Source organism: Theobroma cacao, chromosome 1 (assembly GCF_053813885.1).
Source record: "Theobroma cacao isolate CCN51 chromosome 1, ASM5381388v1, whole genome shotgun sequence".
NCBI classification, from domain to species: domain Eukaryota; kingdom Viridiplantae; phylum Streptophyta; class Magnoliopsida; order Malvales; family Malvaceae; genus Theobroma; species Theobroma cacao.
In genome coordinates this window covers 16,069,544-16,141,632 of record NC_142639.1, presented here as the reverse complement: position 1 = coordinate 16,141,632, position 72,089 = coordinate 16,069,544, and the positions used below count along the sequence as shown (strand labels likewise).

Sequence of the window (72,089 nt, the reverse complement as noted above, 5' to 3'; positions counted from 1 at the left end):
TGAAAAAAATATATAGTATAGTGACTAAATTGAATAAAATTAAAAAGTTGAGGGACTAAATTGAAAAAAATTTTGAAAAATACAAATCTTTAAGTAGATTATTGATATGCTTATTAATAAACCAAATATTTAAGCGTAAGAGATTTATGACATTAAAAAATATATAAATATTTTTTTATTTGATTATTTGATTTTAGAATATGTAAATTAATTTATCTTTTTTACAAAAATTAAGTTTGAATACTCCTTCTATAAAAAAATTTTTGAAAAGAATTTCATACTTAAAGTTAAATTTAGATGAATAACTTACATTACGTTAACATAAAATAATATAAAGTGACTAAATAAATTCTTTTTTCTTCTATTAATAATAGTATAAAAATTTGAAATTTATTTAACTTAGATTTTAACTTGAGATGAAGTCAAATGAGCAAAATATATTGATTTAGTTTTTTCTTTTAAAAAAATGAAAAACAGAGATATAGAGTTAGGGATGATTATAAAAATAATTCTTTATTTTGACTTACTTAATTTAGGCATGACAAATCTCTTATTATAGCTATAGAATCTGAGCTCCACTTTTTCAATTTTTTATTTATTTTTTATGTTTTTATTTTGTTCAATATTTCAAGTTGTATTTTTTAAGTTGAAATTTCTTAAATTAAAGACTGCATTTATGGTTGATAAAGTTAAATATAACTGTAAATATGTCAAACCCTGTTCTATAAAATAATTACGACGTCATTTACATACTCAACAGAATGTTTGCATATTTAGGAAGTTTGAGGAATCATTAAAAGACGATATTGCCCCTAATGGTACCATTAAGTCGATTAAGTCTCGAACTAGTTCAAATAGGAATTTTGAGGTGAAATTAAGAGTTTCACAGTTCAGGGATGACTCAAAATGGTAATTCGGAGTTCGAGGATCAATTTGGAGTCAAACCGAAATTTTCACTATCTAGGGGCAAAATGGTCATTTGTCACTTGGGGACAAAATGAGAATTTTGAGAAAAGATTTTTTTTGGCCCCATTTAACTTATTGGAGTATGATTTGAGTATTGGAGTATAATTTGAGGGTTTGGCAGTGAAAAAGTTTAATTCCGGTGATTTCTGGAGTGTAGGGGCAAAATCGTAATTTTTCCATCCACGGACAAAATTTTATATTTTGAGAGAATTTAGATCAAATTTGACAAATCGGAGAATGGTATGAGTATAAGGGATGAAAAATATGTCTATGGGCAATTTTTCAGTTTTTTGGATAAAAATGTAATTTTTGACTTTTACAAGGGTAAAAGTGTAAATTTTAAAAAATTACTCTACCAAGACTTTGAATAAGTCTGAGAATTTTATCTAAGCTATGGATATGTGGTACAAGTGTATGGTGAAAATTTGGAAATAAATGGATGGCTAGAATTTAAGGAATTAATAAAACAAAAAAATAAATAAAATAATATTATATTATTTTAGCCTTTAAAAATGTCAAAATTCCAGAATTCTCATCTTCTTCAGCTGTCCAAACCAGGAGAGAAAAAGGGGGAAAAGAAATAAGAACTCTAGCTGAAAAAATTTGGGAAAAATCAAGAGAAATCAAGAAATCAAACATTAAAAAGGTAAATTTCATTGATTTTCCTTGTGATTTTCACTATCCATGCATTTTTTTCTCATTTTCATGCAAAATTAGAAAGTGGGTATGGACACCCATGCTGGCCAAACCTCCATGGATGAGTTTTGAACTTGAGTTTTGGTTGATTTTAATTGAATTAAGTGATTTTAGTTAGGTTATATTGAAATATAGCAAAAATAAGCTAGAGAAATAATTTTCTCCCATTGAAACCCATTATGCCGAATTTTCTAGGGGAATATTGGCTACTGATCTTGATGTTTATTTGAGGAATTATGATGAATAATGATGAATTATGAGCCTAGAAAAATAATGGAAATTTTCGGAGCAAAAATATGAATTTTTACCCACTATGGGTATTTTCGTAATTTACTACTGAGACTGATAATTTGCACCACACTGAGGAACATTAAGTCAATTTGGGTGCAATTGAGGTATAGAAATTGAAAAAAATTAATTTGGAGTTTAAACGGACGCGTATATCGATTTATCGGGTAAAAGACCGAAATAGGCTAACATCTCGTTTAGGCAAAATTTAGACATTTTGCACTTCATATCATGCATTAGTAGTATAAATTAGTTTATTTTGGTTTAGTACCGAAGTAGTAAACCTCTTAATTGTATAATTTGTCAAGGTGGCGAATCCTCTAGCAAGGGCAAAGAAATCGCACTCGATGAGTAATAGTTGAAGTACCCGAATTTAGTTTTCAGAAACTGTGAGTAAACTTATTATCGTCCTAATTATCTAGAGTAGTTTTATACAATTGTGTGATTTTATGGAAAATGGGTTTAAATGGTAAATTGCTATGTTTTAAGAGAAATTGTGATTTTATAAAATGATTTTATAAATTTTCTGGAAAATCGAATACTGATTTTGAAAATAGAGTAATTGGAGACTGCCTGCTTGTATTGTAAATTTATGGTTTTAAATTGAATGGCTTATGACAATAAATGAGCATGAATGGCTAAACTGATTTTGATGTTAGAATTATTTGTACTGTGTATTTAGCCTTGAGAGGCTAGGTTGTGATAAATTGCTATGTCATGCAGAAAAAGATTTTATAAATCAGGTGGTAGATAAAAGATTAGCTATTGCAGTGGTGGGGGGTTCCGTGGGTCAGCCTATTAGAGGGGCACGGTAAACTCCTTTATATTCTCACCTCGGTCGTAGAGGCGCGTAGGGTATCTCTTGAGGTGGGCTTTTTGAGTGCACTTCACGTGGACCACCGCGTGAGAGTGAGACTCAACCAACGCCAAGGAACGGCTATGTTTCAAAATAAAAATATGATTTATGCGAAATATGAATTTTTAACAACCTTGGCCGGCTCGGTTGGATACCCCTGGTCCAAGTGTCACTGAGTACAGGATTTGACATAAGCCAAGTTTTGAGTAATTCACGAGTCATATTGATTATTTGGTTGAAATGAATATTCGTGATGTGAAAAATTTGTTGAAGTTAATTATTTTTTAATTGTCTCCATTTACTCGCCTTTAGATAGTTTAGATGGTGTTTGTTTACTCACTGGGATTTTATAATCTCACCACCCTCAATTCCACACATTTCAGGTTCGAGATAGCCGGTAGATAGCCGATTGCATCAAGGACTTCAGTTAGCCTTGCATTGTCAAAATTATAGGTTCACAAACTCGCATCTTATTAGTTAGGTGGGGGCCCACGTGTCATTGTAAAAGTAATTTTATATTTTCGTTATCTGATTTAAAATATGTATGAACATATTTAGCTTTTACACCATTTTTTGGCGAGTTTCGATATTATCGAAGAAAAATAACGAAAATGCCCCTATGAGCCAAAAAATAATATTTTATTGTTTTGATTTGGAAACGACTTATGATTTCTTGAAATGCAAGATTTAATAACTATCACTCACCGGGGAGATGTGAAAGCTGATGCTAAGCCTTGCGGGGTTCCGATCGGCATTCGAGATAATGAGTGCCTATCGGGACATCGCGACGGTTGTCACCGGCCCGATAGGAGTTTCGGGTCGTGACAAAATATTTATACCATTTTATTTTGTTGACAAATTTTTTGTAGATCCAAATTAATAATTTAAATTTAAATTTAACAAAATTTGATTGTGGTATTTGAATTTAAATAATATTGTTTTATAAAAAAATTTGAGTAAATTTAAATAAAAAAGTAAATTGGGTAAGAGTTAAATAATTGCAAAAGAATGTGTATTTGCAAATTATGAAATTTGTAACTAAATTAACATATTTTGCTAATTTGAGTAAATTTAAATAAAAGGTAAATTGGGTAAGAGTTGAATAATTTCAAAAGAATGTGTATTTATAAATTGTGAAAGTTGTAATCAAATCAACATATTTAGTCATTTTATATTATTTTATTTAACGTAATACAAATTATTCATCTAAAATTTGACTTTGGTATGAAATTTGTTTAAATTTTTTTATGAAAAGAGAATTCAAGCTTAATTTTTGTAAAAAAGATAAATTAATTTACATATTCTAGAATCAAATAATTAAGTAAGAAAATATTTATATATATTTTTTAACACCATAAATCTTTGACACTTAAATATTTTGCTTATTCATAAGCATATCAATAATCTATTTAAAGATTTATACTTTTCAAATAATTTTCAATTTAGTTCCTTAACATCTCAATTTTGTGCAATTTAGTTCATGTACTATATATTTTTGTTCAATTTAGTCTCTATGACGTGACAGATTTTTTTTTTTGAAATTTTTTTAATCTGTCACGTGGCACTGACATATCAGCATGTCAATACCACATCAGCACTACCACGTCATCATATAATGACACATGGCATTGTCATGTCATCACTCGGTGCCACGTGGCATGCCACGTCATTATCTCAAAAGCTACATCATCAAAATGTGACACGTTATTGTTGATGTCATCGCTGACGTAGGTTTTGATGGTAAAATTGGATGCCATTAGAGGGAGAGATTAAATTGACACAATTTCCAAAATCAAGGGATTAAATTACTTTGATTTTGAGTACATGGATTAAATTGAATAAAATTGAAAAGTAAAAGGACGAAAGGGGTCTTTTGACCAAATATCAATCTAGTGCCTTGGTGGCTAGATTCGACCTCAAGGAGTGCTAGATTTTTAATTTGTTCTACTAGCCACATCAGCTATGGCTGGGCAAAAAAGGAGAATGGAAAAAGAAAAAAATCGAATTTAGAGTAAAATTTATGTTTTTAATTAAATATTATAAAAATTAATATTTTAAAGTTAAAAATTAATTAAAAATATTAATATTTTAATCATAATAATATTTAAATTATAAACGAAAGGTATAATGTTAAAAAAGCTCTTGAACTATTTAAAAATATTTAAATAAAACTCTTATTCTTTTATTACGTTCAATAAAACTCTTATATTTTTATTTTGAACCAAATAAATCTTTATGACTAATAGTTAACTAATTGTTATTAGTTAAATTATTAATTGTCATTTGATATCCATATGATATTGACGTGGCACTAATATGAATGTAATATAAATATGTAATAATAATAACGTGCCACGTTATTATCCATTATAAAATGTCAACATATCATGTTAGTTATACGCCAGTGCCACGTGACATAAAATGATAAATAATATTTTAATTAAATCAATCATTAGTCAAAAGGTTTTGTTTTACTCAAAATAAAAATATAAAGGTTTATTTGGTTAAAAATAAAAGTATAAGGGTTTAATTAAATGTAATAAAAGTATAAGAACTTATTTAAATTTTCTTAAACAATTTAAAATTTTTTTAAGATATCATGTTTAAATAAAATATTAATATTTTAAAATGTTAATAATTAAATTATAAATAAAATATTAATATTTAAAGATATTAATATTTAAATTATTAACTATTAATATTTTAAATAAATTATAAATTATTAATATCTAAAAATTAAGATAAAAATAAATAATTATATATTATAATAAAGAGTATTTTTGTCTTTTTATTAAATATTCCTTTGTTTTTCTAAAATTAATTTTACCAAGCAAACGTTGTAATAAATTATAACAACAATTCCTACATTACTTCATTTCATGAACCAAATTACATGAATAAAACTATTTTTATTCTATTCTATTTTAGTCCATTCCGCAAACTAAATATATTATTAGATTATTGAGAATCTTTTTTATAAAAATGCACCTCCAAGGCTGAAGGGAGGGGGGGTTAGTGGGGGCCCCCACCCCCTAGTAATTTTTAAATTTTTATAATTTATCTGTATCTTTTATAAATTTTATAATTTCATTTTTCCAATAATTTTTAAATTTTTCTAATGTATTTTTATTTTTTTGAAATTTTATAAATTTACCCTAAAATAATTTTTTGTTTAGTGAAATATCGCACAACAATTTGTCAACAATTAACTTTAATAGGGCTAAAACAAAGCCAATTGCATTTTTCAAAAATAAAAATAAAACCAATTGCAATAGAATTATTTTCAAACCCCACTTCTCCAAAACCTTACAATTACCACTTGCTCTTCTTTTTTTTTTTTTTACCAAATATTGTAGAAACAAAAAAAAATAATTTTTTTACACTTTTTTGCTTGTTAGTATTTTTTGTGTAGAAAATTTTTCGTCAGTAACTCAATTTTCATATCATGATAATTGATAAGATTGATTTATTTACTTATTTTATTTTTAGCATTTTTAACTTTAAATTTTTTTTATTTAATAACTTTTACTTGATGATTTTAATTTAAGATTTACTGTCTTAGCTATTTGTTGTTGAAAGCAATTTGATTAAGTATCCAAGGTTAGTTATTACTTATTTATTTAGGGATTGCTTGATTGTTTTTTTACAAATTAGTTGTGCTTTTTTTTTTATTAGATTCTTGTGAATAATTAAGTTTTTTATTTGGGGATTGCTTTTTCATTGAATTTTTTATTAAAATTATATTTAATTTTTGTAATTAATTTTAGAGAATTGCTTCTCCATTAAATTGTTTATTGATAATCCTTAATTTTTTTTAGGGATTGTTTTCCATTGAGTTTTTTGTTATTATATTTGTTAAATTTTGTTTCTTGTTAAGTTTATTTAGAAATTGAGATTGTTGTCATTATTAAATTGTTTATGATTATACTAGTTAATTCTTTTAAGTACATTATTAAAATTGATTCCTTCGAATAATTTTCAGGATTTATTTGCATTATTTTCATATGAAATTTTTTTATCTAAGTTGTTTTATGTTATTGTCAAAATTTGAATTTCTAGTATGACTATTTAATCTATAAACATTGTTTTCGATTTTTCGTCCCCCCAAACGTAAAATCCTGACTCCACCACTAATGCACCTCCTTTACCTTTGTACAAATTATAATTCAAAATATATGATTTCCCTTTCTGTAACAATTTCATAGATGAAAGCCATAATTTATAAATAAAAATTTTAAAGACTGATAATAAATAAACTTATTTGGTTGATTTTTTTCTTTTTTAAAAAATTTTTATAAAACAAAAACAAAAGATATATATATATATATATAAACTAACGAGTGAAGTGAAATCAAAAGTGAAAATTATTGGTTTATATAAAATAAAGTTACGATTTAGCATCTACTAGAATCACATATTCTTTGTACAATTCTCCTAAAAGTATTATTTGCTTTTGTAAGTTTTTTTTTGCTCATTTTTACTTTCCGAAGAAAACAGTACATATAAGAAAAGCATCAATTAAAAGAAGCTTAAGTATTAAATATATTAAACAATATTTTGAGTCATATTTAAAACAATATATTATTAGTCAAGCAATAATATAGGATATTTTTAAACACTAAGCAATTGTCTCCATGTAAACACATATATCTTTTCGTTTAAAGAGTCAAATTTAAATTGTCGTCTTTCAAATCAAAAGATTTCAATTTCGCAACAAATTCATGAAAATTGACACTGAAATATATGACAAAATAAATAAATAAATAAATTGAGGTTGACACCTTTGTCATTATTCAATGCATTCATTAATGTTACTGCAACTCTTGCCCAAAAATTTCCTCGCAAGATGTTGCCTTCGTACGAAATTGTGTTCAAGACATTTTATCTGCTAGCTAGGAACGTGTTACTCGTGGTCTTGTACAACCGTAGACAATAGACGTGATTGATGTACTGTAAATCAATAAAATAATTTTACGTGTTACTCGTGGCATTTATGTCCATTTATATTATAGTGTTTATCAATTCTACAGTACGTAACTACATGCGTCATTAACGTAGGCAAAGTTAGTTAATTTCAATGAGTTCTATAAGATATGTTTTTTCAATTGAAAAAAGAGATTCAAACTTCTCTTTAAATAAAAAATTACACATCAATTAATAAATTAAATTTTGGATACAAGTTCTATAAAATAACTTCTTAATTTTACCTAACAATTAGACTTCCTCTAATCCTTTCAAGTTAGGCTGGGGCCTATGCAAAAATGAAAAAACTTTCATCTCTTTATTCAAAATGCTACCCGGTTAAAAAAACAAAATAAGATCTAAAATATGAAAAAAGAAAAGATCTAGATACAATAATGACATAAAATAATATAATTTTTATCACAAAAGAAAAAAATTTTATGTGTGAAATTGTGTGGGATTAATGGGATCGCCTAACACATGTTCATAAGTAGAACTAATTTACCAATAAAAAACATATTATGTGAATTGGAAAATGATGTGAGATATGCTACAGAGCTTAGATTAAATGGTAAATAATGGGTGGGATTCAAGTAGAAACTTTAAATTTGAAACGTAACGCTGTTTTCGGAACAAAAAATGACATGATATCTATCTATAGATGTGTGATCCAACCATTTCAGTTCATTGTATATATGTCGTGACGTGCGGGTCCGGGAACCCGTCCGTCAGACGCGGGCGAAAATTAAAATCGCAAGGTGTGGGAGTCGCCACCAATCTTTTTTATCTAGGTGTGATTGGTCACCTATTAACCCGATTCTTAATCGACGAAGTCCTAAATTAATTTTAGATCCGTCGAAAGAATGAGAACTGGTCCACGTTTTTTAGAGATGGGTTCGGGAGTGCGGTTACGTACGGAGAAGGGTTAGCACCTCCGTGACGCCCGTTCTACGAACGGTACCATTTAATCTTAAGTTATCTTAATATAGCCTTTTCTTAGTTTAATCCCTATTTTATTAATTAAATTTTTTATTGAATTGTCAGACGGAGTTTTTCACTTGGTTTTACGTATGCATATGATGCAAGCGTAGAATGATGTCGTGACTTGTTTATTTTAAATGATGGAGTCGGTAATCTTTTATTGGAAAATTATTCGAAGACCATCCCAACGCTTTGGTGAAGTCTCGAAATTCTCCTCACCTAGAGATATCCCCGGAAGAACTCGTCTCTACGAGCTCCTCGGGGAGATCCCATCATCGGGATTCCCGCACCATATGCAAAATAAGAGTGGCGTTCAATGACAGAATAAAATGATGGTATCTACATGCACGCGTTTATTGATTATTTAAAAATTTCGATTATTTGTTACTTATTATTTTTTATTTATATATATACTTTATTTTTTGGTTATTTAAATCCATGTTTGTTATTGATCAATTTTTTTACTTGTTTACAAAACTTATCTAAATAATTAATTAATTAACTTTTAAACGATTAATTTAACTTTGTTTAGTAATATTTATTTGAATTAACAAAATCTTTCTACATATATTATTTTCTAATAATGACTATTTGACTTAATGGGTTTTGAAATTTAGAGTTCAGATTTATCCCGACGCTTCGGTGAAAATCCGTCTCGAACTTCGTACCCGAAAAACATCCGCCCGAAAGAGGCAACTCTTTGCCCCCTTTTTGGCGGTAATACTCAAATATTTTCTTCCAATTATATCATTTATTATTATTATTTATTTGTTTTTCATTTTATTATTATCATTATTATTTTTTTTATTTTATATATTTTTTTATTTTTTATTTTTTATTTTTTTATCTAAAAATATAATATAATATATATATATGTATATTTACATCATGAATTACTATTATTATTATTATTTATTTTATTTTATATATTTTTTATTTTTTATTTTTTTATCTAAAAATATAATATAATATATATATGTATATTTGCATCATGAATTACTATTATTATTATTATTTATTTTATTTTTGCAAGCCTTCAAATATATTTATAATATTAATATTTTTTATTATTTACATATCTTTATTAAAGCTAAACAAATAATTAAAATAAACTAGATGAGCCCAAATCCACAAGAGATGGGTAAGGCCTCACCTTGCTTGGGCCGGAAGGATGGCCCAAGTGGTCTGGGCTGCGCGGAAGTCTGCTTGGCCCGCTTCCTTGGTCCACTTGGCCTTCTCCTAAACGCATCGTTTTGGGCTCTGGAGACTCCCTCAAACGACGTCGTTTAGGCGTCGACCCTTGGAATCCTTCACTTCACTAAAACGGCGTCGTTTAGGCGTGCTTCCTCTGGCTATAAAATCCCTCTCTCTTCGCTCAGATCTCACCCTTTCTCCTTTTTCTTTGTGTTGTTTCTCTCCCTTTTTGTGGCTAACTGTTGTCTTTTGTTCTTTTGCAGGTTCAGGGTTTTAAAGAGCCGGGTTGTCCAATTTTTTGGACAACCCGGCGAGGGGGTTCTGGCACCCCTGGAGTTGGTGGCCAGAACCCCCATCCCGCGTAGTGGGTGGGGGATGGGACGGCGAAGGGATGGCTGGGCGTACGCCCAGCCATCCCGATTTTTTATTTTATTTTATTTTATTTTATTTATTTATTTATTTTATTTTATTTTATTTTATTTATTTATTTATTTATTTTTTTTATTTTATGTGTCTACAATATATAAGAAAAGAAAATTGAAGAAAGAAAGCCTAAGTTTCATCATTTGAGGAAGGCCAATAAGTTTCATCATTTCAGTTCAGTATAATATCAAATTATAAAATTTGATATGAATGAGTATCACAAGTACCTAAGTTAGGTATTCACCAGCATCTGGCTGTACAAAATTAATTGCCGAGTTAGAAAGAATAATGACAAATACCTTGACGTGATTTTTTGACTTGTTCCGGAGTCCATATCCTAAATACTCACGGTAAGGCCACTACTTTCCTCACGAATGAGAGCTCCAAAGCCACAACGCAAGCAAACAATACTCCCTAATAAGTTTTTCCAGATGCTGTCTTTTTCCTCAAACTTACCTGAAAAGACGTGGTTACAATGAAGTTTACCTGAAATTGGAGAAACTTGATCCTTCGCCTGCCAATCGAACTTCTTCACCACAAATAATCCTAGCAACTTTCTTTTTTATTAACCATTTAAATAATCCTAGCAACTTGGGGCTTATATATTATTGAGTTTTTTTTTAAAAAAATAGCTATTTGAATAAAGAAATATATAGACTTACTATTGAATTAAATATTAAGTGCTCTATCCAATAAATTAAAATTTGTTGGATTATACTCTTACTATTTATTATATTATAAAATATATAGGCAGTATGAAGTAAAATTAAATTAAGAATAGTAAAAACGATATTTGACTCAAATTGAATTAACAATTATCTTGACAGTAGTATATCAACTAATTGAGCATTTATAGTTTCTTCATATCGAGTAAACTTGTATATCTCTTTAATCCACAAATATTAAAAGCTTTTCATTATAATGTTATAAAAGTATTATTGGATTTTGCATCTAGAAGTATGTGTTATTTTTATTGCTGAAATTCTTCAAACAAATAATATAATTAACAACTAAATATTATCTCAATTTTTTATTTTTTTAGTACATACATGCACAAACATTAACGATGGGATGTAGTTTTCTCATATCTCATACTATCAATCTTCTATTTTCGAATTTTAGACCCAAGACTTAAATAGGACTCTCAAATTCTAATTGCTGGAATTTTTCTTACAAAATCTAAATTTTATGCTCCCTCCATTCCATTTCCTTGAAAGCATAAGGACAAAAACTATGTGATTAAAGTCAACACCACGCAACTCACGTATCATCCACTCCTCTTATTGTAAAAATCAGCACAATGATTACTTTCTCTACATATATTTAAAAAATAAATAGATGCAATAACATTACACATCATATTAATTTGTTGAAAGAGTTTCCACAAAATAACTAAGTTCTTATTTGAAAGCTAGTAATCCAACACTCCGAATGGTTAATTTGGGCCCCAGTTAACTTTTTCAGATCACAACAAAAGAGGACAATGATCCCATGAAGACTAAAGCAACAACTCATTATAATGAGAGCATAAATCTATCAATCCTGCTTCTTCTGGAGTCACTTGCATACCATATATATGAATCTCTTTCCATTAATAAGAGGAAGATCAACTAGCTCTCCTTCCGGAAATTATTGAAGTGTGCAATGGCATCAACTAGTTTCCCAGCAAAAAATTTCATCATACTTTAAAAACACCACTTGTATTTCGAATGAAACCAAATTTTTTAGGGTCAACATAAAAGATTGGACTTTATCCCATTAAACATTATGCCTATTTCTTAATTTAAATCTCAATCATTGAGTGATACTATTAAGTACAATTTTAAAAAAATGTATATAACAATTAAAAATTAGTAATTTAGAAATATAATAAGTTGAAATATTTGTTTTTATCAATATAACATTTTTTCACACTTATATATATTATAAAATTAAATTATTACTAATTGTAAATATAGAGTAAAAATTCTGTGCAATTGAACAAAAGTAAAGAATTCATGATTTTGGGCAGCATTAACATGAAACAAAAACTGAATATTCGATGAGAATGAGGGTACTATATATATTTTTAAAAAACAAACCTATGTATACAATGAGAACTTATTATAGTGGCTCATCTTAATTCTTATTATATGTGAATTATTATAAGCTCAATAAATGAGGGTATGACATGTCACGTAAAAATATCTTTTGTTTTGGATAAGTTCAGTCAATAAAAATTAATTATCATGTCAATATAAATGTGTATATTTTATTAATCTTGAAAAATTATTATTATAAATATAGAATTCATATGTTGAGATGAAGATTTTAAATAACATGATCATATTCTAATTTGGTAGTCTTACAATTGTTTAGTAGGAATAACTTATATAAGACTCAAGACGGATTAGTGTACGTACCAAAAAAATATATTTATTTTTGATATTACATTAGCAGGAATTTGGTAGAGTGGCTGAAATTGGCAGGGATTTTCCAAATTGATGGAACTGGACAAAAAACTAGTCCGGTTTGGATTTCCACAGGTATTATTAAATGTGATCAATATCTGATCCTGGATTTCAAAGCCCAAATCCTTCTCACGAATTCACAATAATGGGCCGGATTTGAGGGTTTGTCATTTGAACTTTAAACTGAGTGGCCCCTCTAAGACTTTCAAGTTTGCCTTAGAAGTTGCAGTTATTTAATTAGGCTTGCTTATACCGTTTTTTTATTAAGGAAGAGTAACTAAAATTAGATAAATAAATAAAAATTAACTACTCTAATGGTTGCAATTCTTTTAATTGTATTATTCAAAAGGAAAGAAATAATGACACAAATAGCGATTAAATAATTGTGTCTATAATTCTTAATTATTAATGTATTAAAACATATTACACCATCTCATAAGTTGTGAAAATTGATGGTTCTATCAAAAATTAAAAATTTCTTATGAAGAGCTCGTTTGAATACAACAACTACAAATAAAAATGGGGTATTTTAAAAAATAATCCTTAAAGATAAGATGTTTTTAAAAATAACCCTCTTTATAATTTTAACTATTTTTAGTCAAGTTGGACAAAATTACCCTTAATGAAGTTGCACGTTAGCGTGTTACACGCCATGTACAAAAACCCGTGACAAGTCATGGTTAGCGTGTTACACGCCATGTACAAAAACCTGTGACAAGCCATGGTTAGCGTGTTACACGTCATGTACAAAAACCTGTGACATGCTATGTACAAAAACCTATAACAAACCATGGTTAGCGTGTTACACGCCATATACAAAAATTGTGACTAGCCATGGTTAGCGTGTTACACGTTATGTATAAAAATATGTGACAAGCCATTGTTAGCTTGTTACACACCATGTGCAAAAATATATGACAAGCCATGTACAAAAATGTCACGACCCAAATTCCAGGTCATGACCGGTGCATGGACCCAATAGACATAGCTCACTAGGCCCAAGCAAGCCTGTCTATATGATCTGTTCATACTTACATCAAAAATTTCTAAAGTTCTATTTCATAATGACAATTCAAAATAATGCTAACCATTGCCATTTCATAGTGGCATTACCAATCAAATATACATAAATTGTCTAAAACATATATCTTAGTACTTTACATCACATGTACATATTTATAACAAAATAACCCTAGGCTTCCAGCGAAGTGACCAAGGTCAAGGTGCGGCTACAGAATGCCAAGATACCTACCAAGGATACGAAATTACGAAGACACCTCGACCTAGTTACCGGCTGCCTCCTGATATGAAAATATGAAGTTGAAAATGGTGAGTATAAACCCAGTGAGTGAACAAGGAAGGGAACAAGCAAACAATAAGAAAAATTTAGAGAAATCATGATGCATTTATCTTTAAAACAATGCCATTTAGTTTAGATCTTATCAAAACACCTCATGAAACCCCAAATGAGTAAAGCTCTTAACAATAAAGGGTCCATGCTCAACAAAAGATTTAAAAGGTGAAAACTTTAATAACATTCAAGTAAATCAAGTCAAGTAAATGACGGGTCCTTGCTGCAGCATAGCTGCAGTGAGAATGAATTTTCGTTGCAACGAAATTTAGGCTCAAGTTATTAGCTGGACGAGGGTTTTTCAACTGGCCGAGAGTTTCTCTCTAAACTTCCTTATTTTAAACTTAATTAAATAAACCCCTAAATGTTGGGAGCCCATGATCAACTATGGTGTAAATGAAATAGAAAAATATGGCTAAAACCAGCAAGATAGCATACTGGACAGAAAGTTTATCGCTGCAACAAGATTCAAGCGGCCAAAATAGAAAGTTTCTTGTTGTAGTGAGTTGCAGGCAGCAGAAACATAATGTTTATCGCTACAGCTAGAATAAATCTCGTTGCAGTGAGGAGCTTCAGCAACTTTCTCGCTACAGCAAGAATATATTCTCGTTGTAGAGAGAATCAAGCCAATGTAACCCTCCAAACCCGAGAGTTTTTCGCTGCAGCAAGATTCATTCTAGCTGCAGCGAGAAACAAGACACCAACAACAAATTTTCATTCTCTTAAGAAAAGGCCATTTATCTGCAAGGACAAAATCAACTTGAACATGCATAGAAATTTTCAAGATTTAACATGCAAGATTCACAGGTATTACAACCATACACCATACTCATGAACTTTCTATAGCACACACACACACACACACACACACAGACACACACACACACACACAGACACACACACACACACACACACACACACACACACATATATATACATCATCATGCGTACCATCCCCCTCATCATCAGCTCGTGTGCACTCCCCACTCACACATAGCTGGGTCAGCATCAGCTCATGTGCACTCCTACACGCACATGGCTGGGTCATCATCATCACACAAAAAGGAACATCTAATGCATATTATACATATCAACATATTGCTATAACACATGAACCATTTATATGGCACATTTTCACAAGATAAAAACATTCACCAAAAGCTTGTTCCCTAGGTAGATTTTTAAAGAAAAGTTGGATAAAATCATTCAAATGTTTTGTGCAACACATTCATATTTCCAAAACGATTTTGAAATGCAAGTTCACTCATCGGTATTCGTTAAATCTTTACTTAACTCCAACTTCCTTTATTGGTCCAAATAGGGCGGTGGGGCTTCGTTGGAACCTATCATCACATTGGCATCACAACTAACTCAATTCATACAACTATAATTTCTGGAAAGCTATCTCCTAACTAGCATCCAATTGCCATTCTCAACACTTAAAAATCAACTCTAATTTACTACTCACCTTGGTAGCTTTGTAAATTTGAAATTCTTTCCAATAATTCTCCAAACTATTATAAAAGCTCCCTCTTTCTCTCTCTAAACATCTAGCTAGTGAGAGAAAGTATGGAAGTAAGAAATTTTCAAGGGTTTTAAAGTGAGAGAATGAAAGAGCACAAAGGTTCTATGAAAGGGAACATAAAAGCATGAAAAATGGAGCTAGTTAGAGAGTGTTATGGAAGCTTGAAGAGAACTCCCATGGAGGATGAAGAAATGTGAGAGGGGAGAAGGAAGAAGGAGAAGCTGCTGGAAAATGTGAGAAGAAGCTGCTGGAAGATGATATTTATAGCTCATGCTGATCTAACTCCACTTAAATTACGAAAATGCCCTTAACAATTTAGCTTACTCTCCTCCAATCCTTGATGCAATCTTTTTGCTCTTTTAACAGTAAGATAAGGTCCCTAATAGTCTAGAAATACTCGATTTCACGAAAACTTAAAAATTTTGACTCGAGATGAAAAATGACCATTTTACCCTTACTTTGGGAATCATCATTATTTTTATTTCCTTCGTCATTATACCCGTATTTCATCATTCATACTTAGGCCTTAATATTGTTTAAAAACTTACTTTTAAGGGCTTACTAAGAAAATGACGAAATTACCCTTAGTCCATGTTATTGCGTCTATGCCTAGTTACGAACCTATAGAAATCAAGGTCTCACAAAAAACCTGTGATAAGTTATGATTAGCTTGTTACACGTCATGTAGAAAAATCTGTGACAAGCCATGGTTAGGTTGTTACACGTCATGTTGAAAAAAAATACTGTTATTACACGCCATGCACAAAAATATGTTATATGCCATGGTTAAAAAAGGTTGTTACACGCCATGTTGAAAAAAAAATATTATTATTACACGTCATGTTGAAAAAAATATTGTTATTACACAATATATTCAAAAATATTTTGTTACACTTTAATGCCTAAAATGTTGTTGTTACTTACGAACCAAAACTTCAAATCCTCTCAACTTTTTTTTTATTTTTTTGACAATTTGGCATAGATTAAAGTGTTTCTAACATGTTTTCATAAATCAAAATACAAATATTTTTTTATCTAAAACACCTATTTTGACTAAAAATAAATTTTTTTTTGAAAACTTAGATTTATAAATTTCAAAATTTTGAGTTTATTGGTATCCAAGTTCTGAATTGATTCAATTAAAAGCTATTTTTATACATTTGTGATTATTTCTATCGTTTTAGTTTTATCCAAAATACCTAAAAATCAAATTTTTCAAACAGCCACCCACCCAAGCATTCCAAAATCATTGCTTGGTGTCTTAAAAGTGTACGAAAGAGAAATCTAAAAACATAAGAGAGAGAAATCGGAAGCATAGCAGACAAATGCTGAACAGAGAAATCGATAAAATTTGAGAGATGGGATGGTGAGAGAGAAATCCGAAGCACAAATGGGGAGAAATGAAGAGAAATTGTGATGAATAGTTTAATTTATTTGAAATAGTTTAAAGAATATTTTCGTTAAGTCATGACTAAATATAATTAAAAACAGTTAAATTTATTTAGATGGTTACTTTTAAAATATCTTTATAAAAAAAAATCATTCCTCACAATTTTTTCAATAAAAATCTATCCCTAAACCTTTATGCTCTGTCCATCGAAAAGGGGTTGAAAGTATTGAACATACTTTATAGTTTCATGATTAGACTAGGACTGTGTGGTTTGGAGATTTGGGTTACTTACCAAGTTAATCTTAAAATGATTAACTCTTTTGACAGGTGGCTTAAGGAAGGGAAGAGTCTGTCATGTCAGGGGAGAGTTGGATTGGTCATTAATTTCTGTTGCTTTTACTTGCTGGATAATTTGGAAAGTTAGGAATGTAGCATGCTTGCAGGGTAAGAATCCTGATGTGTACGGCACAATTAAGAGGATTCAAGAAGTTGTTGCAGAATATGAAGAGATTATAGTAAGGAAGAAAGAGGAAAGTGTTCGTAAAATGGTGAAAAAAGAGCAATATCGATGGCAAAACCTATAAGCTGGTTTGGTAAAAGTCATTACTGAAACTTGCTGCTTTTGGATTTGTGATTAGAAATGATGGAGGAGCTGTGGATGGAGGTAGAGGAAAGATTGTGTGTGCTAACTCAAGTATGGAAACAAAAGCATTGGCTGTTGGAGAGGGCAGAACCCCTACTAGCCTCCTCTCCCTCCGCCCCTAACAAAGAAGCAGGTCAATTAGCTAGGGAGCCGAAATTTATGAGCGTATTGGTTGAAATGGATTTGGAAATTCTTTACAAGAATATCAAGGCACGGAATAAGATCTTGGATTGGAGGATTGTGCCTCATGTGCGAGATATAACAACGAATATCAAGTATTTTGAAAACAATTGAGTTTAGTTGTGTAAGCAGGAAAGTCAAAATAACAATAGATTGGGCAGCACCTCAGTTGAATAAGGGATGTGCCCCAAAAATTGGGTTGAATTTATTCCATCCTCTTTAACACAAATTCTTAATTCTTTCAGCTCTTCCTTAAAATGTATTTTGTATTGGATAGGTGCATAGAGCGTTGGTTTTAAGTCCTTGTTTTTGCTCTCTGCCTTGTTTCGTTGCCTATTAGCTTGATATATCTTATACTGTTTTGCAAAGAAATATATTTCACATTTGGTAAAAAAAAAAAAAAAATCATGTTACACCATTTGACATGAATAACTTGTTTAATTAAATAAGTTTTTTCAATATTAGATCGACACATGACATGATTAATTCATTTACACACTTTTATTTAATTTATTTATAAAAATTTAAATATCAATAATTTCATAAATAGATTTAAGTATGTTTGTGTTATGTAACACAAGAAATTAAATGTGTTAAAATAATCTTGTATGAGTTAAGTAGATTAACGCATATTGGCCCGGAGCCACCAGGCAAGCAAAGGAAAAACACGAAAGAAGCCGTTCTTGTGTATAAAAGTCATAAGGTATGTTCCACGAGTTTAAGGAAAAGTGTAACACTTCAATTATCATAAAATACAAACCGAGTTGATTAAGACGACAGTTGAGGTCTAAATCCATGACATTTTCCCTCGGGACAGAAGCTCAGCTGCCCACGCTGTTCTCTCTTTTTAATTAAAGAGTGGTATTCATGTGTCCGCCTCATTGCTTTACATTCACATTGTAATTTTTTGAAGAATGATTATATTTTTCCTGTCTCGTTTTATTTATGTCATTTATTATTTTATCAAAAGAATTCAATTTTAATTTGTTCAATTAAAAAGTCAATGAAAGTTAAATATAATGGGGTGAAAATAATACTAATATTATATTTATCTGACTCAGTTATTGAGAATATAAAAATAATTGTAATAAAATTAAAATTTTCATTTATTTATAATGATTGGTTAAATTTATCACTTATTTTGAATTAGTGTAATTTTATTATTGCATATTTTTTAGTTTAGATTAAAAAATAATTAAAAATATTTTATAAAATATTTCTTATATCATTAATTTTTAAAATTAAATTAAAAATACAATAATAAAATTACAGCTATTGAAAGGACGTACTTTTTTGTTATGCTGTCAAATCTACTTTTCTAGTCATTTAACCAGCTAGGCCCAGCTGGCTGAATAGGTTAGGCAGCAATGAAGCCAAGAATCTGGATGTGAGTGCAGTCCGTGGCCAGCCATGTGCCTCCCGCGTAGAAATGGAGATGGTCCTTTAAAATCATTATCCTTATTAAATAAAATTAAGATATTTCATAATTGATTCGAATAAGATTTGAATAGCAAAAATTATTATCATCCTTTACAGGTTTGAATAAGATTCAGTTAGTAATTTTAAGAAATTCATTCCTCTAATTTGATTATGATTAATTTTAAATCATAATAATTATTTTTATTTTATTTCAGTAAATAAATAAAACTACATTATTATTATTATTACTTTATTTGATTTCAACAAAATAATTATTTTATTTTTCCTCTATTTCATTCCATGAATAAAATATAATCAATTTTTTTTCTTTTTTTATAATAAAAACCCCAAAAAGTTAATTACTATTCAATCTTGGTGTTGTCAAGAACTATGCCCTAAAAGGGCATTTGGTATGCCCTATGTGAGGAACATTCTTTGTATTCTAAATGAATGTATTCACATTGCAACAATTGGTTTATTTAAAATATATTGTAAAATCTTCCCATTGTAATGTCGTTACAATGAGCATTCGGTATGCCGTATGTGAGGAACATTCTTTGTATTCTAAATGAATGTATTCACATTGCATCGATTGGTTTATTTAAAATACATTGTAAAGTCTTCCCATTGTAATGTCATAACAATGAGCAAAGGGCACGTGATTCCCTTCCATCACGGATGTAAATTAAATTCCCCTTTGCAAAGTTACATTCTTTTTCTTTCCCAAATTCTCCTACCATAGCCCAATCTTTGCCCTAGCCGCTCACCTGTATCCTTTCTCTCAACCCATCCTTTCTTTTCTTCTTTTTCTTGCCCTAACCGCTCACCTATATCAAATTAGCTATTATTTGTGGTTCAAGATTCAAATCTATTATTGTTTGTGGTTCAAGATGAAGGTGGCTAGTTGGTCTATGGTTTATATTCTCATATCTTGCAGATATCAGATTTGATTCTTTGAAGTTGAGGTTTGTCTATCCAATTTGATAGTTCATCACTGATTGAAATTGGGCTTTTGAATTCTGTTTTCATGTCTTTGTTTTCCTTTTTGTCTTTGGTTTGTTGCCAATGAAGTTTTGATTAGGAATTGCTGTTGTTATGTCTGTGTTGGGTGTTTTGTTGTCAGTGGACTTTGCATTGCCCAGGAATGGACTACTGAATCTGATGATGGATGTAAGAAAGAAGGAGAAAAAAAAAAGAAAAGAAAGAAAAAGAAAAAAATGGAGTTCTACATGCCAAATAAATTAATTTTATTTATTGAATAAAATAAAAAATAATTAAATGTATAATTGATAAATCATATATTAATTTTAAAATAAAAAACATATGAATTAAACGGTACAAAATTATCTTTTCAATAATTATATTTTTAATAATCACATATCTCGCTGTCACATTCATAGCTAACATCACCAAAAAATCAAATAATGGACAAAGTTTTTTTCAATCATGTGGACTGCTAGCTAAAACCCATTACCCACTGGCCCATAGGAAGGAAATAGCCCAACCAATCGCCATGTGAAGCGGACGTAGAAACTTCTATCGAGTCTTCTCCCAATTTAAAAGCTAGACACTCGAAAAACGAATAAACTGCAGGCAAACAAATCTTGTTAACGTAGAAAGAAACAACAAAGCAAGAAATGAGCCATGGAATCCTTTCAGGAAGCCAAGCAAGCTTCCACTATTGCTCTAACCCCAACCATCTTCTCGTTACCTTGGCCTAGGGGCGGATCCTTAGTAAGGGATGAGCGGCCATGGACTCCCAAAATTCTTACAATTTTTTTATATTATCTAAAATTATTATGTAATTCTTAAATATAAATTACAGTGTTGCACTATTGTTTAAAATTTCATTAATGTATCATTTTTTATTCAGAATAACTAATATATTTTGATATGTATATTGTAAACTTTAAATAACAAGGATATACATACAAATTGATAGAAAGAAATGATTATATTTCTTTCAATACAATTTTATTTATTATATATATTTTTAATGATCCTCAAAATATTTTTTTTATTCCTTGAATCGTTTGATAAACTTCAAGTCATTATGGTTAGCATATTGCTAGTTAAGTCCAGCAAATAAATTCTAACTTAATATGTTAAGCCTTTAAAAAAAAATAAAAATAAGTCTACTAACCCAAATCCACTAAGTTTTAATATAAATCTAACCTATCATAATATATTATATCTTAATAGTCTAATCCAATAACCTATCATAATATATTATATTTCAGTAGTTTAACCTAATAACCCAATATATTAATTAGCAATTTAAGAGAAAAATAAAAAAAATAAGATGAGAGATTCCTCAAAAAGCTACCCATTTCATGTAAGACACGCAAAATAAAAAGGCAATTTATTTGAGTTTGAAAAATTTTTTCTCTTCCACTCTTCTACATAGAGAGTAAGGGAAACTCCTTTCATAGTTTGATTCAATTATGTATGTATATATATATATATATATATATATGACACCATCATTACTGTTAATGTGTATTCTTTTTTGTATGTTCAATATTTTGTGAATTTTATTTAATCTTTTACATGAGTGAGAATTGAATTGTATATAAAGTTCTCTTTGACTATTTAGTGTATTATTCTGTTTGGCCCCCTTTTAAAAATGCTCTAGCTTTGCCCCTACCTCGATGTCATGAGCCAACTTAGTATTGGACTATGACAGGGTAAAGTTGATTGGGAGATTGAGTTTTTTGTACTTGTAAGGGAAATGTCCCCCTTTCAAACATTATAATGGCTCGTGGTGACATTTTTAGAAATACTTGTTAAGTCTCTAAGGGGAAAGACCCTTTAGGAAAGGAATGTCCTCATTTCAAGTATTATAATGGCTATTGGTAGAATATTTGTAAAATCTTGTAAACTCTTTATAGAGGGTGAGTGCAGTCAGTGGATTGTTGGGCTGCCTCACTAGTAAAGGTATGTTTGTAGTGAATTATCTAGGGTTGCCCTTATGGCCCTATGATGGAGTGTCTTGGTCCATTTATACTCATTTTTATATTAATAAAATATTTTCCTTTTTGTGGCTTAGTGATTACGTATATGGCATATGGTACGCCTTTATGATTTCGATATGCATTGCTTTAGTCTAATTTGTTACTATTGTTGATGTTTGATTAGATATAAACGAGTTATTGGCTGGCTTGCGTGGAAACGTCCACTCAAGTGCCGCATGGTTTATCACATATTTAAGCGAAGGGGCATAGTGTTGGTATCAAAGCAAACTTTAAGTACTGGTAATGGGCCACTGAGGATAGTGAACCCTTGTTGAAGTGGGGGAGGATGTGACAATCCTCGCCTGGACGTGAATCCCACATTGTCGAGATAATGCTTCTAGCGGGTTGAGCTGCGAAGTCCCACATTGAATAGAAACTCTCAATGGGGAGTAAGAGAGGATATCATGGTCGTAAAGTGGGGGGCCATGAATCCCACATTAGCTATGTACTAGAGTGATACTGAGCATATAAGGGTTCACACTACATTTAATTTGTGGGGCACCTTTTTGTGGGACAAAATTGTGAGGCTAACGAGCCAAAGAAGACAATACCACATAAGAGTTGGTGTGGACCATGACAAATAGGATCAGAGCACGGGCGAGACGTGATGAGCTAAAGAGTAAATATGGTGACCACGCGGAGTTCACCAGAGGACTATAAGAGGATAGAAAAAATTGAGACAGTCCAGCGAGAACTATCTGAGATAATTAATACCTTGAATGATAAGACCAGAGATACGTTGAGCACTTTCCAAGGCGAGATTGGAGAATTGAAAACTCAAGTAAATCTTTTGGTTATTGCTACAAGTAATGCTAGTGCAAACTTAGGTGATCGAGGTAAAAGGGCCAAAGTGATGAAGCCCAAGTGATGTGAAGGGGTGAGAGATGTTTAGGTGTTGGAGAACTTCCTTTTTGATATGGAGTAGTATTCTGAGCTTTGCACATAAAGTCGGAGGAAGACAAAGTGACGATGGCTTCAATGTATTTTGCCAGGGATGCGAAGTTATGGTGACGTTCCAAATTCATTGATGTTGAGTGCCGTATTAACATTTGGGCAGACCTCAAGCAAGAACTAAAGAATCAGTTTTTCCCTAAGAATGTTGAGTATATGGTGCGAAAAAAGTTATAGGAATTGTCATAAACGGGATCAGTGTGGGAGTTCATGAGGAACTTCTTTACTTTAATGCTAGATATCAAGGATATGATTAAAAAAGATGAATCGTTCTATTTTCTTGAAGGTTTGAAACAATGGGTGAGGACAGAGTTACAAGATAGAAGGTACAAAATGTGACTTCAATGATGGCGACCGTTGAGCGCCTTACTTATTGTAGAGAAAACTTTGACGAAAGGAATACTCTTAATTTAAAACTAGTAGCTTTAGCTCAAATAAAGGGGTAAAATTTTTGAGAGTTAGTAGACCCTCAAGTGGAAAAGGCAATAGGTGATCACCTGCTAGAGATTTACCCCAATCGAGAACAAACAAGCCATGACCTCTGATATCTTGTTCTTTAGGCAAAGAACCACATCGAGTAACTAATTGTCTTCACCGAGCAACTCTTAATGCGATATGCATTGCCAATGTTGAGACACCACCACCCTACAAGATAGTTGAAGATGCTGGGAAGAGCTAGCACGAATGGGTTCCATTCGTGCCCTCAGCGCCTTACAAGTGCAATTAGAAAAAATGAAAAAAGAGCCCCAACAAGGTTTAATATATATAGAGGTGTTGTTAAACGTGAAAAGAACCAAAGCCATGCTCGACACGAAGGGCTCAAACACCTTCATCACCTTGGGCGAGGCAAAGATATGCAATTTTAAAGATGAGAAAGACCTTGGGCAGATGAAAATAGTTAACTTGACAGCTTTAACTATTATAGGGAACTCTAAAGACGTAAAGGTTAAGATTGGCTTTTAGGAAGGGAAGGTGAACATGACTGTAGCCATTATAATTAAAGCACAAACCATCCCTTTCCTGGTTGTGAGTTGTCTAACGTTTTTTGGAGAATGACCATATGTGGTATCAGCTACAATTCTACCCAAGAGTGGGAAGAGGATTATATCAACTATATAGTTTAAGATGGGGATCAAGAAAAGTGAGCCCTCCTACGTGGCCATGCCCATCTATAAAGGTGAAGATAACATGAATCTAATACTTGAAAAAGTGAAATTGGCTTTGGAAGAATTTCGAGATATGATGCTAAAACAACTACCAAGGGTTCTACCATCTCAACAAGCTGTTAATCACGAGATAGAATTACTCCTAAGAGTCAAGTCATCTGTAAAAGCCATACAGGATGGCTCTCCTAGAGTTAACAGAGCTAAAGAAACAATTAGATTAGCTGATTCAAGTCGGATTTATTTGACCATTAAAGGCACCTTTTAGGGCCCCAATGCTCTTTTAGAAGAAGTAGGATGAGAGTTTACGATTGTACGTGGATTACCGAGCTTTGAACAAAGTCACAACTAAGAATAAATATCTTATCCCTTTTATAGCACATCTCTTTGATCAACTGAGTTGTGCAATGTACTTCTCCAAATTAGATTTGGCATTGGGATTCCATTAAGTAAGAGTGGCTCAGAGAGATGAACCAAAAACCACCTGTGTAACACGGTATGGCGCATTTGAATTTCTTGTTATGCTTTTTAGACTAACCATACGCTTGTTACTTTTTGCGCATTGTTGAATAAGGAGTTTCGTGATTATTTGGATAAGTTCATGGTAATCTACTTGGACGATATTGTGGTGTACAATTTAACCTTAGAAGAGCATCAACAGCACTTGCGGTAGGTCTTCCAAAGGCTATGTGACAACTAGTTGTATATGAAAAGGTAGAAATGTTCATTCACGCAAATCTGAATTCAGTTCCTCGACCACATAATTGAACAAGGGCACATCTGGATGGATATGTAGAAAGTGAAGGTTATCAAAGAGTGGGTCACCCCTAAGAATACAATTGAGCTTCGTTTGTTCTTAGAGTTAGCCAATTATTATCAAAGATCTGTGAAAAGATATTCAAGAAGGACAGTAGCACTACAGAATTATTGAAAAAGGGACAAAAGTGGAGTTAGACGTCTTAGTGCCAAAAAGCCTTCAAAGGCTTGAAAGACATGATGATAATGGATCCCATTTTATCACTCCCCGATATTGCAAAGCATTTTGAGGTACAGATGGATGCATCGAACTTTACCTTTAAAGAAGTGTTGTTGCAAGAAAGACACTCGATTGCGTTTGAAAGTTGAAAGTTAAATGAAGTTGAGAGGAGATACATGACATAAGAGAAAGAACTATAATAGTGATTCATTGTTTACGGGGCTTAACAACACTACTTGCTAGGATTACAATTCGTGGTTAAGACTGACAGCACAACCGTAAGTCATTTTCTCATATAGCCAAAACTTACAACCAAGCAGATGAAATGGCAAGAATTCTTAGTCGAGTTTGATTTCTCCTTCGAGCACAAAATTGGAAAGACAAACCTTGTGGCAGATAACCTCAGTAGGAAGGCCGAATTTGCAGCTCTAAGGATGATCATACCAATACAGCCAGTAAAGTGACCATAGATATCTGTGATCTTATTGAAGGAAACTTGCATCGAGATCCCCAAGCAATGGCCATTATGAAGTTGGTGGAAAGTGAAAAGTCGAAATACTTTTGAGTAGAAAATGGACTCCTACAAACGAAAGGACCACGTATATTTGTTCCAAGAGCGGGAGACCTTAGGTAAAAATTAATGTGGGAATGTCATGACACTCATTGGATAGGACATTAAAGTTGGCAGTGGATTGTTTTACTACTAAAACAGGGTTACTATTAGCCTTATATGCAGCAAGATGTGATGGATTATATGAAGACATGCCTTATTTGCTAGTAAGACAAAGTAGACAGACGGAGATCGACAGGAATACTCAAACCTTTATTAGTACTGATTAAACCATGGGAAAGTTTTTCTCTGGACTTTATTATAGGACTTCCTAAAGTGGTGGATATGACAACGATCTTGGCAGTGGTGGATCGTTTTTCTAAGTAGGCAACGTTCATTTTGGTGCAAAAGTTTGGCTTCGTTGAAGCAATGGCTCATATGATTTTTTAACATGTGGTAAATAATTGGAGTGTTCTTAAGATCGTTATCAGCAGCATAGATCGCAAACCTTTTTTGAAAAGAGCATTTCAAGCTTTTAGGGTCAGAACTCAACATATCTTTTAATTATCACCCGTAAATAGATGGTCAGACAGAACGCCTCAATGGGTTGTTAAAAAAAACCTATAACATTTTATACAGGGGAACTAGAAGAATTGGCCCAACTTACTAGATGTGGCTCAACTATGTTTCAATTCACAAAAGAGCTTGGCCACTGATAGAACCCCTTTCTAAGTCATCACCGAACAATAACCTAGACTTTCTCATATTTTAGTGGAATTGTCACGACCCAGTACTCCCCTCGAGCCCGTGACAACCACCGCGACGTCTCGATAGATATTCATTGCTCGAAATGCCAACCGGAGCCTCGCAAGGCTTTAATATCAGTTTTTGCACCTCCCCTGTGAGCAACAGTTGTTAAGTATCATGTTTTTGAGAGATTATAAACTATTTCCAAATCAAAACAATAGAAAAATAATTTTTTTCTCACAGGGGCATTTTGGTAATTGTTTCTCAAAAATCTCGAAACTAGCTAAAAATGTAGTATATGAGAGAAATTTATACATTTCATAACTGAAAATAAGTTTAGATATCTAAAACATTCATTTAAAGTGAAACTATACCTATTTGAATATAATAAAAATATTTAATAAAATATTCTATTTTCTTATAAAACAATATTTATAAAGTTACCGATAAATAATTTTTGTAGCGTAAAAACTAAATAAATTCATACATACTGTAATACAGATAACCAAAGCATAAGATTTAATTTACAGAAACACGTAGGCCCACGAACGTCCAAAAGTATCAAAAGTGATAAACCTACAGTTTTTGAGGATGCAAGTCCAACTGTAGCCCTCAACGAAATGAGCTATCTACCGACTATCCTGAGCCTGAAAGGGGTGGAAAAGAGGGTGGTGAGATTATATAATCCCAGTGAGTAAACAAATATCATCTAAAATATCTAAAGCCAAGTAAATGGAGACAGACAAAATAGATTAGCATAAAAAAATTCACAGCATTTCGAACTCATTTTAATAAGATAAAATAGATTCATTTCACCCAAATAAAACAACAAGGCTTATGATTTCTTGAAAAGCTTGGCTCGTGCCAAAAACATTCTCATACTCAGTTATCAAGGATACCTTGGCTTGGGGCTATCCCAACTGAGTCCGCCAAGGCTGTTAAAAAGTCAGGTACGCATAAATCATGTTTTTATTTTGAAAACATAGTCGTTCTTTGGCGTTGGCTGAGTTCACCCTCACGTGGTGATTTGGTGTGAAGTGAACTCTAAAGTTGTACCTCGGGAGTTAACCTACGCGCCTTCCCAATCGAGGTAAGAATATAACAAGATTTCGTGCCCTTCAAAAAGGCTGGTCCATAGAACCCGCCCACTGCAGTAAGGTAAACCCACCATACAATAAAATTTGCAATAGCATGACATGGCAATTATTTTACTTTACAGCATCTCAAGGCAAATCAACAGTTCATACATTTTCAGCACATTTACCAATTCAACCATTCATGCTAATATTATCATAAGCCATTCAATTCAAACCATGATTTATAACACAACAATTAGTCTCCAATTACTCCATTTTCAAAACCATATTTTAATTTCAAGACAATTTTATAAAGTCATTTCATTTAATCACATTTTTGCTTATAAAACATAAAGATTTACCATTTAAACTCATTTTCCATAAAATCACAAAAATGAATTAAAATTCACTTCAGATAATCAAGATGATGATAAGGTTACTCACTGTATCAGGAGTTTGAAATACTCCTATTCTCAGTCCTCTGACACAACGTCTTTACCTTTGTTAGAGGGCTCACCACCTATATACAATATGTTACGACCCAATTTCCCGGGCCATGACTGACGCATGAGCTCAATGAGCATAGCTCACTAAGCCCAAGCAAGCCAATCCATTTACCTTTGCTTAACAAATTTATCATATCATGCATACACACACACCTTTTCCCGAGTGTGAACATAGCCAAAACACAATGGCATTATCGATAATAATATACATGCACTATACTAGTCATGTATTTAGCAATTTACATTGCATACACATATTCACATTGTTAGATTGTATTCACAATACAAAAAGACCCATGACTTCTAGCGGAGACATTTACAATAAAAGGGATTACTATCGAATGCTAGACACATACCTAGGAGATGCACTACGGTCTCCTCGATCTAGGGTCCAACAGTCACCTGATTTGAAAACATGAATTTTTATAAAACGTGAGTACAATACTCAGTGAGTGAATATTAGAAGGGAACAAGCAATCTCAACTAGGAAATTTGACAATCATGATGCACCGGTTGAAAATAAGGCCATTTTCATCTAACTACTATTCCAAACCCTTTTTCCCTTAAAACAAGCCATCATGCTAAAATAACAATAGCAACATGTAACACATGTAAACTTCCAAATTTCAACAAAACAAACGCTTACATATTTGCATTTACAACCATATACCCATCATCAACATGCACACCATCCCATCATCATCATCTCATATGCAACGACTTATGCGCATATAGCCAGGTCAGCAACGGCTTATGTGCACTCCCACTCACACAGAGTTGGGTCAGCAACGGCTTATGTGCACTCCTACTCGCACATAGCCGAGTCAGCAACGACTTATGTGCACTCCTACTCGCACATAGCCGGGTCCAAATCAACATGCAAAGAAGTATCATCCAATGCATATCATGCATTTTATCATATTGTGATAACACATAAACCATTGTATAGCACATTTTCACAATATAAAACCATTTTACTAAAAGCTTGTTCCCAAGGTACATTTTCTAAGACAAGTTGGATAGAATCTTTCATATTCCCCAAAACAAATTTGAAATGCAAGTCCACTCACCAGTATCGAAAATCTGGATTTCGGGTGCACTTGGACTAATAGTCCTTAGGAACAATTCCTTTGCCTTTTCCGAACGTCTCACTACCTTGACAAATAACAAAGTCGAGGAATTTACTATATTGTCCCTAAATTGATATAAACTAATTTAAATTACCAATGCTTGATATGTAAATGCAAAAATACGTTCGATTATCGCTTAATCGCAGTATCGATTAAATTCGACCGATCACTCGATTAATTGGCGATTGTGTCCAAATCACCTCCAAATTAATCCATTTCTCCTCTAATACCTTAATTTACCACATACCATTTAAATAAATCCAAATTCAGCATTAGAACCCTCACAGTTCCTTATAGAAAAATTCGGTCATTTGGTGCACTAGCACCGAAATTTTTTCTACATAACCGTTTCACCTTAATTCATCTTTTTCCAAGCCATTTTCCTTGAAATAAAAACAATCCCCCATTGATATTCAGCCCTCATGGTTCGACCAACAAGGAACCCTAGAGAAATTGAATATTTCTTTTATGTTTTTGTTCATAACCATGCTTAACTATCCCTAAACACTACCATAGTCTAAAATCAAATTATTCCAACAACAATTCCTCTTCCATACCCATTTTTCAGAATTGAATTCATCATAATAACTCAATATTCAACCATGGAAATCAAGAACAAAAGCATGGGTAAGCTAGGTATCAAGGAGAATTAAAGAAATTCTAACTTACCTAACTTGTTTCCTTGATTTCTTCACTTTTTCTTTGAATTTTCACATAGGTTTTCTTGTTTTTCCCTTTGTTCTTTCTTTGTTCTTGTTGCTGGTTGCCTAGGCTGAATATGGTCAGAGAATTGGGGATTTAATGGGCTGATTTCTATAGAAAATAATAAAATAATCAAGCATGCCACGTGTCACATGCTTATTGGCCCAATTTTTTTTAACTTTTTGACTTTTTCTTCTTAATTTTCCACCACAAATATTCTAGTACTTATCCAATCCTACCACAATTAAAATCCCTTGGTCTTGACAAATGCTGGGGCGAAAAATTTATCGATTTGCCCTTGAAGTGGAAAAATTACGATTTTACCCCTATACTCCGAAATGTACTGGAATCACATTATTTCTACTTTTCAACCTCAAATAACACTAATATTGATCAATATTAACCAAATGGGGCAAAAATTGTTTTATAAAAATTCCCGTTTAGTCCTCTAATGGCAAAATTACCATTTTACCTTTGTGCTCCAAAAATATTGAAAATCACAAATTTTCATTGCTAAACATTGTTTTATACTCCAATAATGATAATTATATGTCATATAATTATTCTTGATCAAATGTGATCAAATCTTGGCTAGAAATCTCTATTTTATCATCAAATGGTAAAATAATCGTTTTGTCCTTAATCGGTTAATTTTCCTAATGGACTCCAAACTAGACCTTGAACTCCGAATCACTATTCTAAGCCATTTTGTGGGTTTCAAAATTTTCAATTTCCTCTTAGAATTTTTATTTGAACTAGTTCAAGGCTCGATTTAACTTAGTTGTACCACTCGGTACAATACCGTCTTTTAATCGAACTTGACAAGGTCTCACACAATACACGACACATAATTCAATATACTGTGTCTTACCATTATAAATCTATTTCAGGCTCTTTACTAATGCATGAAATGGGATGCAAATTGTTCGGATTATCGTCTAAACACGGTGTTCTATATAAATTCAATTGTGTACCTAAATAAAATGGTTTTGGCCTAATTAGATCTATCACCCGATTAATTGGCCAATACGTTCAATTCAACTCCAAATAATTCCATTTTTCTTCCAATTCTCCAAACCATCAAACACAAGTCAAATAGCATAAAATTTAGCAAAATCATCTTCACATTTTCTCTTGGGAATTTCGGCCATAGTGGGTGCATCAATATTATGATTTTTCCTACTTGATTTTCTCACTGTAATTCATCATTTCCTAACCAATTCACTTGAAATAAAATCAAAATCATCATCAATATTCTACATGGAGAATTCAACCAATGATGGGTGATGGGAGAACATGAATTTTTCTTGCTTGATTTTCACGCTACACATTACTAATCAACTAAAAACACTAGAATATCTTAAAATCTAACCAAAACAATCATCAAAATCTCTCTCTAAGTGTTCGGCCAGCAAGATACCCATCATGAAATCATGTGATTCAACCATGGAAAATGCAAAAGAATGTATGGGAAAGGTAGATCACAAGTCAAAATCAAGAAATTTTACCTTTGATTGCTTGATTACTTGAAATCCACCAATTTTCTCTTGAATTTTCACTCTAGGGTTTTTGTTCTTTCTTTTCTTTCTTTGTTCTTGCTTTGGCCGGCCATAATGAAGAGAAATGGGCTAGTTTTTTGCTAATTTATAAGGAAAATGATAAAAAAATAAAAGCTTGACACTTGTCACCTTACCATCGGTCCATTTTTAAATTCTTAACTATTAAGCTTTCTTTCTCCACCACATAAAATCCTTCAATTATCCATGATAATATTGGGTAAAATCCATGTGCTGGACAAGTGTTGGGTGTGTAAAATAACAATTTTGACCTTGGGATGGCAAAATGACTATTTTACCCCTATGCTCGAAAAAATGTCGAAATTAAAATTCTTCACTTCTCAAACTCAAATTATATTCCAAATGATCAATCTTAGTAAAAAATTTCATCCAACACTCACATCTTAACCTCGGGTGGCAAAATGACCATTTTACCCTTAAGTCATGAAAATTCTAATTTGACTCCAAATCGGTCCTCAAACTCTGAATCACCATTTTAATTCATTTGGGATTTTAAAATTCTCAATTTCATCTTAAAATCTCTATTTGGACTAGTTTGAGGCTTAATTCAACTTAATTGTACTATTTGTTACATTGTCGTCCTTTAACGATTTCTGAGGTACCCAAGTAATCAAACATGCATTCTTATGTAAGAATGGCATAATAAACATATTGTAGAGTCGGGCTTGACAGCACTACTCCCCTTAAAATAAAATTTTGACCTCAAAATTTCATTTACTGAATTCAGAGAAAATGTGAGGGTATTGTTTTCTCATCTAATGCTCGACTTCTTATGTCCTCCCCTTTATAGGGAATTTCGATTTGTTCACCTCATTTACCTCCAATTCAACTCGAGTACTTCACTTATGCGTATTATTATCTTTTAAAATCAGATCAATAGTAACCTTCACAATTATGATCTCTTATATCGAGACACCAAGCATGCTTTTATTACTATCATTAAACTTGAACCATAACTCCATCTCAATCGTACCAAATTCGATCGCATTTTATACTTATTTAGGTATACCAATCACTATCTTATTACTTCATTCCATATCAAATTTTTTGACTTTCATTCATTCATCCTATCCTCATACACTATTGTATAGTTTACGGCATCATTAACACGCCATACTCATTCCTGTACATATCCTTAGCGTTAGAGAAGATTAATGGCTTCAATTATTTCCACATACTTCATGTTTACCTTGCATTTAGGAAATTTCAATCTTCTTAATCCTATTAATCCATCTCATATGGCTTAATCACACTATAGATTACATTCCTTTAACTATTTCCCAAAAATTCCTTAAGTCGCCATAAATCGACTTCTGATAAGATTCTTGATCGTTACATTATCTATACAACTCATCAAATAGATTGAGTTCAAATCTCGAACCACTAAAACCATTCTTTATTTTAGTTGGGTACATCACTAACTCCACACATACGTATACACACACATTCAAATATCCATATTCCTCATTATGTATACGGGTCTCTATTTTCAAATGCCTTCAGACTAATTTCTCTTTATTCATTCCCATCCATAACCAAGATTGAATAGGATAATCTTCATAATTCATACAAATTCTCATCATGACTGTGCATAGTTCCACATCATTTACATACTTATATTCTCTTCTTATCATTTCCAATTATATGCTTAAGTTTCCTTGTACTATATATCATTGCATCACAATGTCATCTCCATTGAATTATAAACTATTATGCGTGTATGTTTTATAATCCCATTGATGCCTCAAAGATTTATCTTAACTTGATCATTGCATCTTATGTAATACCATAATTCCTAAGAGTCATCCTTTTTCCTCGATTATCCTTCATGCCTCTACGTTACCTTGTATCCTTTTTGCATTCCGATATTGATTTGTCACTTAAAACTCAGACTCATTTGAATCAAGTATGCCTCAAGCATTTTCGAATTCCAATTTCCATAATATATTAGGAAAGTTTCATTATCCGACTTCATTATCAAGGTCAACTTCTATCATCTTTTGTTCCACTTTTTCATACGAATATAACATCATTCTTCCTTAACCAATTTACAAATTGTACTTGAAATTACAAGACTTGAACTAGATTCTCCTCAAGTACTTTTCAATATTAATACTAATATCACTCTCAACTTACAGCTTCCTTTTTTATAACCACATAACTAAGTGCTTGCTTTCACGAGATCCACCCTGGGGATATCTATCTTAAACTTATGTCTCACAGCAGGTGATCACTTAACTCAAGACTTAGCCATTTGGCTCCTTAGCAAGTTTCAAAATCACACATCTTATACTCATCTCGTATAATTTATAATTATTTCTCAAAGTTGTTTAAACATTCTTGAAACACTTAATCACTTATTTACTTTTTCATACTCCGAGCATATCATTTCCATAAAGGCATACCCAACTACTCATGCTTCAATTTATCTCCAAGGGTTTATAGCATGTCACCTAGTTTACTTGTGTTGTTACTAATCCTTTCCTTTCAACAAAGTCAAGGCAAGATTTGTAAATTTTCGTAACAATATTCTATATAAACTCATTCGCTATATCATGTTTGAAATCTTCATTCACATTTTCATCACTTGGTATTGACATCTCTTATCAATATCTCATACATTCATCCAACCTTTCACTCACTTTCTCTTTAGTCTTTAACAAGGCTTAATCTCTTGTTTTCTTTATTTCTTAAGATTTGACTTCAGTCAACATATTATTCATCTTAATACTCCACATGTTAATTTATTTTTATGTAGCCATCTCAAAAACTCTCTAACTTTTCTTTCTCTTACATGCCAATATATAAGGCAATAAAGAAACTTTGCAATTTCACTTATCATCTTTATCTTAATACCTCCCCAATGCACTTAAGACTCCAACCAACAAAGCTTAACATCAAAACCAATGACCATTCTTCAACTCGTGAGTTTCATCTTCATGCCATTCCCAATTTGCTCGTGCTTTCTAGCCATAAAGGGTTCTTAACCAATTACATTTATAAAGTGGATAATTCACTTAATTATTACGTCTCGTTCTTGCAGTTATAAGATCAAGATATCTCAAATTTAAGATGCAGAAGTTCCCTCCTAGAGCATATCCAAAAATCCACATATTTCAAGTCCCACCTTAAGACATCTTTCCCATATGGTGTAATGAATGCACAATATATACACCATCATACACATAATTACTTATTATTTATGGTATCCCACTATTTTCATTATCCATTTCTGATCATCTTCCTTGTCTTATAACTCCAATAGTTTATTGACTTCCAGTACAAAGGCCACGAAAATAGTTCATCTTTCACTACATTTATACTCACAATCCTTATTAATAAAAAAATTATCTTTTTCAAGTTCCTTCATTTATCCCTAATGGACCATATTTGTATTAGATTATCTTCCTATAATGTTATGGCATAATTTTATACTTCCTCCACCCTTAAGCTTACAATCTTTGACTTTATCACATTAATCGCTCAAAATGTCATCTAGAGCCTCATTGATTTCTTCCATATCCTTTCGAATTGTAACCACAGTTAAGATTCCCAATTTCACATCTCTATGATTAATTGTTAGTCTTACCACACTGTCTCCCAATAATCTGTGCAATTACAACACACTGAATCCCTTATTATAACATAGTCCCCTAGTTCAATGTGTTTGCTCAAAAATCATCTTCTCTGACACAATTTGCCCCATAAACTAGAATTTATTTATTTAGCTTTGCATTCGAAATCATATCAAAACTCACATACTTTGATAAGTAATAATTTTCAACAAACATCATCAATTCAAATGGTCTTTTATACCTCGTCAAAATCTAGGGTATCACCCTAAAAGTTCATCATGTTAATCGGTATCCATTTCTTAGTACTGCAAAATATATTCATTGTTAATTAGGGTAATTGCTTGAATCATTAATGACTTTCCACATTAGTCTTCAATAATTATCTAAGATGATCAACCATGCCACTAAGATAAATATCTTTCCTTAATAGTCATAATGCTAATCCACTTCTGTCCTACCAAAAGATTCCCATATACATCCAGTCACTTAAATAGCTACTTATAATACATTCTAGTCATACACTTTTAAAAGCCAAACTATTAACTTCTTTGTACATATAACTATTATCTCTTTTACACTACATCTACCTAGAGTCAAAGTAGTACAAAATCCCACGAAAGTATTACATGTCATTACTATCAGCACTTTCTGGACTACTTGGTTCGGGTTGCCATCGGCTCCTAGCAATAGAATCTAGCGATCCCTCGCTAATACTATGAGAGGCATCGGGATTACCGTCTCTCTTAGACATGGTGTGTGCAATCAGCACACCTCAAAACCTATACGCAATCAAGCAATAATTTCTTAATTATTTACGCATCACAAGAGCAGGTAGGTTTCTTTATGTAGGTGCATGCATTCTATTCAACCTAACATGACTTAACTTAACTTAACTTAACTTACCTTAACTTGGGGCCACACTGAAATTGTAAATTTTTAAATTAACTTTAAAACAATTTTAAACCCAAAAGCTCTGATCTTTAAAATCAAAAGCTCTGATACCACTATAATTGTCACAACCCGATACTTTCTTTGAGCCCGTGACAACCGCCTCGACGTCTCGATAGACATTCATTGCCTAAAATGCCAACTGAAACCTCGCAATGCTTTAATATCAGTTTTCGCACCTCCCCTATGAGCAACAGTTGTTAAGTATCATGTTTTGAGAGATTATAAACTATTTTCAAATCAAAACAATAGAAAAATAATTTTTTTCTCACAGGGGTATTTTGGTCATTTTTTCTCAAAAATCTCGAAACCAGCTAAAAATGTAGAATATGAGAGAAATTTATATATTTCATAACCAAAAATAAGTTTAGATATCTAAAACATTCATTTAAAGTGAAACTATACCTATTTGAATATAATAAAAATATTCAATAAAATATTCTATTTTCTTATAAAACAATATTTATAAAGTTACCGATAAATAATTTTTGTAGCGTAAAAATTAAATAAATTCATACATACTATAATACAGATAACCAAAGCATAAGATTTAATTTACAGTGACACATGGGCCTATGAACGACCAAAAGTATCAAAAGCGGTAAACCTACAGTTTTTGAGGATGCAAGTCCAACTGTAGCCCTCAACGAAATGAGCTATCTACCGACTATCTTGAGCTTGAAATGGGTGGAAAGGAAGGTGGTAAGATTATATAATCCAGTGAGTAGACAAATATCATCTAAAATATCTAAAGCCGAGTAAATGGAGACAGATAAAATAGATTAGTATAAAAATGATTCACAGCATTTCAAACTCATTTTAATAAGATAAAATAGATTCATTTCACCCAAATAAACAACAAGGCTTATGATTTCTTGAAAAGCTTGGCTCGTGCCAAAATCATTCTCATACTCAGTTATCAAGGATACCTTGGCCTGGGGCTATCCAAACTGAGTCCGCCAAGGCTGTTAAAAAGTCAGGTACGCATAAATCATATTTTTATATTGAAAACATAGCCGTTCCTTGGCATTTGTTGAGTTCACCCTCACGTGGTGGTTTGGTGTGAAGTGAACTCTAAAGTTGTACCTCGGGAGTTACCTTACGCGCCTCCCCAATCGAGGTAAGAATATAATAGGATTTCGTGCCCCTCAAAAAGGTTGGTCCATAGAACCTGCCCACTGCAGTAAGCTAAACTCACCATACAATAAAATTTGTAATAGCATGACATGGCAATTATTTTATTTTACAGTTTCTCAAGGCAAATCAACAATTCATACATTTTTAGTCCATTTACCAGTTCAACCATTCATGCCAATATTATCATAAGCCATTCAATTCAAACCATGATTTATAACATAACAATTAGTCTCAAATTACTCCATTTTCAAAATCATCTTTCAATTTCAAGACAATTTTATAAAGTCATTTCATTTAATCACATTTTTGCTTATAAAACATAAAGATTTACCATTTAAACTCATTTTTCATAAAATCATAAAAATGAATTAAAATTCACTTCAGATAATCAAGATGATGATAAGGTTACTCACTGTATCAGGAGTTTGAAATACTCTTATTCTTAGTCCTCTGACACAACGTCTTTACCCTTGTTAGAGAGCTCACCGCCTATATATAATACACAACATATAATTCAATATACTGTGTCATACTATTATAAATCTATTTCAGGCTCTTTACTAATGCATGAAATGAGATGCAAATTGTTCAAATTATTGTCTAAACATGGTGTTCTACACAAATTCAATTGTGTACCTAAATAAAATGGTATTGGCCTAATTTGATCTATCACATGATTAATTGGCCAATACGTCCAATTCAACTCCAAATAATTTCATTTTACTTCCAATTCTCTAAACCATCAAACACAAGTCAAATAGCATAAAATTGAGCAAAATCATCTTCACATTTTCTCCTGGGAATTTTGGCCATAGTGGGTGCATCAATACTATGATTTTTCCTACTTGATTTTCTCACCGTAATTCATCATTTCCTAACCAATTCACTTGAAATAAAATCAAAATCATCATAAATATTCCACATGGAGAATTCGGCCAATGATGGGTGATGGGCGAACATGAATTTTTCTTACTTGATTTTCAGGCTACACATCACCAATCAACTAAAAACACTAGAATATCTTAAAATCTAACCAAAACAACCATCAAAATCTCTCTCTAAGTGTTCGGCCAGCAAGATACCCATCATGAAATCATGTGATTCAAACATGAAAAATGCAAAAGAATGTATGGGAAAGGTAGATCACAAGTCAAAATCAAGAAATTTTACCTTTGATTGCTTGATTACTTGAAATCCACCAATTTTCTCTTGAATTTTCACTCTAGGGTTTTTGTTTTTTCTTTTCTTCCTTTGTTCTTGCTTTGGCCGGCCATAATGAAGAGAAATGGGCTGGTTTTGTGCTAATTTATAGGGAAAATAAGAAAAAAATAAAAGCTTGACACTTGTCACCTTACCATTGGTCCATTTTTAAATTCTTTACTATTAAGCTTTCTTTCTCCACCACATAAAATCCTTCAATTATCCATGATAATATTGTTTAAAATCCATGTGCTGGACAAGTGTTGGGTGTGTAAAATTATAATTTTGGCCCTAGGGTGGCAAAATGACTATTTTACCCCTATGCTTGAAAAAATGTCGAAATTAAAATTCTTCACTTCTTAAACTCAAATTATACTCCAAATGATCAATCTTAGTCAAAAATTTCATCCAGCACTCACATCTTAACCTCGGGTGGCAAAATGATTATTTTACCTTTAGGTCATGAAAATTCTAATTTGACTCCAAATCGGTCCTCGAACTTCGAATCACCATTTTAATTCATTTTAGGGTTTTAAATTTCTCAATTTCATCTTAAAATATCTATTTGGACTAGTTCAAGGCTTAATTCAACTTAATTGTACCATTTGGTACATTGCCGTCCTTTAACGATTTTCGAGGTACCTAAGTAATCAAACATGCATTCTTATGTAAGAATGGCATAATAAACATATTGTAGAGTTGGGCTTGACAGGAATCGTATAGCCGGAAGAGCTCTGAGCATTCAACTTTGCTAAGGAATGGAGATAAAACACTAAAATTGTTAGAGCCTATCTAGAGAAAACCTCCAACCGCATGAAAAAGTGGCTAGATAGAAGTTGAAAGGAGAAACACTTTAAGGGGGAGACCTAGTGCTAGTGAAGTTGGTACTCAAATAACTTTGATTCCTAAGGAAGAGAGATCGAAGACTAGTATAGAAGTATGAAGGTCTAGTTTCGATTATAGCCAAGGTGGAGAAGACTTCTTACAAGATCAATCCACCTAAGTAGATGAAGGTACACCTCGTGTTTCATGTCAGCAACCTAAAGCTGTTCCATGCAGATCCAGTAGATGCAGGCAAGAGTTGAGCCACAAAAGCTACCATTAGCACTAAACGACCATCATTGTGCTGAGTAAAGGAGATTCTAGTAAAGAGGACGATGACAATCAATCGATGACCAACATAGGAGTACCTGGTGAGATAGGAAGGTTTGGGGCCAGATGAGATCACTTAAGAGAAGGAAGTTGATCTTCGCACCTTTCAACAGTAGAATGAAGAATTCTAAGCCAACAAGGTAATGAGGACGGCGACAGATTGAGTGGGAGAGGATGTCATGAGCGAATCTTGTATCGAACTATGACATGGTAAAGTTGTCCATGAGATTGAGTTTTTTGTACTTGTAAGGAACATGTCCCCCTTTCAAACATTGTAATAGTCCATGGTGACATCTCTAGAAATACTTGTTAAGTCTTTAAGGGGAAAGACCCTTTTAGAAAGGAACGTCCTTATTTCAAGCATTGTAATGGCTATTGGTAGAATGCTTGTAAAATCTCATAAACTCTTTGTAAGGGGTGACTAGTCTGTGGATTGTTGGGCTACCTCACTAGTAAAGGTATGTTTGTAACAAATCATCTAAAGTTGAGCTTATGGCTCGATGATGGTGTGTTTTGGTCCCTTTGTACTCATTTTCATATTAATAAAACATTTTTCTTTTTGTGGCTCAGTGGTTGCGTATATAGCATTCAATATGCCTTATGATTTTGATGTGCATTGCCTTAATCTAATTTGTTACTATTATTGATGTTTGATAAGATATAAACGAATTATTGGCTGGCTTGCATGAAAACGTCTGCTCAAACGCCGCATGGACTATCGCATATTTAAGTGAAGGATTGTAGTTCATGACACTCAACCTCAACAGTACCCATCTTCCAAAACCAACCATTTCACTCAAATCTCAATTTGGGTCATTCAAAACTAGACCCTAGGCTAGTAGTCTTAACAACTTGTATGTGATTGTAAAGAGTTTCTACAATTTGTTAGGCATTTCAGAGAGTGGCACACTTTCAGAGATCAAGCAAGCTTACAAGTAACTTGTCAAGAAGTACCATCTGAACGTCTCTCCTCCATAATGTATAGACGAGCATACAAAGAGATTTATTTAGGTGCAAGAAGGTTATGAGACTTTTTCTGACGCCAATATTTGAGCTCTGTATGACAGAGACATGACCAAGGTTTGCAGATGGCTTTCTCTGCTAGGTAACCTTCTAGATACAAGGTGGTATTTTGCATTTTTTTCTCTTTTCAGATTTCAACAAATTAAAATGAAATAGTAGTCCATTCATTTCAATTTTTTTATAAGTATAAATAAATAGTACTATATACAGAGTTAATAGGCTCCAACCATCTTGTTTTCATTTCCATCTTATAAATGAGCAATTTGGTTTGAAATTTTATTCTACGATCATCATTTTGTTGGTCAGATCTGATGCTCATATGATATTGGTGTCTCCATTGAATAGGGCTTAGATGAAACAAGTGAGTGGAAGAATCAATGGCAGTCTCAGCTTACAGAGCTGAATAGAAGGAGCTTGAAAAAGGATTTTATAAAAAACATGTCTTGGGTAGTTAGAACCCGCAGGCAAAGGTGTATATAGCAAATAATGAAGATTGACCAAAAATTGTATATTAGCTGACTTGACATAACATGACATTTCGTAACGTAGGTCAAAGAATAATTGTTATCTTCTTAATTTCATCTCTGCTTGGCAGTTTTGTTTCTTCTCCTTTCCTTAAACAGATTTTGTCCTAGGTTTCATTTTCTAGAAAGAAAGGAAAATAACTCAACAATGTAGTAGTAGCAATTGATTTCCTCAGTTTCATGTATGTATTTTTGTTTCTTATAATTTTATAAACATAAAACATTTATGTTTAATGGCATTGCTGGATTAATTAGTCTCCACATGAACTTCGATTTAGTGTTATTTTGTGTCAACCAAACATTGTTGATTGCCATTTTGGGAAGTTGGATTGATCTTAACATATTTATATTCGTGACTACGAGGCATTATTTGTAGATTCAAAGTTTAGGAAATTAATGGTCTTATCATTAAGCAAAATGGTAGGGAAATAAACCAAAAACATTTATAATTAAGATCAAAAAAATTTTATATAATAGAAGGCTTTGTTGTAATTTCAGAGAAGAATTTTCCAGAATAATGAACCAAAGAATGAAGAACAGAGTAGAGAGAAGAAAGAAGGATCAACTAAAGAATGACGAAAGATTGAGTTAAGACATATGAAAATTTGACTCAATTACTAAAATATTTTCATTTCACTTTGAGTATTTATACATCAATTATACCAAAATAATTGAACCCCTAAAAATAAGGCTTGGTAAAAGAACTAACAACAAATTCAATAACAGAAAAATCCATCACATATACCAAAGCCTACAATGACTATTACACCAGACACTTGAAAAATAAAGAATAAAATGACAATTAACAAAGCTTTTCAACTCATAAGTATAAACAACACATTGATCAGTCATTTAGCTAACATAAGACTTATTACAACCAAAATGACTAAAGGACTTGCGCTTAACTAAAACAAAAACAACTAACTCTTAAAGACTGATGAACCCACCAAATCTCCTTAGCACCATAAATTTTCAACTAGGTTTCAATCACTCTTCAACATACCCCCATGATTTAACACCAGGTAAACCCTTAAACTCATTCTCAAAAACTCAAAGTTTTCTCTTGTTAGACTTTTTGTGAAGATATTTGCAAGTTGCATATTAGTAGGACAAGACACCAATTGAATTTCACCTTATTTAATTGATTCTCTAAGTGCATGGTATTTGACCCTTATATGCTTGCTCTTACCATGCTGCCAAGGATTCTTTGCAATGGTTATGGCTGACTTGTTATCTATAGGAATCAATGTTGCTTTCTCTTGTTTGAAACCGAAATCAATTAACAATTGTCTCAACCACACAACATGATTAGCTACTACTGCAATGGCTATATACTCAACTTCAGTTGAAGACTGAGCCACAACAATTTGCTTTTTAGTATTTCAGCAGAAGACAACACTACCAAATGAAAAACAAAACCCACCATTACTCTTTGTATTTTCAACAGAGCCTGCCCAGTCACTATCACTATAGCCTTGCAATTCACCATTCTCATTCTTCATATACCTCAGTCCATAATTCAAAGTATTCTTAACATACCTTAGATCCTCTTGATTGTAGTAAAATGGAAAGCTGATGTAGATTGCATAACTTTGGAAAAAAGCTTGTAGAGAACAAGATGTTAGGTCTAGTTGCTCACAAGTACAAAAAAAAAAAAAACCAACCATACTCCTGTAAGGCACTCCATCTGCTTGTTCAGATCCATCTTCCTTGCTCAGCTTACTTTTAATAGCAAATGGAGTATCAACTACCTTTCATGAATCCATATTAAACTTTTTTAACAAGTCCTTGACATATTTTGACTGATGCAACACAATTTCATCATTAAGCTGAAGTATTTCCATCCCCAAAAAATATGACATAAGACCCAAATCTGTCATTTCTAAGACACTTAGCATCTGTGCTTTGAAATCATTTAGATAAGCTTTATTAGGACCAATAATCAATATATCATCAACATATAAGGTTACAATAAGTACAACTAATTCATTCACCTTATTTACATAGAGTGTATGTTTATTCACACTCCTAACAAAACCTTGATCCTTAAAATGCTTATCTATTCTTTCATACCAAGCCCTAGGAGCCTATTTTAAACCATGAAGTGCCTTCATCAGTTTACACACTTTATCCTCAAAACCCTTCTTCACATATCCCTCTGGCTGTTCAATATAAATATCCTTAGTCAAGATAACATTTAAGAATGTAGACTTAACATTAAAGTGGAAAATCTGCCAGTTTTCTTTTGTAGACAATGCAGTAGTAATCTGAAGGTCTCATACCTAGCAATTAGAGCAAATGTCTCAAATAGTCAATACCATACACTTGAGCATAGCCTTTCACCACCAACCTAGCTTTATACTTGTTGATTGTCCTATCTAGATTCAGCTTGGTCCTGAAAATCCATTTCACTCCAGTTACATGCTGATTTTTAGGTGTGTCAACTAGAATCCATGTGTTGTTTTTCTCAACCATACTCATTTTTTTTTCTATAGCAACTTTTCTATTTCCATTACATTTAGCCTTAGTGAAGTTTAAAGGTTTATTTAAAGCTACACTAAATCTGCTATATGTATATCGTAGTGTTCTATTTCCCCTGACAACTAGTCTTTCATCTTCAATATCCATAGATTCATCATCACTTCCTTGCAACTGATAAGTTTCATTACTGTTACCACAACCAGTACCTTCAACAACACTTTTTTCCTAGTTTCAATGCTGTCCTTCATTAAAAACAACATCCTTCCTAACGATCACCTTTTTTGATTCAAGGTCATATAATCTATAGCCTTTACTTGCTTCACTATATGTAATGAACATAGCTAAAACTACCTTAGCTTCAAACTTAGTTCTTTTAACATCAAGGATCATACCATAATAGACACTTCCAAACACTTTAAAATGAGTAACATAAGGTTTGTGATCAAACCACATTTCATAAGGAGTTTCATAAAACAAAGCTCTTGAATAAGTCTTGTTCAGTATATAGTTAGCAGTATTCATTGCCTTTGCCTAGAACTTTTTTGGCATATGCTTTTGAAACAAAAAACATATCCCCATTTCAATAAGTGTCCTATTCTTTCTATTAGATATCTCATTCTGCTAAGTGTTGTAGGTCACTGTGACTTGATGTATTATGCCAAAATTCATTATAAACTTCTCAAATTCTGCAACAGTATATTTTATGCCATTGTCAGTCTTCAGCATTTTAATATTCTGACTTGACTGATTCTCAACCAAGGCTTTAAACTTCAGAAAACTCATTAAAGCTTTTGATTTTTGTTTAAGAAAATAAATCCAGCAATCAACACAATGTAATACTTACTACAATTTAAAGATAGTGTCTTCATTAGTCCACTTATGTTTGGATGAACTAGCTCCAGCTTCTGTTTTGCTCTCAATTTCTTTTCTTTGGGGAAAGGCTTTCGAATTTGCTTACCAAATTGGCATGTGTCACACAACTTTTCTAGTTTTGCAATTACTAAAAGTCCATCAACAAGGTTTTCAATAGCCATTTGGACAATGAACCATAGTGCACATGTCTCGTTCTTCTATGCTAGAGTTTTGAAGAATCCACTTCACTGTAAAATGCTACATGCTTTGTATCCATTAAATCCAAAGGATAGCAATCGTTTTTCATTTTCGCAGTAATCATTTCAACACTTGTAGGATCAAATATGGTATAATAGTGATCCTTAAACAATAGTGTATATTGATTTTTAGCCAGCTTTCCTACATTTAACAAATTTTGGTTAGCTTTTGGAACAAAATGAACACTATATATTTGTTTCATACCAGTAGGAGTTTTAACAGCCACTGTACCAATGCCTAGGACCTTTAAATACACTCCATTTTCTATTTTTACTTGAGCCTTAAAACTTTTATCCAGCTCAATAAAGAGATTCTCATTTCTAGTAAGATGATTTGAACATCCACTATCTATGAGCCACACACTCTTGGCTAATGAATCAGTATTTATCGTAGCCATAAACAACAACTTTTCAGTCTTTTTAGTTTGTTCAACTACAGTTGCCTTCTCCTTAGTAACAGCTTTCTTAGCTTTACAAACTTTTTGTAAATATTCCATTTGACCACACGACCTACACTCAACATTAGATTTATATCAACAATAATTACTAGTATAATTTTTCTTTTACAATGGGGACAAGGTGAATATCTATCACCTTTGACTTGCTTACTATTTTCACCTTTGTTCACCTTACCATCAGATTTCTTTTGACCATTTCCTTTAACCTTCAATCTCTTAGTTTTGGCAACTAGAGCATTTTCAACTAGATCCTCACTCTTGTTGGCTCTTCTCTATTCTTGAGCTATCAAAGCATTTACTAACTTAGTAACTGTAATCCTTGACAAATCTTTAGCATCTTTTCGAGAAGAAATCTTAGCTTTGAATTTCTCAAGAAAGCTAATTAGGATTTTGTTCACTACTCTCTCTTATTAAGATTTTCTCCTAATGGCCTCAATTGATTCACAATTTTCATTATCTTGTTAGTATACACTTTAACACTCTCATCATTGTTCATTTTCAACACCTCAAACACTTTCAACAAATTCAATATTTGGATTTGCCTGGTTCGATCACTACCCTGAAATTCTTCCTTAAGTTTATCCCAAATCTCTTTAGGATGATCAAAAGTCATTATACTAGTAAAGATCGAATTAGAAATTGTAGAATGTAAACAAGAAAGTGCTTTATACTTAAAACTATCTCCTAACTATGTTGCTTAATTTGACCCAATGTTGGGTTTACGTGCCTTTGAATCGGTGGATCTCCTCTAACTTCAATCATCTACCAGAGATCAAAGGCTTTGAGAAATGACTTCATTTTAATTGCTAAATCGGATAATTTTTTTCAGAGAAAATTGGTGGTGCTGAAGCATTGCAACTTGATGAAGTCATGACTTGATCCACACAGATAAAAGTAACTAAAAGAAAATGAGAATGCAAAGTTTTAAGGTCCCTTAAGAACTTAATTGCTCTGATACCATGTTCTAATTTTAGAGAAGAATTTTCAGAACAATGAACCAAAGAATGAAGAATAGAGTAAAGAGAAGAAAGAAAGATCGAGTAAAGAAGGAAGAAAGATTGAGTTAAGAAATTTGAAAATTTGGCTTAGCTACCAAAAACTTTTCATTTCACTTTGAGTATTTATACATCAATTATACCAAAATAACTGAACCCCCAAAAATAGGGCTTGGTAAAAGAAATAATAACTAATTCAATAATAGAAAAAACCATCACATATACCAAAGCCTCCAATGACTATTATATTAAACACTTAAAGAAGAAAGAACAAACCGACAATGAACAAAGCATTTCAAATCATAAGCATAAATGACACATTGATCAGTTCTTTAGCTAACATAAGACTTACTACAACCAAAACGACTTAAGGACTCATGTTTAACTAAAATAGAAACAATTAACTCTCAGACACTTATGAACTCGCCAAATCTCCTTAGCACTAGAAATCTTCAACCAGGTTTCAATCACTCTTTAATAGGTTTAAGTGTGCTTGAATTAAAGTCAAGCTTAAGCTTCTTCTACTTAGTCGTTCAAGCTTAGTTTTGGTTGAATTTGGAGTGGGTTAAAGCTAAACTCAATCTTTAGTTTGATACAGTTCAGCCTTTTACCCTTATTGAATCTTAGGACACAAAGGTTTTGCTCAAAGCAAAAGCTCATTCCTAGCTAGCTAGTTGGCTTCTTTGTCAGCCTATTGATAGAGATAGTTTTATGGAGATATCTAAATTCCTTAAAAGAGGCTACAATAACCTTTTTCCATAAAATTGTCAATTAAGTTTATCTTTTTTACAGATGCTTTTCAGCGAGATATCCTGATAAATGGCTCAGTAATGATATGATAAACCTAAAGCAAATAGAGATTTGATGAGTGGTCTTGCTTCTTGAACTTAAAAACGGGTGAGATATAATTAATTTGCCTTTTTTAAATTGAAACATTAGCAAACATGGTTTGAATGTGTTTATTATTACACAAATATACAAGGTCTAATTGAAACTAGGTTGATACTAAAGATAAGTTAATAGTCACTAAATTTATTCCAATGCCATCACTGAACTTTTAAATTGTATCTTATATAATACTATTAACGGATTAAGTTCAAACAAATTATTAAATGATGATCTTATAATCATTTAAACAATCATATCGTTTTAAAAATTTATTAAAGGTTATTTTCTCTTTTTGCTCTTCTCATTTTTCTTTTGTTCATTCTTTAGTTTTTTTCAATATCGATATGAATATTTTAAATGACTTGATTGTTTAAATGGTTGTATATTATATTATTATTTTGTCACTTATTTAAATAAGTCATTTACGATGACCATAGTTGATGTACTTTAAAAATTTTAACAACCCAATTGACATTAATTGAAATTTAATGAGTAAAACATATAAAAAAAGGATAAAATTTTAATGATCATTAGTGAAATTTGTTATTTCAACCAATGATCACAATTATAATTACAAGTTGTGGGTGATAGTGAAGCTTTATTTTACATTATGTCAAATATATATATATATATATATATAGCCCACAGCTTGGACGACCTTTTTGAGTAGTGGGCTAAAAAAGACTTGCTTTTTGGAGCCACAATACTTAATATGCTGAATCAGTAATTAAAAAGCTGTCATATTGACCAAAAGGTCAGCCATATACATGAGAAAATCCCAAAGGTAGAAAGTGAAGTTGATGAAGATGCAAAAACTGCTAATGATATGATTAAGCTTCTCTAGAACAGGCTCAAACAAGTCATCAGAGAAATACTAGAACAGGGAGTTCTATTCCAACTGTACATGGAACAAAAAGAGTCAAAAATTCAAAAGCTTAAAGTTCAAATCAAAACCCTTCAAGAGACAAAAAAAATCCCATCTTTTGATAGAAAAAATCGCTTATCCCTATCCACTCGTGCTTCCAAGGTACCAAGAATTCCATTTGAAACCTGCCTTGAAATACCACCAGTATCAAAGGAACCATCCTCTTTTGATCTATATAAGAAACTCAAGGCCTCAAAGGAAAAAGAAGAAAGACGGAGGAAAAGAAAGGAAACTAAAGAATCCTTTGAAGTAAAAGAATCTTTGTCCCAAGAACCTGCAACATTGCCAACAAAAGCCCAAGGAAAAAAACCTATACAACCACAAGCAAAAAAGGAAAAACCACAAGCACCATCAAAATCAGGGATAACCATAAGAGATCTTGAGCCCAAAACTTTGATGATCTCTTTTCTCAAAAAGAATAGAGACAATATGATCCTAAAAATCTATTCAGCTCAATCAGCTCAAGAAAACCAAGATGAGTAAACATCTTCCTTAACTTCTTCAACCTCTTTTAAAATATCATAATCCATGACTAGTTTTGATGAAAAACTATACCTTGATTCAGAAAAGCTGCTACCGAAACCAAAACCATCATAATTTATGGCAATAAATTTAGAGGTAAAAGTTGAAGAAATGAAAAAAGACTAGTCAGAACCTAGTAATACTCGTAGACAAGCAGCACCTTCAATCTCAAAGTTGATATTCACTTTTGATGACAACCCACCAAAAAAATAGGCAAATAGATTCCAAGAATTCCATGCATGGCTAGAAACTAGAAGATTGACTGAAGATAGTCATTATACCATCTTGATGGAATTCATGTCAAGATTCACAAAAGCCTTCAAAATTTGGTGGAATACCTTTAGCCAAGCTGATCAAATGCAATTCTTAATGTTGCAAGAATTCAGCCAAGTCATTCAGGTCCTCCACAGAGATTTCATCAGAGATCCTGAAGATGTTAAGACTCTCTAAAGAAAGGTATTCTTTCAAAGAAAGTGTTGCTCTTATAAAAAATCAGATTTTCACAAACATTTCCAAAAAATGATGTAACTTTTTTACACCCTTGGTGTTTCTACAAGCCTCATGCAAGTCTTTGTGTCTTTTATCCCTGAACCCATCCAAACAGCCATTACCAGATCTCTTCAATAGCAAAGAAAAGATATCCTGACTTTATCTCTTAGAGAAATCCAACGAGAGGTCCACATTGCTTTTGAAGACATTTGTAACAAACAAACACAAAGTGCTGAAGGATTATCTTAAAAAAAATAGAGATCTCGACAAAGCTTACCAAAAACCTGATTTGCAAATCAAGTGTCACAAAAACTAGAATTGTGATTGTAAGGCAAACAAGAAGAAGCATTTTAGAAAATTTAGACTCTTCAGAAAAACTACTTTTAAGCTTAGGTATAAAACAAAATGGAGATATATGAGAAAGTAAAGATTTGGTAGAAAAACCAAATTAACTAAATGTTACATCTACAATTAGTAAGGACATTTTGCAAAACAATGTCCTAACCACAAAAAGAAGGGAGCAAAAATGTTTCAAGAAATTGAGTAAAAGATAGGGATAAATCTTGACAATGATGATCTTGAGTCTATCTTCTCTCTTAAAGAATAACGCATAGACAAAACCTTGTTTGCAATCCAAACAGTGGTTTCAAACTCAAAATTTGATTCGAACTTTGAAGAAATCTTTATGATTCAATCTTAACTAGACATTATCCCTTATCAGCTAAAAATTCAAAAACTCCCTTCACCTTCAATACCTTTCATACTTGTTTCAATTTACCTTTCCAAATATTGTCAACCCATACTAGTTATTACCTTCTTTGACACTAACGTCACTAAAACTATGATGAACCTTGAAATACTTCCATCAGAATGCTGGATACCTCATGGAACACACTTCAAGTCTACTTTTGATTAAATCTTCACTACACATTTGATCAGCAAACTTATCATCGTCCAATTCTTCCGTCAATGTTCCATTACTATCCAACTGCTTGAATTGGAATTACCAAGCAAAGACATAGTGATTGGGTTTGATATCTATTATGAATGTCAACATTTGAGGATTCTCCCTAAAGTGATTAGGTACAAAAAAATTTTTAAGCCATTTGTATAAATCTTTAATCTTTATTTTATCTAGCAATCATCAGACCAAATAGAGCTAATAATCAACTTGCTCAAAGAGAAAGCATGTGCTAATTCTCATTTAGAATTCCTCCTCAAGTGTCACAATCCTTTGTGGAAAAATCCAAAATTCTTCGTTAAGCTACCATTTAAGCTTAAGGAGGATATTAATCCTACCAAGGCCATTCATTCAGGAATGAATCTCGACCATCAAAGATTAGTTGAACAAGAATGTAAGGAGCTACAAGAACAGGGATTAATTGAGTTGTGAGACTCTCAATGGGCATGTCAAGCTTTTTATATCGACAAAATGGTTGAGCTAATAAAGGAAAATTAAGGCTAGTCATTAATTATCAGCCTCTTAATCATTTCCTTCTTGATGACAAGTTTCTTCTTCCTAATAGGAACTCTATATTTTCAAGTCTCGCAAATGCTAAAATGTTTTCCAAGTTTGACTTGAAGGCCAAATTTTGGTAGTTCGACATTCATTTGGAAAATAAGCCCAAAATGAGATTTTGCATACCCAACCACCATTAACTGATGGACAGTATTACCATTTGGACTTAAGACAGCACCATCCTTATTCCAAAAGGCGATGATCGAGATTTTTCAACCTATCATCAACTGGGCCCTCATCTACATATAAGACATCCTTTTATTCAGCCTAAATGAAAAAGCCCATGTTGAGTTACTCCAAGAATTTACAATTTTAGTTTTGAATTATGAAATCATGCTCGTTGAAAAGAAGATGCAAGTCTTTAAGACTGAAATTGATTTTCTAGGGATACATATCGATCAAGGGAAATATCAACCTAATCTTCACATTGCCTTAGAATTGATCAAATTTTCTGATCAAAATTTCACAAAGAAATAAGTCCAATAATTCCTTGCAATAGTTAATTATCTTAAAGATTTTGTCCACAACCTCTCCAAATACACCCATCTTCTAAGAAAAATGCTCAAGAAAACTCCATCAGAATGGAGCAATTCTCAAACCAAGGCAATACAAGCACTCAAGCAAAAGTTACAGCATTTAAAGCTTCTCAAAATTTCATCTAAGGGAAAAAGAATTCTCTAAACAGATGCTAGTAATAAATACTAAGCAGTAATGCTCTTTGAAGAGAAGTAAGGAAAAGACATATATGTGGATATAAGTGTGGAAGATTTACTAAAGCATAAATGCATTACCACTTTGCATTCAAGGAAATCCTTACTGTGAAAAAAGCCATTTCCAAATTTGAATTTCACCTAATAAGACATCATTTTCTAGTCGAAATGGACATGTCCTCCTTTCTTTAAATGCTCAGATTCAAGTAAAAAACAGTTCCACATCCTCAACTTATTCAATATGTAGAATGGTTATTTAAATACTCATTTGATACTAAACAAATTAAAGGAGAAAAGAACCAGCTTGCTGACTTGCTGACTTGCTGACTAGACCCCCCTTAAGATCCAAAGATTTTTATGTTCAGGCCAAAGCCTTCCAAATTCACACCCAAACCTAGTACCTACATTTTAGGATCATCTTCATCATCCTTCTTCTTCTCTATACCAATAACACCAAACCTTCATCCAGATTATCCATTAGCAGTGCCCAAGTTAATCCAGGAAAAACCTTTCATAAAAAAACATAACTAATGGTTTTTGAATACCAAATTGAAATTTTCAGAAAAGATGGTGGCCTTATTCTTAAACCATTTAGTTTGCACTGAAAATACCCTTTTATCCATCCTTTCCATTACGAAGTTATGGAATTCCTAAATGAACTTCAATGGATGTTGTGGTATTTAACCCATATATGATACCTAGTACCCTCGTATAGAAGTCAATATGACCTTATCAATGAGACAAAAGGTCAATGGATGCTGATTTAAGTGCCAACGATGGAGATGGGTGAAAAGAGTATTTTGAAATAAAATATTTCACACGTGAAGAGATAATAATAAAATAATAATATTTTTATCAAGAAAGAATTTACGAGATAAAAGGTGATTCGGATGTGAATTGGGGCAAAGTAAGATGTTTGGAGCCCTAGAAGGCTAGTGGAATGTGAAACCTCGACCTCTGTAGACACGTAATTAGAAGTAGATGCGATAACACGGACTAGGGGTAATTTCATCATTTCTCATGGTGAGCTCCTAGAAGTAGCTTTCTAATGTTATTAAGGTCTAAGTAGGCCTAAGGAATAGATGAATGATGGTAAAACGAATGAAGAAGATAGAAATACTTATAATTTCCATAATAGGGGTAAAATGGTCCTTTTTCATCTTAAGTCAAAATTTTTAAGTTTTCATGAACTTGAGTATTTCTATACTACTATGGACTTTGTCTCAGTGTCAAAGAAGTAAAAAGATTGTATAAAGGTAAGGGGAAGATAAGGTGACCTTGTTAAGGGCATTTTGGTAATTTACGTGAAAATTGGATAAACTCTAGGCATAAATATCTAACTCTTTAGCAGCTTCTTCTCATTTTTCTAGCATCTTTTCTTCTTCCTTCCATCCTTCTCACATTTTCTCACCTTCCATGGAAGCTTGCTTTGAAACTTCCATAAATTTTCTCAAGTTAACCCCAATTTTCATGCTCTTGTGCACCTTTTCACAAGGTTCTTTGTGCTCTTTTACTCTCTCACCTTAAAACCCTCAAAAGTCTTACCTCCATACTTTCTCTCACTAGTTAGGTGTTTTAGAGAGAGAAAAAGAGTTTCTATAATAGCTTGAGGACTCTTGAAAAGGAATTTAGTAACCAATCTACTAAGGTGAGTAATGAAAGTGAGTTGATTTTTTTTAGTTGTTGAGAATGGCTAGTGGTTAGATTTGTGAGTGTTTTGTAGTTGAGGTGATTTATTCATTTAGTGTGACTAGAATAGTGAACATAGATAGCCACTTAATGGTAGTTGGAAGTTAGCTAGGAATAGCTAGTAGAACATGATTTAAGGGATAGCTTTTAGAACTAAGGTTATACGAATTGAGTTGATTTGTGATGCTATTGTGTGTGATAGGTTCCAATGAGACCCCACAATTCCATTCGGAGCATTAGTGGAAGTTGGAGTTGATTTAAGAATCAACAAGGACTGGTGAGTGAACTTGCATTTAAAATATTTTGGGAAATGCATTGGTATTTGGATGAAGCATGTAAATGATATTTATTTGATTTTTCCTTAAAGATTATGCATGGGAACAAGCCTTTATTGAAACATGTTATGTTGTGAGTGTTCAATATGATGAATCCTCGTGCTCCTATATTATGTTGATATCTTTATGTTGTATATTGATAGTTAATATTGTGTAATAAATATAACCGTTCGTGTACGTGATGTGGGAGATGCACATGTTGGTGATGATGGGGTACTGAAGTGTGGATGATGATATTGCTTGTGCGAGTAAGGAGTGCACATAATGATATTGAAATGTGCGAGTAACGAGTGTACATGATGAAATTGCCTTGTGCGTGTAGGGAGTGCAAATTGGCTGAGTGAGGTGGTGGTATACGTGTTTATATATGTTTATGTATACATATACGATAGAAAGTTTATGATTATAATATGTGAATGTATTGCATGTTGAATCTTGAAAATTGCTAAACACTTTTAAATTGATTTTTATTGTAGCACAATTGGATATTTATTGAAAAAGGATTCTTTTTACTTAGGTGCCTTGTTTCTCGCTACAACAAGAATGCATTTTTGCCACAGCCAGAAACTCTCGAGTGGTGAGGGCATTGCACTGGCCCTAGTTTCGCTGCAACGAGAATCTTGCGGTGCTTTTCGCTGTAGCCAGAATTTAGCTAGAAACTCTCAAGTTTGGGTTAGAAACCTATGCTCTGAATTTCGCTATAGTGAAAATGGATTCTCACTGCAACGAGAAACCCTTGGGTGGTTGCATTCCAAACCCTTTCTAGAATTTCGCTGTAACGAGAAAGCCTCAGGCAACTGATGATTTATACCAAAGAGAATGAATTTTTGCTACAACGAAGATCAATCTATTTCGCTTGACTTGCTTGAATGCTGCTAAAGTTTTCACCCTTCAAATTCTTTGTTGCTCATGGATTCTTCATCATCAAGTGAGTAAACAACCAAGGGTTTAAATGAGGGGTTTTAATAAGAATTAAACTAAATTGCATTGTTTTTAAAATAAGTGCATCATGTTTTCTAAACTTTCCGTACTACTTGCTTGTTCCCTTCTTATATTCACTCATTGGGTTTATACTCACGTTTTTAAACTTCATATTTTAGGTTTCTGAGTAAAAGGTGACTGAATCCTAAGACGAGGTGATCCTTCCTATCCATTGTTCGGTAGGTTCGCCATGATACTAAGTGTTAGCACCCACACCTTGAGTCACTCCGCTGACGATCAGAGTCTTTGAATGTGTACATGTAAACTGGATGTAATTTGCTAAGAATTGTTTGGTAAACTATTTATGTATATTATGATTGATGAATACCATTATGAGTATAAGCTTGGATTTTATGAATTGATTTCAATGAAGTTGTTATTTGAACATTATGAGTTATAGATCTTGAAAGGGAATATGGATAATAAATAAGCTTGCTTGGGCTTAATGGGCTATGCCTATTTGGTCCATGTGTCGGTCATGGCCTGGAAATTGGGCTGTGACATCATAAATATCATATTGGCATCTAGTTTCACATTATGAATTTCTTAAGATTCATAGAAAAAGCTCTGTCCAATGAAATAGAAGCATGGAGAAAAAATTTCATAGATTTCCTCACATGGTTCTACCCAATCCGCCATTAGAAGGAATTGATTGCTTTAGAGTCAGGAAAAGGAAAATAAATGATCATATTCATCTTTTACAAGCCTCAGTATTTTGTAACTCATGGCAAAGCCACTCAGTTGGGAACTTTCCCTTCTACATGGGTTTACAAATCTCTTTAAGGTAATATTAGAAATTTAGATCAAGAATATAGGATGTTTCAGAGGTGCATCCGTCATCACAACAAGATTATCCCAAACCATATTTAGCCTTCCACATATATTAAAATGCCCTAGGACTATTTCCTTGAGAAACTTAGACCTTATCATGATATGGTTATGCAGGTATTAAAAGAATAAAATGAAGGAGTTCCAGACCCATGTGAATGGTCCCAAAATCCTTGGGAATATGGTGAATTCACCAGAGATAAGATTGCATAACTCTTCATAAAGCCATTATGTGAGACGTGCAATAGACACCATGACACAAATCTCGAGGCATTATCTTTGCACATGTATATTTACAGAGAAAGGAAAAAGTAGATGATTGAAGATCACAATATCTCCTCGGATGTAGAGATAAAATATGACTAAAGCTAAGAGTGCCAGTCTCTTTATTAAAGTGTGTCAGTCCCTTTTATTAAAGTATGTGTGTGAGAGTCTTTTTAGTAAAAGTAGTCAACATAATATGTAAAATGTTTGTATTCATGTCTTTATCTTCTTATTGCAAGATGTTTACTATTATCTTTCTCCTTCATCTATAAAAGGAGAACTCTTTTAACAAAAAAGGCAAAACACCTAGAGTAATATAATTGTCTATTTTATTTTAGACTGAGTTTCTAAATCCCTCTTCTCCTTTCTAGTAACTACTAAGGAAAATGTGAGTATAGATCTCTTGTGAGTTTAGACCCTTAAGTATGCTCTACACTTGCCATCCCGAATGGATTATGTGCACTAGAAAGAGGTTTTGATATGGAGATTGACTAACACAGCAAATGCTTTAACGATGATGCCGATGTTCAGTAGATTTATCATTATTCATCCAATACTATATTAAATAAAACACTATTAGATTTTACTAACAATTTTCATTGATTTAAAGTTAATTAGAGCTAAAAATTATTAGTGATATCTGACTAGTTACAATAATGTAAAAATTCTACAAATATAGGATTTGTTTGTTTTAACATAAAATATTTTCTAAAAAATATTTTTGAAATTTATACTTATTTGGAAAATGAAAAATTTATTTCAAATTCATTGATCATGTAAAATGTCTTACTTTTTTCAAGGGTGAAAGACATTTTCTAGAAAACAAAAAAAAAAACACTCTTATACTAAGTCTAAGAGTATAAGTTTGATAAACATTAATATTTAACTTAAAATACTAAAAAATTAAAAAAAAATAATATTTAACTTAAAAAATTTGAACTTAAAATATTAATATTTAAATTATTCAGTACTACTAAAATTAAAGAATAATTTTTAATAAAATTATTCAATGCAGTTAAAATTTTTATTTATAAATTAAATAAATCTTACTAATACTTATAATAAAAAATATTTAAATGATCTTCATTTGATGAATACATATTTATAAGTATAGCTAGGTTTTGGATGTGTTACATAATTGATGAATATTGATATTTTTATAGTGTTATGGTAAAAAAATGACGAGATAAATTTTTTTTTGAAAATAGAGCTTACTTACATTATAAATATGTGTTTAAATACTTTGAAAAATATCATTATTGATTTTGCCCGTTTTCATTTTCATTCTTAAAATTGATCCCAAATTAATGAAAACCAAATGACACTATTATTTTGTAATCAACTCCTACTTATCATCTTAACACCTAAATAACTCCACTTGTGATAGTGCAACATATTTTTCATAAGATGATCCAAACAATGGAAAATGTTTTTAACAGTTTATCCATACAATATAAAACATTAAATTTTCATGTAAAATATTTTACACAAAAAATTTTCTCCTATAAAGTTATTTTGTGAGAATAAGTAGTATGAGAAAATGAGTAAGAAGGCTTAAGGCGTGCTGTAACACACTTTTTTTAAAATGTTACCTACTTTGGGGATTTGCAGACAAGGACTCTCCGAGATACAACAAGCCTATTGCAGAATGCTTTTGAATGAATGAAGTTTGGTTTTAAAGGATGTTCCTTTTATAGACATTGAAAAGTTGTGTCTTTTGTCTTTCAACAGATGTGTCTTGTTAAGTTTCAATAGATGTATTAGTACTGTTTTTACATATTTGTCTATTGTGATTCAATAGAGCTATCTACTGAACAACTTTCAATAATTGTGTTTGTTGAAAATACTTATTTTATTTTAAGAATTATATTTAATCTTGAACAATCATATCTGAATAATTATTTTCCAACGTGAGACTCTTAAATATTACAAACTATCCAATAATCCCTAACTAGTTTGTAATATTAATAATACTATGCATAATAGAAAATATCTTGAAGATTTAAAATTTTAAAGTTAACATGAAGTTATTGGTATCATAGGGATTGAACCACAACTCCTTATGTCATAACTGAAAATATCACACACATAGCTTTATTTAATCGCTTTAAAATTTTGCCAACTACTTTAGCACTTATATAGCTTTGTGCTAATTTTTGTTTCATGAATATTTACAAGACTAAACCCTTTTAACTCTTGTTTGAAACGACACTACTTCAATATTCATATAAGTGGATTTTGTCATTATGCCCCTATTACTACAAGCATTTAACATTTCCTTTAAGAGCCTTTTGCTCATCCGCTCTTCGTAACAGTCACATTGAATGTTCTAGAATGAAGCTACTTGAATATTCTAGAATGGGAGTATTGAATATAAAAAAAAATTAGTGAATGATAATAGCATAGAGTAACTTGTTATTTCCCATTAAAATTTTATTGTAAGTTTTGCTAACTCAAAGTTAGGTTTACATTATTAGTTGATAACTCTATAAAATAGTTATTTAGTTAAAATTTTAGGTGATTTTGTCTAAGTTCTTGAGATTTAATTTAAGTATTAAGAGTTTTTAGTCATTTATTTTATTTTATTTAATTATGTTGGGTTTAATTGTGTTAAGTTATTTTATAATATTTTACTTTAAGTATAGTTATTATTTAAAGTTAGTTTGTTGCTTTTACAATTGTGCTACGTAAAGGGTGACATTTTGAAAAGATGAATGCATTCAAGGTACAAACCTCCACTACACATGTGTTGGTATTTCAAGCATATTACAAAAGTCTAATTGATATGATTCTTGAACCATTAGAAAGATAAGAAGCCAAGCTACAATTTTTATGCTGATTACTTTACCCAGTTCAATATCAAATTAGGAGAAAATTATGTACAAAACAAAGTAGTGCAATTGAGCCTAATATTTCAAGATAGAACAAAAAAGGTTGCAGCCATGGAAGGAAGTAGCACTGCAATGCCCCAATAAGAAAAGACACCTCAGCAACATAGAAGCCTCGATGCCTCAATAAGAAAAGAGAACTCAACAACACCGAAGCCTCGATGCTGAAGCCACTAAAGAGCTAGCATTGTGACGTCTAAAAGAAAAACATGAAAAAAAATAAGTCTGAGGCACTATGTCTCAAGGCTCGTATGTTTGATGAGACTTCTGGGTGACTGGCTTCTTGTTGTGTCAGTGATTTCCTAGTGTGCGGAGCCTTAACAAGGAAGGTGTTAGTGGTTTATCATTGGGTCAATAATGCTAACCCCTCTTTTTGTGCTACTTCTATTTTGATACAAACTTGAGTCCTATTTAATTCCTTTTTGAGAAGCACGTTTAAGAAAAAATTAAGCAAGGTTTTTTTGAAGAAAAAAAGGCATTGAAGCTAGCAAGGAAGATTTTGAATTGAAGGCTTGATAAATATTAGAGTTATTTCTTTTCTTGTTATCTTTATACTTTCTTGTTTAGTTTTGATGGTTAAAGTTCTTTTCAGATGATATTTTTAGGAATTATGTTGAACTAATTTTTTAATCTAGAATCATGATTAAACTCAATGTGTAGTCTGAATTTTTAATATTCTTTCTTACTTATGATTGATAGTGTTTGAGTTGTTTATTTTAGTTTTGTGATTAATGCGTCTGATTGACTGGCCACAAATTAGATAGATAGGGTAACCTAAACGAAACTGAAAGAAGGAGTTTAAAGTAAACCAAGGATGAAATAACATATGTTCAATAACATTTTCATGAGATAATTGATTTGATTCGCGTATAGGGAAGGAATACACTTACATGTCATATGTAGCCAAGATTAGAATCTAAGCTTAATGAGTCTTTCTTAATTTCAATTTGCATAGGAATATAGTAAATTGGTTAAGGAGGATATCTTTATAAGAACATCAAAGAGACTTATAAATAAATTAGAATTCTAGATTAACAACTTAAGCCTATTTAGTAAGTAAAGAGGGAATAGAAGAAATTCAAATGAAACATTGAGGGGATATTATGGTTCTAGACTTTTGGTTAATTGATGTTAGTTAAATTGTTACTTTTTCTTCCAATTTTAGTCTTAATTTTAGTTTCTTTAATTTTTAAGTAGTTTTAAATTAGGTTGTTTGCATGAGATTGAGTTATTTTAATTTTAGTACTTAGCAAAAAGATTTGAGTGATTCTTCATAGGAACAAACTTTACTTTCATTATATTACTTGTTAACAATACGTGCACTTCTGTGGTAAATCCAACAACAAGTTTTTGGCGCATTACTGAGGAATTGTTTTAAATTTTCTTTATTAATATTAGTACTAAGCAATCTTAGTCTTAATTCAAACCTTATTTTTCTTTGTTTTCAAGTACTTTTGATCGTTGTATATGACGAGTGAGAAGTTTGGAGATTGTTCCTTTTGGTCCTAAAATCAAAAAGACTCTTCAAAAAATTCAAAAAGAAAATTCACAAGCTTTAACTCAATTCAGAACAATGGTTGATCAACAAGAAGAGAATAAGTCTTTTTGAGAATATCTTGCACCTTTCATTCAAGGCCTTAATTCAAGCATCCATAAACCTACCATCCAAGCTAATAACTTTGAGATTAAACTTGCAATCATTCAAATGATTCAGACTTTAGTTCAGTTTGGGGGATTGGCAAATGATGATCCTAATGCACATATTGAGAATTTTCTGGAGATTTGTGATACATTCAAGACCAATGGTGTTTCGATGATGCCATTAGATTATGACTTTTCTCATTTTCACTGATAAAAAAGGTAAAGAATTGGTTGAATTCGCTTCTAGCTGGTTCCATTACTACTTGAGATGATTTGGCTTAAAAATTCTTGGCTAAGTTCTTTATACTAGCAAGATAGCTAAAATGCAGAATGATATCACCTCTTTTACATAATTTGATTCTAAACAGTTGCAAGTTCAGACTTTCTATAATGATTTGATAAGACCAATTAGAACAACCATTCATGTTGTAGCAGGAGATGCATTGATGAGTAAATCCATTGATGAGGCTTATGATTTATTAAAAGAGATGGCTTCCAACAATTATCAATGGCCATTTAAGAAATTGGGCCTAAGAAAAATTGTTGGTATTCATGAGCTTGATGCAATTAATGCCTTGACTTCACAATTAGCTGTTATCATTGAAAAAATTGTACATTGGGTGTTAATTGTCACGACCCAATTTTTGGGCCATGACCGGCGCAAGGGCCCAATAAACATAGTCTATTAAGCCCAAGCAAGCCTATCGATTTATCCTACTCATGATTCCATCAAATATTGCTAAGTCACAAATTATAACTTTAAACCAAAATAGTAATAGACATTTCCAACTTGTATTGGCATTACTCATTTAAAATATACATACATTGTCTACAGCATGTATCTTAATAATTTACATCAAGTTTGTCTATACATCTAAAAAAGAAGACTCGATTTCCAGCGGAGGGACTCAGACCAATGTACAGCTACTGAATGCCGAGACACCTACCAAAAGATGGGTATAAGTCTATAAGGACAACTCGTCCTAGATACCGACTGCCTCGTGATCTGAAAACATGAAGTTGAAAACGGTGAGTGTAAACCCAGTGAGTGAACAAGAAAGGGAAGAAGCATACCATAAGGAATCTTTAATGAAATCATGATGCATTCTTTTTCAAAACAATGCAATTTGTTTCTATTCTTATTAAAAACCCCTCATCAAGCCTTAAATGATTAATCATTTGAAAATCATTAACCCATACATAACAAACCATTTGAAGAATGAAAGCTTCAATATTACACAAGTAAGTCAAATACGACAACAAATCTTCGCTGCAGCGAAAATGAATTTTCGTTGCAGCGACGTTGGGATTTAGTTATTAGCCGAATGAGGGTTTCTCAACTGGCCGAGGGTTTCTCACTAAACCTCCCCATTTTAAACTTAACTCATTTAATCCTTAATGTTGGAAGTCTATGCTCTAATATGGTAGCAAAGAAGTGAAAGATAGGGTAGCAATTGGACAAGATAGGAGACCAAAATAGAAAGTTTTTCGCTGCAACGAGATTCTTTCTCACTACAGCGAAATTATAACCCAGAAACAGAAGGTTTCTCGCTGCAGCGAAATTCAACTGATGAAATAGAGAGTTTCTTGCTGCAGCGAGATTCCTTTTCGCTGCAGCTAGAAGCTGCAGTGACTATCTCGCTGCAGCGAAATACATTCTCACTGGAGCGAGAACCAGTTCTGGTGAAGGTTTTCAAACCTGAGAATTTCTCGTTGCAGTTAAATTGATTCTTGCTACAGCGAAATACAGGGCACCAAATGAAAATTTTCTTTTCTCCCAAAGAAAACCACCCTGTTTGAAATGTTCAAAACCAATAAGAAATACATAACAACTTCCCAAAGTTTAACATACCGAATTTCACATACATTACATCCATATACATAACCTATAAATTTCTTATAACACACAAGTTTACGTATATATACATATACATATACCCATCACCATCATGCACACCATCCCATCTTCATCATCACCAGCTCATGCGCACTCCCTACTCGCACATGGCTGGGTCATCACCAAGTTATGCTCACTCTCTACTCGCACATAATCTGGTCATCTTCGGCTTATGCACACTCCCTACTCGCACATAGCCGAGTCAATATAATTACACAATATTATATTTGAGCATATATGTATATCAACATAATGCAGCCACATAGAAATCCATAATAACTACATATCATAACATAAACCATTTCTCAACAGCTTGTTCCCAAGGCATTCATTTTTTAGAAAAGTTGTATAAAATCATTCAAACATTTTGTTCAAAACAGTCATATTCCCAAAACAATTTTGATAGGCAATCCACTTACCAATTGATTGTAGAGCCTTTAGATGACTCCAATTCCTCTAATTGTCCAATGAGATGATGGGGCTTCCTTAGAACCTAGGATCACATTAGCATAATCAATAGGTCAATTTACACACTATGAACCCTAAAAGCTATCTCTTAGCTAGCTTTCAATTGCCACATTAAATGGCTATCTATGTTCACTATCTTAATCACTAAAAAGTAATGAACATAGTCAACAATAAAATAGCTCATAAATCCCAATTGCTAGCCATTTTCTATAGCTAAAAATCGAGCTTAGTTCATCACTTACCCTAGGGCTCCTTTGTAGTCAAATTCTCTTCCAATTGCTTTCTAATCAATGGGGTAATTCTTTATTTCTCTCTCTAGAATGTCCAACTAGTGAGAGAAAGTATGAAAACCAGATTTTTGAATGGTTTTAAAGTGAGAGGATGAAATAGCATAAGGGTTTATGGAAGAGTACACCAAAAGCATGAAAATTGGAGCTAAAGAGAGAAAGTTATGGAAGCTTGAGGAAAACTCACATGGAGGAATTAAAGAAACGTGAGAGAGGAGAAGGGAAGAAGAAGACCAGCTGCTGAAAATTCAAGAAGGTGCTGGAAATTTCATGATATTTATAGGCCAAACTTATCCATTCCCATAAAATTACGAAAATGCCCTTCCACCAAGTAACTTATTCTCCTCCAACCTTTTATGTAATCTTTTTTCTCTTTTAACACTGGGACAAGATCCATAATGGTCTAGACATGTTCGAGTTCATAAAAACTTAAAATTTTAACTCGAGGTGAAAAATGATCATTTTGCCCCTATCGTGCAAATCGTCAAAATTTTGGTTTCCTTTCCATTTTGCCCCTAATTTCACCATCCATTTATGCCTTAGGCCTACTTAGACCATAATATTATTTAAAAACCTTACTTTTATGGATTTACTAAGAAAATGACGAAATTATCCCTGATCAGGGATATCGCGTATATTTCCCTTTACGAGTTTATAAAGGTCAAGGTCTCACATTAATGCTATTCAAAGTCCTTTTTCAACATGTGAGTTATATGGAGATAGGCATCCCAATGATCAATGTCCTACTATTGTTGAATTTGCTCAGTTTGTTAGAAATTTTAATAGGTAGTAGAATAATCCAAATCATTTACAGTTTTGGTTGGAGGAATAATCCTAACTTTTCATGGGATAATAACTAAGGATCATTTTCAGCAGCAAAGCCAAATTTCCCTCCTGGTTTTCCTCCACAAGCTACCACTCCTTTGCTTAAGAAAAAGCTAACAATGGAAGAGATATTTATGCAATATATAGTTAAAAATGATGCTGTCATTCAAAGCAAAGTAGCATCACTTAGGAATCTTGAGACACAATTGGGCTAGTTAGCGAATGCCATTAACAATAGGCCTTAAGGTGCTTTACCTAGAGATATTGAACCCAATCTTAGAAAAAAAGGTAAAGAGCATTGTAAAGCAGTTACACTCAAAAGTGGAAAAAAGGTAAGTGGTAATAATATGCACTCTGAAGACTTAGGTAAGTCTGCTAAAAAAGAAGTTGTTATTGATGTTGAAAAAGAAATTACGGTTAAAAATTCTAGTGAGAAATCTCAAACATAAAAATCACAAGTGAATATTTCACAACCACCCTTACCACTTTTTCCTTAACATTTTCAAAAGCAGAAACTTGACAAGCAATTTCAAAATTATTCAAGTGTTTAAAGAGCTTCATATTAATATTCCTTTTGTTAAAGTTTTGGAAAATATGCCCAGCTATGTTATTTAGAGACTTTTTTCGACATGTGAGTTATATAAAGATAGGCATCCTAGTGATTAGTGTCCTATTACTATTGAATCTGCTCAATTTATTGGAAATTTAATAGGCAGCAGAATAATCCATAGTTCAACAATTACAATCCTGGTTCGATGAATAATCCTAACTTCTCATGGGGTAACAACCAAGGATCATCTTTAGTAGCAAAGCCAAATTTCCCTTTTGGCTTTCCACCACAAGCTAAAGTTCCTTTGCTTAAGAAAAAGCCAACGATGGAAAAGATGTTTATGCAATATATGGCTAAGAATGATGTTGCCATTCAGAGTGAAGCTATATCACTCAAGAATATTGAGACACAAATGGGCCAGTTAGCTAATGCCATTAACAGTAGACCTTAAGGTGCTTTACCTAATGATTCTGAACTTAATCCTAAAGGAGAAGGTAAGGAACATTGTAAAGCAATTACACTAAAAAATGGAACAAGGTAAGTGGTAATAATATGCAACTTGAAGACTTCTGCTAAAAGAAATTGTTATTTATGTGGAAAAAGAAATTGTGGTTGAAAATTCTAGTGAAAAATCTAAAACAGAAAAATCACAAGTGAATCTTTCACAACCACCTCAACCACTTTTTCCTCAACGTTTTCAAAAGTAGAAACTTGATGAGCAATTTCAAAGATTTATTAAGGTATTTAAAAAGCTTCGTATTAATATTACTTTTGCTGAAGTTTTGGAAAATATTCCTAGCTATGTTAAGTTTTTAAAACATTTCTTGAGTAAAAAGAGAAAATTAGATGACTTTAAAACTGTTGCACTTAGTGAAGAGTGTAGTGCCATAATTCAAAAAAAGCTTCCATCAAAGCTTAAAGATCTAAGTAGTTTTACTATTCCTTGCACTATTGGTACTTTATGTTTTGCTAAAGCTTTATGTGATTTTGGTGCAAACATAAATTTGATGCCATTGTCAATTTATCGACAACTTGATTTGAGAGAAATTAAGCTTACTTTTGTGACATTACAACTCGCTAACCGATCCTTCACTTATCCATATGGTATAGTGGAAGATCTTTTGGTAAAAGTTGGTAAGTTTATTTTTCCAGTAGAGATTGTTGTACTTGACATGGAAGAAGATCAAGAAATATCAATCATTCTTGGAAGACCATTTTTAGCTACTGGTAAAGCTCTTATTGATGTTGAAAAAAATGAACTTACCTTAAAGGTTCAAGACCAAAAAGGTAACTTTGAATATTTTTAGAGCTTTAAAATTTCAAAAAGATTTCAATAAGTGTTTTGCTATAAATGTGGTGAATAGCATTACTTATGATGTGTTTATGAAAAATTATTCTAATAATCCACTTGAGGCTTCTTTGATTTCTACTTATGAAAGTGATGATGTAGGGTTCTTGAATATGCAAAATTGTTGGATGCTCCATCATGCTTCCGAAAACCTCAATTTTAGTCTTTGGAATTACCAACTTCTTTAATTTCACCAATTAAGCCTTTCATTGAAGAACCGCCCACACTTGAGTTCAAACCATTACCTACTTATGTAAGGTATGCTTTTCTAGGAAACTCATCCACTTTGTCAATTCTTGTTTCTTCTCCTTTTACTAATGTTCAAGAAGACAAGCTCCTTCATGTGCTAAGAAAGTTTAAGAAAGCCATAGGCTGGACCATTGCTGACATCAAGGGAATCAGTCCATCTATTTGCATTCATAAAATTCTTCTTAAGGATAACCACAAGGCCACCATTAAGCATCAATGTAAGCTAAATCCAATCATGAGAGATGTGGTTAAGAAGGAGATTATCAAGTGGTTAGATGCTGGTATAGTATATCCAATTTCAGATAGTACATGGGTAAGTCCAGTCTAATGTGTACCAAAAAAGGAGGTATTGTTGTAGTTTCTAATGAAAACAATGAGCTTATTGCCATTGAAACTGTGACTGGTTGGAGGGTATGTATAGATTATTAAAAGCTCAATAAAGCTATAAGGAAAAACCATTTTCCTTTCCCTTTTACTAATCAAATGCTTGACAAATTATCTAGTAAGGAATTTTATTACTTTTTATATGGTTATTCTGGGTATAATCAAATCATTATAGCTCTTGAAGATCAAGAGAAAACTACTTTTACTTGTCCCTATGGAACTTTTGCATTTAGGAGAATGCTTTTTGGATTTTGTAATGCACTTACTACTTTTCAAAGATGCAAGATGGCAATTTTTTCTAACATGGTGGAAAAATATCTAAGTAAAGCTTGTCATCTTTTGATTGAACTTGAGCATAAAGCATATTGGGCAATCAAAGACTAAACTTTGATCTTTAAGCTATTAGAGAGAAATGTCTCTTGAACTCAATGAGATGGATGAGTTCCAACTTCAAGCTTATGAGAGTGCAAACATCTATAAGGAAAAAACCAAGAGATGCCATGACAAGAAAATCATTAAGCGTCGTTTTGAACCAGAACAACATGTTTTCCTTTATAACTCTCTATTGAGGTTGATTTTAGGTAAGCTTAAGTCTAAATGGTTGGGACCTTTTGTTGTTATGAAAGTATTCCCTCATGGAGTAGTGGAATTATCGAAAGGAAATAGGATTTTCAAAGTGAATGGTTTGCATCTCAAGCATTGTTGGGAAGGCAAAATCGAATGCCACAAATCTTCAATTTCACTCATTAATGCCAATTGAGCTTGGCAAAGTCAAACTAACGACTATTAATCAAGCATTTTATGGAAGACGACCCAAGCACTCTGTACTTAATTTATTTTTGATTTCTTGCTTTTATTTATTCATTATTTATTTCATTTACTACTTTAATTTTTATCTTTATTGCAAGTGTTCAAGTAAAAAAAATTGACATCATGTTGGCCCAATAATGAGGCACGCCTCCCCCAAACAGAGAGATTAGTGCCGTGGCACCCAACCTTGGTGTCGCGGTAGCCCAATATTAGAAACCCCCCCCCCCCCCCCACTTGGCTTAGTAAATCTTCCACAATTGCCTTCTTTTCTGAAATAGGTGCGCTAGCTTGTTGGTGAAATGCTGGAGGTAAATTGGGATGATTCCTCCACCTAGGTTGTAAGTGTTGGAGTAAGGGTTATTCTGCTGTCTATTACCCATAAATTGCACTGCTTTTGTTGAGCTTGGACACTGATGACTTGCATGATTATCTCCACATAACTCATAAGGTACAAAAGAACTTTGCAAAATATTAGTACGAAAAGTCAAGAGTTTTAGTTAAAGCTACTACTTGAGCCGATAACATTGAAAATGCATCTACATCATAAATTCTAGCTACTCTCTTATGCATTAATCCCTCCACTAGCCACTGGTAGTTGTTCGTAGCCATCTGTTCCAACAAATTGTATGCCTCATCAATCGATTTAGCCATCAAAGCTCCTCTCGATGCAGCGCCAATGGTAGTCCGAACATGCCCACTCAAACCATTATAAAAAGTCTGCACTTGAAGCCATTTTGGAAGACCATGATGAGGAAAACGTCGAAATAGTTCTTAGTATCTTTTCCAAGCTTCATACAATGATTCAGAATCTAGTTGCATGAATGATGTACTGTCATTCCTCATTTTCATTGTCTTAGCCGGAGGGAAGATCATCCCTTGTTGTTATTGAACTAGTGGGGAGTGCATTCAACCATGCTTTAGCTTTATCCCTTAATGAGAAAGGAAAGAGCCTCAAATGAATTGCATCATCTGGGACACCATTGCATTTGAAAGTGTCACAAATCTCCAAGAAGTTGATATGGCCATTTCGATCATTTGAGGAAAGCCCCCAAACCGGACTGAAGTTTGAATCATGATGATGATAGCCATCTTGATCTCAAAACTATTTGCTTGAATAGTTGGCCTTCGAATGCTTGATGAAATTCCTTGTACCAAAGGAACCACATAATCCCTTAAGCAACAATTGTCAGTTATTACACACTCTTAGATTTGCTATTCACCCTATTGATTAGCCATTGTATTTACTAGAGTATGTAACACCTCGTACTTTAGTATGGTGACTAATAGAGCTTATTGGATACCAATTGAGGTTAATTAAAGTGTTTAAGAGTGTTGAAGGGTGAAAGGAATATATTGAAATAAAATATTTCACATGCGATAAAATAATAATAAACAATAATATTTTATTAAGGTCGAAGTTGTAAAGTTAAAAGCTGCTATAGAGCTAAATTGAGACAAAGCAAGATGTTTTGGAGCCCTATAAGGCTAAAGGAAAATTTTGAAATAAAATAATAAATTTTAGATATAATAATATTAAAATAAAATAAATACCAAATTGGTTTTATTACACGAAGAACATGTTAATTGTACAATTTGTCTAAGTGGGGGAGTGGAAGTAAGAAAAATTTCGCAGAAAGGAAGCTTTAATGGGGCTCGCGTGCCTTCATTAACTAAAGTGAGAAAGAGTAAGTATATATTTAAATATTATGGTGACACCTTGGTGGAGTATGAATTTGACATTTTATTTGAACAAGCGCAAAGGAAGAAAAATAAAGAGAATTAAAATTAACGGAATGATGGGAGGACCTAATAAAAAAGAATAAGATGTTGAAGGGTGGAATTGCAAATAATGGAAAGTTAAGGGATGAAGTTGTAATTATCAAAAGTTGAAGGATCAATTTATAAAAGGATGCAAAGTTTAAAGGGTCAAGTGGTAAATAAGAAAAAATTGGAGGAACTATGTGCAATTTTACCATTTTAAGTTAAGAGAATATTTGATGTATATATTTTTATTTTGGAAAGCAATATGAAATTGAAGTTGGATGCAAGTTCAATGCAAATGTAAATAAAATGCATAGAAATGCATGTGAAATGAAATGCAAAAGAAGGCAATAAGGAAAATCTTGGGAATTAATGCATGTGAAGTAATAAAAAATAATAAACAAAGCATGTAAGGTGGTAATGGATAAACAATGGGCGATTTTCCCATTAAATAGAAAAGGAAGGAAAATATTTAAATGAAAAGTGTGTGCAAGTGGAGGACAAAGGCTGCCAGCCCATGTAGAGAGAAAGTAGCATGTAGGATGAACTTTTGCATGGCCAATTTAAGTGAAATACAATCTACCAAAGAATGAAGTAAATGGATTACAAAGGATTAAGGATACAAGGCCATTACATTGGGCAATCCGTCAAGCTTTAAGGATTCCTTGAAGAATCCGCCCAAGCTAAGGCTTGCAAAGACTTTTAGAAAGAATTCTTGGGCAATCCACCCATTTGCAGCACAAAAAGGGTTGGCAAATTCTCTCTAAAATCGGTGCTTCCCTAATCCTTTTATAATCCTTAAACCTCCAAAATTATCACATTAAAGCTACAAATTTGAAAGTATAATGAAAAATTTTGAGCAATGAGGGAGCTCCCACCAGTGAAGAAGAAGAAAAACATCTTAGCATTTTCACTTTCCTTTAGAGCACTTGTGAGCTCTTTCTCTCTATTTTCCTATCATCAAGCTTCATTGCTCCTAAAAGTCCATCTTGTCTTGAAGTGATATGAGTTAGATCTCATGGTAGCTAAGAAATATCAAGGAAAAAGACTAGAAACCACAAGGAAGAAAGTGTGAATGATCGGCGGGTTCAAACAAGTTATGGTAAGTGGAACTTTGATTTTGGTTATAAATTTCTTAAGGAAATGAGTTGGTAATTGTGATACCCCGTACCCTCGTATAGTAGTCAACATAACCTTATCAATAAGACGAAGGGCTAATTAACGTGGATTTAAGTGTCAAAGAGCGGTGGCGAGTGAAAAGAATATTCTAAAGTAAAATATTTTGCACTCAAGAAAATAATAATTAAATAATAATATTTTTAAAGAAGATGAATTAGTGAGATAAAAAGTGATTCAAAAATGAATCGGGGCATAAAAAGACATTTCGGGTTCTAAGGAGATAAATGGAAAATCTTATAATAAAATAATATTAAAATATTAATATTTTATTTAATGTTGAAATTAGTCTTGAAGGAGGATTATATGGTTAATCTAAGTGGGGGAGAAGGAGAATGAGGTAATTTTGGAGAAAAACGATGTTAGTAGGGCCCACATGTCTTTATTAAATAAAGTTAGTGTGGGTAAGTATATATTTAAATATTATGGTGATACCGTGTTGAAGTGCAAACTTTATATTTTGTTTGCACACATGTAAAGAAAGAAAAATAGAAGAAAATTGGAATTAAAAGATGGTTGGGAGGATTAAATTTAAAAAGAAGAGAAACTTGGAGGGTAAAATAGTAATTTTTCCATGAGCTTGGTTAAAGCTTCCAAAAGAAGCTTTGACTCTTTTCTTTCTTATCCATGGCTGATCCTTATTTTCTCCAAAAGGCATTTTCTTCTCCATCTTCTTCCTCCCATGCCATTTTCCTTTCTTTACCATAAAAATCAAGTTTTTTCTTCTCCTTTCTCTTCTTTTCTTACTTCTCCATTCTCCTACCCCTTTATTCACCCAACCCACAACTCTCAACCTCATTTTTATCCCAATTGAACCCTAAGAGAGAGAAAAAAAGAAAGAAGAAAAGAATAAAAAAAAGAAAAACGAAGAGAAAAGATTGGAGGACGCTTGGCCTTGGAAGAGAAAAGAGAAAACTAAGAGGCTTTCCTCCCCACCCATACACCATTGTTGAGGTTTTAAAAGATTTTGGTGGTTTGCCTTGTGGGTTTCAAGGTAAGAAAGGTAGAAATTGATATTTTGTTTGAAAGCATGTAGTTTGAACCAATTATGATGCGAGGTTTTGTTTGTGGTAGCAATGATCAATAAAGATCCACGAAACCCAAGGCATGCATGTGGAAGAATCTTGGAATGCATGGTTATTTTGAGTAGATTAAGCGGTGGGTAAGCATTCTAACCTCTAAATCACAAGTAGAAAGGAAAAATGAGATATGTATTGATTGTTTGTGCTTGTGGCAGCATGTAAAGGTAAATTGTGGTGCATGTGGACTTAGGAAATGCTTGATGGAAGTAAATTTATAGATGCTGCCATATGCTAGGTTAATGGTGTGGAAATGATGGTTGAACTTGATAAATATTCTTAGAAAAAATTAATATATGTGCTAGAGTCATAAATAAGTTACTGATAGTTATAATCTAAAGAATTACGCAAGTAAAGGATAAAGGCAACTTTGGTAAAACTGTGTGAAGATATAAGTTAGTTGAATAAGGATTCACGATTAAATGAAAAAGAGATGTAGAAATGATATACACTAAAGATATTGAATTTGGATTGTTGCTAAAAAGTGCAAAAGTAAAGATAATATACTGTAGTAGCATACCAGAGGAAATAACGAGTGACTGGCAAGTAGAAATAGCTAAATACGCCTCCGAACTAATAGCAATGTAGTATCCATCATAAGGTGAGTGAACTTGCATTTAAAAGGTTTTGAACAAATGCACATGTGTTGAGTGAAATGCTAGAATATCCTTGGTTGATTCTTTTCAAATTTATGCACAGGAACAAGCTTTTCACAAGTGATACTTCTACATTTTTAAACGTATAATGTGATGAATTACGTATTTGAAATATTATGTTGAATTGCCAATTAAATTGTGGCATGTGATGTGTGCCATGAATTGAATGTAATGTTGAATGATAATTATGACCATGTGTGTGCGGTGTGGGAGTGCACATGACGGTGCCGGTAGTATGTGGTTAAGCACATGATGACGATATATGCCATGTGCGGTGTGGGAGAGCACATGATGATGATATATGCCATGTGCGGTGTGGGAGTGCACATGAGGATATTAGTTATGTGTGGTGTGGGAGCGCACATGAGCTGAGTTAAGGTTGGCGGGTGTATGTGCAGAGTCGTGGTGACTAGTGTGGGCATGACCTTGGTGTATGTTTGAATTATCTATATATTTATATATACATAATGTATATGTGAACTTTTACACGCATGTGCACCTGTCCTGTAGAGGAGAGATTTTTGAAAAATGTAATGTGATTGAATTGTATATTGAAAGTTGGTATTCTTAAATGTTTTCAAAATGAGTTGGAAAACAACATG

General features: G+C 32.4%; 2 long non-coding RNA genes and 1 other non-coding gene across 3 annotated transcripts; all 3 read left to right on the top strand.

Moving 5' to 3' along the window:
* The first annotated feature begins 484 nt into the window (after window positions 1–484).
* LOC148764583 (small nucleolar RNA snoR8a) lies at window positions 485–577 on the top strand. Its single transcript, XR_016024353.1, has one exon. It is a non-coding gene; the product is annotated as a small nucleolar RNA snoR8a (small nucleolar RNA).
* Window positions 578–1,504: 927 nt separating this feature from the next.
* Window positions 1,505–3,375, top strand: LOC148764582 (uncharacterized). Its single transcript, XR_016024235.1, has 3 exons — window positions 1,505–1,612; window positions 2,259–2,339; window positions 3,190–3,375. It is a non-coding gene; the product is annotated as an uncharacterized LOC148764582 (long non-coding RNA).
* Window positions 3,376–19,982: 16,607 nt separating this feature from the next.
* LOC148764581 (uncharacterized) lies at window positions 19,983–54,763 on the top strand. The gene is made up of 4 exons (XR_016023071.1): window positions 19,983–20,289; window positions 53,263–53,337; window positions 53,913–54,323; window positions 54,496–54,763. It is a non-coding gene; the product is annotated as an uncharacterized LOC148764581 (long non-coding RNA).
* The last annotated feature ends 17,326 nt before the right edge of the window (window positions 54,764–72,089 follow it).